At 45.9% G+C, this 71,801-nt stretch overlaps 2 protein-coding genes across 8 annotated transcripts in view; both read right to left on the bottom strand.

Moving 5' to 3' along the window:
• The window catches only part of MAP4 (microtubule associated protein 4), a 155,207-nt gene extending 150,865 nt beyond the window's left edge, over positions 1–4,342 (bottom strand). The window contains 1 exon segment of the mRNA XM_081525772.1: positions 4,200–4,342. The gene's annotated coding sequence lies outside the window, so the exon portion shown is untranslated.
• A 42,314-nt stretch (positions 4,343–46,656) lies between these two features.
• On the bottom strand, positions 46,657–71,022 carry CDC25A (cell division cycle 25A). Of its 7 annotated transcripts, none has more exons than XM_081525763.1 (15): positions 70,777–71,022; positions 69,717–69,790; positions 67,438–67,480; positions 66,773–66,809; positions 66,207–66,308; positions 63,614–63,733; positions 61,223–61,354; positions 60,297–60,371; positions 58,602–58,778; positions 52,929–53,030; positions 51,067–51,129; positions 50,874–50,972; positions 49,832–49,962; positions 48,793–48,904; positions 46,657–48,598 (listed from the first exon to the last, which is right to left on the bottom strand). In XM_081525763.1, the coding sequence occupies exons 1-15, from the start codon at positions 70,944–70,946 to the stop codon at positions 48,458–48,460; spliced, it is 1,578 nt and encodes a 525-aa protein (XP_081381889.1). In that variant the 5' UTR covers positions 70,947–71,022; the 3' UTR covers positions 46,657–48,457. The 7 variants fall into 7 exon arrangements, with proteins under 7 accessions (XP_081381889.1, XP_081381890.1, XP_081381893.1 ...); XM_081525764.1 differs by having other exon boundaries at positions 66,207–66,305; XM_081525767.1 differs by lacking the exon at positions 70,777–71,022 and adding an exon at positions 69,923–70,651.
• Positions 71,023–71,801: the final 779 nt, after the last annotated feature.

Below are 71,801 nucleotides of genomic sequence, written 5' to 3'. Positions count from 1 at the left end.
TAAAAAACCAGGCAGCCAAGTTACTAAAATCAAGTTACTAAAGTTAATATCAGCAATAAGCCATGTTGATATCAGATATCATCTGATACAAAATGTGTGACAGGAAGGGTATACCATCTCTCTGATATTCTTCCCTAAAATGCTTAATCTCAGGCTAATCAAGAGAAAACAAAACAAAATAACAAAGAAGAGAAAACAGAAAACTCAAATTCAGTAACACTCTACAAATGATCACTACTCTTCAAAAGTGTCAAGTGTCAAAGGCAAGGAAAAACCAAGAAACTGTCACTGACTGGAAGAAACTCAGGGCCCATGACATCTAAGTGCAATTTGGTATCCTGGACTGAATCCTGTAACACAAAAAGGCTATCAGTGTGGAAAAACTGGGGAAGTCACAGGAAAACCTGTTGTAAGTCAGTTGCTAATGTCAAACTAATGTTGATTTCTTAATTTTGATAAATTTATCATGGTTATATAAAACCCTAACATTAAGGAAAGCTGGATGAAGAGCATAGAAAAATTGTGTACTATCCTTACAACTCTTCTGTAATCTAAAATTATTTCAAAGTAAAAGACTTTTTAAAATTGCAATTCCTTGTAAAGTTAGGAAGGGGGTGAGGAAAGGGTATAGATAAATTTCAAAAGATACTTAAATAAATGCAAACTAATAACACGGGTTTTACGGTGAGAAGATGAACTGTCTAACCTGTAAAGAATCACAAAAGTCAACTCTGTTGACTTTCCAGCTTAAAATTTTAATGACATACAAAACAGTTCCCTTAAGTTCTGTACTCAGAAATTAGTGTAGAATACTCTAAGAAGGTAGTGGGTACAACATATGTTTGCTTGATCCCCTTTCTTGACCCTAATTGTCCTCGACACACTCACTCCAAGCAATAAGGCTGTCACAGTAAGCTGGTTCTAGGTGGCTTCCCAGGTGGCACAGTGGTAAAGCAACTGCCTGCCAGTGCAGAAGCCTGGTGATAGACCATGAAGTCGGAAACAGTTGCACAAGACTGACTGACTGAGCACACATACACACAGGCTGGTTCTAAGAATGCCATTTAGAAGGACAAAGAAATCAGAGCTATCTACTCAGTTTCCTTTTCAAATTGAATAAATCATATGAACTATATCAAGACAACTTCAAAATGTTCCTTTCAGATGTCCTTGCTTTTTAAGGAAAAATAAAACCTACATATCAACAAGTGATGATTAATACTTTAAAATAAAGAGGAAAAGGAGAATAGCGATGCCAAAAATTTGAAGTGTCAACAGCAAAAGTTTACACAGCCAAAGGATGGATCACCAAATTCAGAGACAAGATCAGGGAAAAGAACAAGACCCTAAGATCAATAGGAACCACATCTCTAAAACTAAGCCACCTATCTTGATGTAGGTGGGAGGTTCAAACCACACAAGGGAAAGCTCATCCCCACCCACCCCCACCCTCCAACCAAAATTAAAACTGCAAGCATCTTTCCCTGTTCTCAAGACACTCTGAAAAAATTTGACAAACTTGTCAGTCTCTCCCTTGAAAGCCAATTAGAACACAAACATTTTTATACCCTCTAAAAAAAATAAAGCCAAGCCACGTAAACATAAGAAAATCCAGGTGTTTCCTTCACTGACACCAAACAATGGAAAATGACTTTTTAAATATGTAATATAAACTTATTCATAAATTTGGGGATTTTAACTCAAGTAAATATATGCTGGGATGACATATATGCAGAGACGCCTTAAAATACTGAAGAGGCTTCCTTGGTTGGCTCAGTGGTAAAGAATCCACCTGTCAATGCAGGATCACAGGTTAGATCCTTGATCCCTGATCCAGGAAGATTCCACATGCCACAGAGCAACTAAGCCTGTGCACCACATCTATTAAGCCTGTGCTCTAGAGCCTAGGTACCAGAACTACTGAAACCCCCAGTACCTAGAGACCGTGTTAGGCAACAAGAGAAGCCAACTCAATGAGAAGTTCATGCACTGCAACTATGGAGTAGCCCCCTCTCACCACAACTAGAAAAGGTCCCTGCCCAACAATAAATAAATAAAATTATCTATTAAAAAAAAAAAACTGAGACAGTGAGGAAATGTGTTAGAATCTCCCCAGCACTGTCCAACGTAAATATGTGAGTAAATATGTGAGTTTGCACACTGGAGAAAGAAGGCTGACCCACTAGGCTTCTGTAACTTGATTAAAACATTCCCTAAGAACATCCTGTGCTCTTTAGTTTCAATTCTATAATCAACTGCACTCTTATTACTGATTTGCCTGCCCAGAAACAAAGGAGGTGTCCTGGGCCTGTAGGTAATTAATGCCAGTTGTTCATATGGCAATTAAAACTTTGGATGTAAATAAATTGATATCTGGCTTATCATTCTCCAGTGAGATTACTCTGCACGAATAAATTCTCAAGTGCTTGAATCATCCCTGTGTGAACCTACAGTTTCTGAACTACTGTGTGGGAGTCAGAAAGACCCTGGTGTGGATGCCACTTAATCTGTGTGACCTCTGATTTCCATCAGTCTCCATTTCCTCACCTAGAAATAAACACCTACAACTAGAGCCTGGAAGACGGCAAGTACTCAAGAAGTGACAGCTTTATTCTATTTAAGCCATATTTGAAAGCAAGTGTATAACTCAGGTAAAAACATTTCCTTTAAAAAGCAGCAGTATGGACCGTCAAACCACATCAAATTAAAAGACACCCCCAGAAGAGAGACGTCCTGTACAAGAGAGTTGAAAAAAGCAAAGTTAAAACGTTGCAAGTAAAGTACCCCCTGCACTATACAGAGGGAGTCTCTTGCTTAGCAACTCTTGTGTTGTCGACCAAACACCCAGCCCGTAATAGTTAGAGCATGACAACTGTTCACTCTAAATCCATGTGCTCAGCTTGGATTCAGGACTAATTTATAAAAATAGCTGCTGCTGCGGCTCTTTGAATCTCTTTGAGCGGATGACTGGGCAGTGTTACCCTATAGGCCTAGAGCAGCTGTATTCCCTCACCACACCCATTTCTCTGTCTGCCCAGCCCAGCGAACGGCACCACCTCCCCCTCCCCCAGCCCCCATCTCTGCAGCATACTATTCTCCCTCTTCCTGGGCTGAGTGAGCAAATTACAAGCACAAATATCCCCTGATGCAATGCCACAACCATCCCTGGGAAAGAGCAGAGGCAGATGCCAAAAGTGCAGCAGCAGGGAAATGGGCGGGACACACACAGAGCAAGAAACACAGCAATCCTAGGGAGCCAGGGGAAAGGAATCGAGAGGCCCTGGAGAGCAATACTGTAACTGGACCGAGGAGGGAGGGAAGAGGGGGTTCCCGGGAGAAAGCTGGGTAACACTATCCTGAGAAGCACATTTCACTCTGGGTCTGGGTCCTAAAACACAAAGCTAAACGTAATCCTGTCTCCTCCCCAAAGCACCAAATGCATTCACTTTACCCATTCCTGGATGAAAGCAAAAACCCTAACACTTCCCCCCACCCCCCACGGAGTAATTTCTCCAAAGAACAACTCAAGCAACACACTAGTGGAGAACCTGGCCCATGTGCTAAATCACCATCTCCGTTCTGGGTAACATTTCTAACTGCCCCTCCAGGTCCTATCCTCGCATCCGCGGGCTTTACAGCGACCCATGCGCACTCCCGCAGCCAGACACATGCTTACTCCCCAAACAGTGCTAGGGCAGCGCGCGCCGGGAGAGCCCAGCCTGGGGCCACGTTCCCTCGAGCACTCCCTACCTCTTCACGTAACCCCCTGGCCCAGCACCCTCTCTGAGGCTCACCTCCGCCCCATTTCAACTGACCCTCAAAAGCTTCACAGCACGACCTTTGAGTTCTCCTGTGTCCCCGAGCCCCACCCAGGGCCCCAGGCTGCAGCCGACCCTCGCTCACCCGGCTCAGCCTTAATCCCGCGCCAGAGAAGTGCGGCTCAGGCCCGTCGCCCCAGACCCTCTCGGTCCGCCCCGCCCGACGGGCCCCCTTATCGTGCCTCCAAGACTTGGAAGATCGTGCCCGTAGGCCCCCCTCGCCCGACCGCCCCCGCGTCCCGCAGGCCGGCGGCCACCGCCCTTCCCCGCTTCGGGCGGGCTTAGTGGGGTCCCGGGCGACCGCGGGGCGAGGCTCGGGCAGTCCTGGGGACAGTGAGGAAGCCGCCCCTCCGATCGGGCCCCGCCTGCCGCTGCACCTACCCGCCGCAGCCGCCGCCGCGCCGGAGCCGGAGCCGGAGCCGGAGGGAGCCGGGAGAGGGCCAAGAGTAGCCGGGAGCCAGCGAGCGAGCCCGAGGGGCGGGACGCAGGGAGGCGGCCGCTTCCTCGTCGCCCTCTTGAGGGCCGGCGCGAGGGAGGGGCGCCGCCACCGCCTATCCCGCGGGCGCGGCGGCTTCGGCCAATAAGCGGGTCGAAGGGGCGGGCGGAGGGCAGCGGCGGACCAATAGGGACCGGCCCCGCCGCCTCGATCTGGGCGGGGTAGCGGCCAAGCGGAGGAGGGCCGTTTTGGGAGAGATACGCGAGGGGTCTTCAGACGCCTGTCCCCCTCCCGCCCGCAGCTGCTGCTGCTGCTTGGGCGGCGGGAGGACCGACCGACCTCCCCCGCTGCTCTGTGTGCTGGTCGTCGCTTCCTTTTAGAACCTGAGTGCTGGGAGACGGGAAGATGCGAGAGGCCGGGCACACGCGGCCGGACCCGGGTCTCCCCGCCGGCCGGGCCTGTGGGCTCTATGATGTAACCTGGGAGGGGCGCGGGGCGGGGCCCGGGGCGCCGGCCAGCTGGTCGCGGTAAAGAACCGTAGCGGGATGAGGACGCGGCTGGGGGCGCCTCTCCTGGGCTGCTCTACCACCAGCCCCAAGTGACGTGGCTGGTCCAAGCTGAGAAGTGCTATTAAGTATAGAATACCCACCGAAATTTCGAGACTTAGCTCATTCTTAATCTTAAATTGATTACAATATGGGTCGTTACAAAATTGATTGCAGTTTTGGGTATCTTTGGTTAAATAAAATAATGTTCAAAGTGATTACTTATTTTTTACTACTTTTTAAAATGCGGCTACTAGAAAAAAATTACAATTACTGTTTGGTTCACATTGTATTTCTGTTGGGTAATGCTGGTTCAGAACTTAAAAGTGATAGCTGACACCCTATTGAATGCTCACTATGCTCCAGGCACTCGACACCTAATAACTCATTTAATCACCACGACAATTCTGTATGGTTGGTATTCATGTTCTCATTCTCATTTTACAGATGAGAAAACAAACACAGAACTAACCTAATGTCAGCAAGCCAGTAATTGACAGAATGGGGTTTAACTCTGTCCACCAGGCAGTAGGGTCCATATACTCAACCTCTAGAGCAGGCTGGTTACCAGAAAGAACACTGACTTGGTTGAAAGCCAGAGGTCCAGGCCTGATACTTTCTAGCTGTGTAACAGTAAAGCAGTTAAGCTTCACATGCCTTATTTATAAAAAATGAGAGAATACATCACCAGCCTCTCTCATAATTACTGGTAAGATGACCTGGAGGTAGCATACTTAGGTAGTTAAAACTGGACTCGGACCTGGACTCCCTGAGCACTGCTACTTACAAGCTTGTGGGCTTGTGGAAGATATAGAATCTCTCTGTACCTCAGTTTCTTCAACTATAAAATGCATAATAATGGTGCCTACCTTATTAGTGTTATGTGGATCAAATGTGTTAAAATATGCAAAGTGCTTATGTTGGTGCCTAACAACAAGCACTTACAGAGTTTACAATTAATATCATAATGACTGTAAAGGAGTGTTAAGAGCCTAGACATATATGAAGGGATTAAGAATAAAAGGATGGGGACTTCCCTGGCAGTCCAGTGGTTAAGATTCCACACTTTCAATGCAAGGGGTGCAGGTTTGATCCCTGGTTGGGGAACTAAGATCCCATATGCCTTCTAGGCTGCCAAAAACACAGGGAGGAGTAAAAGGATGGGGGGGCGGTATTTACCCAAAGAAAGTAAAAACACTAAGTTGAAAATACACAGGCACCCCTATGTTCATTGCAAGTGCATATCAGTAGACAAATGGATAAAGAAGGTGTGGTAGATTTATACAACAGAATATTACTCAGCCATAGGAAAAAATGAAATTTTGTCGTTTGCAGCAACATGAACAGACCCAGAGGGTACAATGTTAAATGAATTAAGACAGGGAAAGATGAATACCATATGATTTAACTTATCTATAGGATTTAAAAAAACAAAACAAAGCAAAAACAAAATCGAGTTCATAGATATAAAGAACTGATGACTGCTGGAGAAGGAGGAGGATGGGGAGCTGGGCAAAATAGGTGAAAGGGATTAAGAGGTATGAACTTCTAATTACAACTAAGTCTCAGGAATGTAATATACAGCATAAGGGATACAGTTAATAATTACTAAACACAGTAATAATTGTGATGGTTATTAGACTTATTGTGGTGATCATTTTGTAATGTATTTAAATGTTGACTCACTATGTTATATACTTGAAAATAACAATATTGCATATCAACTATACTTAATAAAATTAAATACATTAAAAGATAAGTGGGAAAGGGATAGCACTATGAATTTGGAGCACTGGAAGGGACTTGAGGACAATCACAGCTAACTGAAATAACTGGCCTAGATCACACACCAATTAATAAGTCAGGTGTCTTGGCCCAAACCCAGGGCTTTCCCCCTCTCTCACCTTACCCAGACTCCAAAGTAGGAGAACTGCCATTGTCAAGCCTGAATTCACTCACCCAACAGATGTTGACTGAGTACTAGCATATCATGAAGGGCCACAAAGTGAAGAGCACCTGTACAAAGATGAATAAGATAGATTTCCTGTCTGGTAAAATAAGCATTACTTTACACCAAAGCCCACAGCTGGTCTAAGCAAGAACTTAACTGTTGTAGGAAACCACACAGGTGGGAACTAGAAAAGTTACTTTGTTCCTTCTTCCTTCTGCCTAGAATAATCAGCCCCTAGATGTGTCCCAGGCTTCACCACTAGAATTGGCTTTGGGCTTTGAGCTCCTTAGATGTAAGATGGCTAGGAAGATTCAAAAGCGTTAGACTCCTCCACTCCATAAGATAATAAGAGTCATCAGGTGGGAGGGGGGTCCAGGAAGGGGAACACATGTAAACCCATGGCTGATTCATGTCAGTGTATGGCAAAAACTACTACAATATTGTAAAGTAATTAGCCCCCAACTAAAATAAATAAATTTATTAAAAAAAAAAAAAAAAGAGTCATCATGTTCTGTGTATCCCAAGCTAGACACCCATCTCAGCTATCCCCTTCCTTCTCCTTTCTCAGGCCTACCAGATGCTCCTTCTGTCTCAGAAACATCTCCATCAACACAGATGATGTTCCCTGTTCTCTTCTCTATATACTGCCACAGCTATTTCCAAGCCCTCTGCCAAACTTGATGACCTTCTACATGCCCCCTCCAATTCATATACCCACTCTTGCACCTCTTATATACCTATTAACACCACTTACAACATATGAACTAAAGAGCCTCTTGATGAAAGTGAAAGAGGAGAGTGAAAAAAGTTGGCTTAAAACTCAACATTGAGAAAACTAAGATCATGGCATCTGGTCCCATTGCTTCATAGCAAATAAATGGGGAAACAGTGACAGACTTTATCTTTTTGGCCTCCAAAATCACTGCAGATGATGACTGAAGCCATGAAATTAAAAGACACTTGCTCCTTGGAAGAAAAGTTATGATCAACCTAGACAGCATATTAAAAAGCAGAAACATTACTTTGCCAACAAAGGTCTGTCTAGTCAAAGCTATGGTTTTTCCAGTAGTGATGTATGGATGTGAGAGTTGGACTATAAAGAAAGCTGATCGCCAAAGAATTGATGCTTTTGAACTGTGGTGTTGGAGAAGACTCTTGAGAGTCCCTTGGACTGCAAGGAGATCCAATCAGTCCATCCTAAAGGAGATCAGTCCTGAATATTCATTGGAAGGACGGATGCTGAAGCTGAAACTCCAATACTTTGGCCACCTGATGTGGAGAACTGACTCATTTCAAAAGACCCTGATGCTGGGAAAGATTGAAGGTGGGAAGAGACGAGAACGACAGAGGATGAGATGGTTGGATGGCATCACCGACTCAATGGACATGAGTTTGAGTCAACTCCAGGAGTTGGTGATGGACAGGGAGGCCTGGCGTATTGCAGTCCATGGAGTCGCAAAGAGTCAGACACGACTGAGCGACTGAACTGAACTGAACCACATATGTGGTAAATTATTTGTATAAACATGGATCTGCCCTGATTCCTTCTTGAGGTACAGGTACTTTCTGTTTGCCTACCTGCAATAGGAAAGAACATTCCCTTCACTTTCAGGGTACCTAGGATGGAAACACAGATCACCAGGAATCCCTGACACTCCAGTGATTAGGACGCTGTGGTTCCACTGATGGGGGCTCGGGATGGATCCCTGGTCAGGGAACTAAGAACACTCAAGTCACGCAGTGCAGCACACCCCCAAAAAATAAACACATAGATCCCCAACGTCTCAGAGTTGGAGGGAATATGAGCAAATGTCCAGTACCTAACGTCCAGTGTCTAAGGATATATTCTTGAGGCTCTAGAAGTTCACAATAAGACATTTTAAAGTTATCCAACATATTTATTATCCATGAAAAGCATACTTTATATTTATCCATCCAAATTTTGATCAAACCGTTGACTAAGACACAAACATGGGCAGAGTCCAATGGCATACCATAGAGCCTTCCCTCCAATTTTAACCTAAACTACTTCAGTAGCTTTCCTTTGCATGACAATCCTGGAAATGGCTTCCAAGACCTTGTGCAATGATGCTATCTCGGTTTCCCCACATCATCTGCTTTGTTTCTCAATATACCCAGCTTTCCTGAACTTTCCCCTGTCAGGACTTTTCTCAAGCTGTTTTCTCTGCCTATCCTGAATTGTAGGTAATATATTTTCTGCCTAGAAAATTTGGGAAGATCTACAAACTATTAGGATTAATAAGAGAATTCAGCAAGGTTACTGGATACAAAGTTAACATACAAAAAGGAACAGCCGTCCTAAATACCAATAGTCATCAATTACAAAATGAGATAGAAAAAAAAATCTCACTCGTCACAATGAAACAACAAAATTGATATGGAACCTAGGAATAAACCTGATAACAGAGTTGTAAGACCCCCTATGGAAAAATGCTGTAAAACTTTACACCTTTTAGAAGAAAATATGAAGGGATATCTTGATGCTCTCAAGGTAGGAATCTCTGGCTAAAATTTCTTGCTATGAACACTTGTCAAATAAATATACAATTTTTACGTACCAGATTTTATCATAATTTATGATGTTTATGTTAGAATTCCATGAGGAGAGGGAAATATAATTACTTGGATTCAAATTCAAATAGCATAGAGTCATAGAATTTAGGAGCTAGAAGGGTCGTTTGGGGTCATTTAGCCCAAACCCTTTTTAGAAAAAGTAAAAAAAAATTTTTTTGCCACTATACACAGCATGTGGGTTGTAGGATCTTAGTTCCTTGACCAGGGATTGAACCTGAACACCAAACATTTTAAAGATGAAAGAAGGACTTCTTTGATGGTCCAGTAGTTAAGACTCTGAGCTTCCAGAGCGTGGGTTCGATCCCTGATCAAGGAACTAATATCCTACTACCCACATTCAGGAAATCAGTCCTGAATATTCATTGGAAGGACTGATGCTAAAACTGAAGCTCCAATACTTTGGCCACCTGATGTGAAGAACTGACTCATTGGAAAAGACCCTGATCCTGAGAAAGATTGAAGGAGGGAGGAGAAGGGGACAACAGAGGATAAAATGGTTGGATGGGATCACCAACTCGATGGACATGATTTTGAGCAAGCTCCAGGAGTTGGTGATGGACAGGGAAGCCTGGCGTGCTGCAGTCCATGGGATCACAAAGAGTCCGACACAACTGAGCGACTGAACTGAACTGATATATATATGTGTTACATATATGCATACATATATGTATATATAATATACATGTACATACACATACACTTATTAATTTATACAGTAAGTCTCCTACATAGGAATGAGTTCTGTTCTGAAAATGAGTTCATAAGTCCAACAAAGTTAGTCTAAGTACTCAATTCACACAATCAGCCATATAGTACTGTACTGTAATCAGTTATACTACTTTTCACACAAATAATACATAAAAAAACAAACACCAAAAATAAACATTTTTAACCTCACAGTACAGCACCTTGAAAGGTATAGTAGTAACTGCTACATCACCACTGTTTTTATGCTTGCTTCCAGATATCCTGGGGTTGAAATAAAGTTACTGTACTACTGTACTCTATCCAGTACTGAACAGTAAAGTACACAAAAGCACAACCACTTGTAGAGGATGCCCACATGTGACAATGTATGCCAGACACGTGAACTAACTTATGTGTGTGAGTGCACATTCACATCTTTGAAAGTTCACAACTTGAAGGTTTGTATGTAAGGGAGTTACTGTATTACATGTCAAATATAATACAACATGTTAATACACAACATAGAGTATTCTATATAAATATTACTTATATATATATATACATGATATGGAGCCTTCAGGTAAGCCTTTATGAAAAGACAAATTCAGCCTCATTTGTTCCACCTGTCCAGAATATGGACACAATGCCTAGAGGAAAAGCAGCCATCTCAAGAAAATAAGGACAAAAGCCATGGGCTAAGGGTGAAAATAAGAAGATAAGAGGAAAAGAAAACAAAAAGAGAAACCAAAAAAAGAAGATAAGAGGAGACTAGGTCCTTAACATCTTCCAGAAGCTACGCTAATCTTTGACTGCCCACCTCCAGACTTCTTAGAAAATGAGAAAAGTAACCCCTATCTCTTAAAGCTATCATTAGCAACAAATATCCATTGGTGTAAGCCACCATTGGTCTCCGCCATTTGCCATGAAATGCAACCCCAAATAGTACACGGAGTAAAAGAACGGGACTCCAAATTGAGAAACCCCATTATAGTCCCAGCTCTGCCAGGAACAAGCCGTATGGCCTTGGGCAAGTCATTTCCCATCCCTCGGCCTCAGGTTCCTCATCTCTATCAGGGGAACTGGAACAAGATGGTCTCATCTCTCCCTTCTGTGATCTCCCTCACTTACGTGCTGTGTAATGCACTGAGTGGGACTTCCTCTCCCGTAGAAGAAGACTACTCCTTTCAAGGTTCAGTAAGTATTTCCTTGTTCCTGTGACCTCCAGAGAAATTACAAGGGCCTGTCCTTTTTTTTTTCGGCTGCACTGGATCTTTGTTGCTTTGTGTGAGCTTTCTCTAGTCGCTGGGAGCTGGGGCTACTTTTAGTTGTGAAGTGCAGGATTCTCATTGCAGTGGCTTCTCTTGTTGTGGAGCACAGACTTTAGCCACGGGGGCTTCAGTAATTGTGACACACGGGTTTAGTTGCTCTGCAGCATGTGGAATCTTCCCAGACCAGGGATCGAACCCATGGCCCCTGCATTGGCAGGTGGATTCTCACCCACTGCACCACCAGGGAAGTCCAGGCCTGTCACTTTTGAGTACATAGAATGGAACACATTCTTTTGGGGTATCCCTTGAACCCAAAGTCCCCTAGCTAGCTCTCTCTTCCTTTGGTGAGTTTCATTTACCTACACCTAGAAGGAGCACAAAGGGGGTTCTACTCTGAAACTAATGGAGCACTGTGCCTACCTCTGCCCTACACTTGCTGTGAAATTTCTCCTCGGGGCCTCAAATTCGTCATATGTGAAATGCGAGGGTTGCAGACGTTCACATGGCCCTTCAGCCCTGACATTCTAAGACTACATTATACCTTCTGAATTCCATCTCACATTGGGATAGTGCTTCCCCATCTGCTAAGTGCTTTGCTCTCTGGTATGACAGTTAAGCTTTCTATAACTCTGAGATAGGCAGAGCTAGTATTATCATCTCTATTTTGAAGTTGAGGAAACAGGTTCAGGGATGTGGAGTAATATGCCCACAATCACACGATCAGTAAGTGGTAGATCTGGAACCAGAAATCCCATCCTTTGATTCCTTGCTCAGTGCTCTTTCCACTACACCTTCATAATTTTGTTTCCTCTTTCCTTTTTCTCTCCAGGATCCACTTCCTGGCTACAAGTCAAAATGCTCTCCACTGTGACCCCATCACTGTGACTGATCATACTCACAGCCTCGGTTCCAGGCACTTTGCCAGCTCAGCCAATACCTGGCTTTTCCCCAGTTCTTCCATCTTCCAATCTGAACCCTTGGTCTCAATAAAACCTCCTAGTTTCTCCCCAACTTTGACCAAGTATCACATCCCATCTAGAGCTCTACTGGGTATATCACCAGGTTGAACTAGACTCTGGCCCTTTGTCTCAAAACACTTCAGATAACTCTCATCCTGTTTCTGTTATTGCTTCTTCTTCATCCTGACTTCATTCAACCTCTTGTTTAGCATCCGAAGCCCCTAAAGAGATAAGCCACGGTCAGAGAAGATGTGAACTGAAAGGCCCTTAAAGATATTCCAGTCCAAACAGCCAGCAGAAATTGTAAATGGGGAAGCTAATTAGTCACAATATAAAAGAGCAGGGTGGGGGCTGTGAGGAGCAGGAGGGCACAGACCCTACCTCCAGCAATTGGCTAATTGCTAATTGCCACCAGTTACTGGAAATGTGGACCCAGTGTGGTCACACTGGAGCCAAACATTTATGTAGAGTACCCTAGTTGTTGAATGTCAACAATTGATTAAGCTTTTAAGAATACTCTGTTCAGTTCAGTTGCTCAGTTGTGTCTGACTCTTTGCAACCCCATGGACTGGAGCACACCAGGCTTCCCTCTCCATCACCAATTCCCAGAGCTTGCTCAAACTCATGTCCATTGAGTCAGTGGTGCCATCCAACCATCTCATCCTCTGTCATCCCCTTCACCTCCTGCCTTCAGTCTTTCCAAGAACACTGTGTAGCCCATGTCGTTGTCGCTCCACATCTGGTTGTGGCTGCTTACATTCCTTTATGAGCCCATATCTTCATTAGTTTTTTGGCAGGTATATGTTGAACACTTCAGTTTCATGGTCAAGAAAGGATCAGAGCCCATGGTTACTGAAAACTGATTTGTCTGTTTTCTTCTGCCTTTTTCCATGACTAGATCTACTGCCTCATCTTGATTTACAAGCAAAACCTAGAAAACCTACAAAAAATAAGTGTTTTGTGGCTTATCTAAGAATAATACAGAAAATATTGCTGTAATTTTTGGTGAAGAAAATCAATTTTTTTAAAATCAATTTTGTATAGTTTATTCCAACCTAAATGTGAATTTTGTTTAAAAAAAAAAAAAAAAGAACACTGTGTAGACCAAACACCTCTATGGACCAGTGCCTCCTGGCTTGCCAGTTTGCAACCTCTGCTCTAGTCTAAACCCTTCACCCCACAGACAAGAGGCCAACATCATGCACCAGATCAGCAGGAGAGAAGGAGGCAGGACCCAGACTTCAGACCCTGTATTTGGAGCTCACTAGGCATCACTCTGAAGCCAAAAAGCAGGTCTGGCCAATTCAACAAGCCTCTGGTGAGAATGAGCTCTAGAAAGATGTTCTAGATGAGAGGAGACAAAGATGAAGGGATTCTTTTAAAAGATGCCTGTCTTAGCTCCATGGCACTTCTCACTTAGCTTGGGATCAACCACTTGGCTTGACAAACTGACTTATATTTAGCAAGGAGCTGCCCATGTTCATAGAATTTCTGTGGGCACAGTCCACACTGACTGATTTAGGATTCTGGGCACTTTGCAGGGGAGCATTTTCTAAAACTTTTCTTTGGCAATAATTGAAAACATACTAAGTTGCAAGGATAAAAACAGTGCATAGGACTCTCATGTACACTTTACCAAAATTCACCTCTTTTCCATATTTTTCTCATTTGCTAGATTATGTGCTACACACACACACACACACACATACACTCACACCCACACACACACACCCCACACACAAATAGTATTTTTGGAGCTATCTGAGTGTAGATCACATGCATCATAGCTTTTTATCCCTAAATAGTTCAGCATGTGTTCCTAATGAAGGTATTTCTTATAACCATAATACAGACTTCAACTTCAGTAAATTTAAATTGACTCAGTTCTATCTAACCTACCATGAATAGTCCAATGTTGTCAACTGACCCAGTAATGCCCCTTAAAGTATGTTTTTTCTTCCTCCAGAACGGGATCCAGTCCAGGATCAAATGTCACATTTCATTGTCATGTCTCTTTAGTTTCCTTTAACGTGGAATATTTTCACAGCCTTTGTGTGTGGGTACATGGGGATTTTCTTTATGATATAAACATTTTTGAAGAATACAAATTCTTCAAAATTCCTTTCTTTCATTAGAATGTATCTCATTTGGGGAGTCTGATGTTTTCTCGTGGTTAGATCAGCCTGTATCAATACATCCCCATAAGAATACTGCATGAGCTATGGCATGTCCTCTGGGTATCACTCTAGGAGGCACATGGCCATCTGCCCTTCGCTAGTGATGTCAATTTTGATCATGGAGACAAAGCGCATTCTGACTTCCCCAGAGCACTCTTACTAATTTTTCCCTTGCAACTAACATGCAGTCTGTGGAGAGATGCTTCACGACATGCTCAGATGCTGCTTCTCATCAAAGTTACTCCCCAGATGTGTCATCCATTGTTGATTCTTGCCTAACCAACCTTCCCTGTGATGACTGCACAGCGGTGCAGTTTCCATCCCTCATCTCCCTCCACAGTTACCTGTTGACACTCAGCATTTTGTGGTCAACTAGATCCCTCCCTCCTGTTTTGATCTCTATCAAGGTAAGTGAGATCTGGAGTTCCACTAGAAAACAGTCAATCATGTGTAACAGGGGGAAAGGAGATAGCCCATCTTGCCCAGCCCCTAAGGGCAGATAAAGGTGAACTGGGACAACCACTCCGAGGGCTTCAGCTGAAGGAGCTAAGAGAAGTAAAGTGGCACAGAGATTCCTCTATGCAGGGGCTTCACACAAACAGTGTCTCTTTCGAATTCTGTCTCTTCCTGTCATCTGCTCTGTGACCAACAGCTCACCTAACTTCTTTCCCCCTCTGATTCCTGACTCTTACCTTAGAGGCTCATTGGGAAGATTACAGGAAACAGTACTCATCTCACTGGGCCCATGGTGTGCTAAATGAGAGGTACATGTTATATAGTATATAGGAAAATTAGGTTGTGCTTGAATTATGTTTCATTTCCACAAATATCTGCTGAGAATATACCACATACAAAGGCACTATGCTGGCAGCTAGAGACAAAATACATCAGCCCTCTAAAAGCTCACAATCCAGAGGAAGAAAAAGACAAACTTAATTCCAGTCCTAATATTTACCTTTTCCCCTCCCCAAATTGGGGCTTCATGGTAAAGAATCTGCCTGCCATGCAGGAGACCCTGGTTCAATTCCTGGGTTGGGAAGATCCCCTGGAGAAGGGATAGACTTCCCACTCCAGTATTCTTGGGCTTCCCTGGTGGCTCAGACGGTAAAGAATCCTCCTGCAATGCAGGAGACCTGGGTTCAATCCCTGGGTTGGGAAGATTCCCTGGAGAAGGGTATGGGAACCCACTCCAGTATTCTTGTCTGGAGAATCCCCATGGACAGAGGAGCCTGGTGGGCTACAGTCCATGGGTCACAAAGAGTCAGACACGACTGAGTGACTAAGCAGAGCACACAGCACTCCCCAAATTAAAACAAACATCCGCACACCAGGATTTCTTCAAGAATGTTTACAGCAAATATATTCTTAATAGACTGAAACTGGAAACAGCCCAGGCATCCATCAACAGATGAGCAGACAAACAAAAATTATAGTACATCCATACAATAGAATACTACTCAGCAATAAAGAGGAACAAACAACTGATTTTATGTAACCTGTCTGAATCTCAAAAACATGCTGAGTGGAAGACGCGTTACACAAGAGTACATATTATGTGAAGTCATTTATATGAAGTTCCAGGACAGGAAAGGCAGGAAAAACCATCAAGAGAGTGCTTGCCTTGGAGGAAGGCAGGGCAGGGGGGTGCTGGGAAGGGGCAGGAGGGAATATGCTGAGTGTGACCATGTGCTATATGATGAGAGGGGCTGGATTGCACAGCTGTATGCATGTGTCCAAATCCAGCAACTGTTCACTTAAGATTTGTGTGTTTCATTGCATATAAATTTCACATCAAAATAGGGAAAAAAAATTGTATCAAACAATTGAACTCTGATTAATGGTATACTTCTAGAGGTATTTAGCAAGTGTACTTATCTCTGGGCTTCCCAAGTAGCTCTAGCAGGAAAGAACCTGCCTGTCAATGCGGGAGATGTAAGAGGCGAGGGTTTGATCCCTAGGTCGAGAAGATCCCCTGGAGGAGGGTGTGGCAACTCATTGCCGTATTCTTGCCTGGAGAATATCATGGACAGAGGAGCCTGGCGGCTACAGTCCACGGAGTCGCAGAGTCGGACACGACAGAAGCAACTTAGCACGCATGCACATACTGATGACTAGAATTCCTTTTGAAATGTATCAGAAATAATATGGATTAATAGATGGATAACAGCATGGAAAGATAGACAGATATGTAATCAAACAAGGATGATAAAGTGTTAACGGTAGAAATAAGACGTCAGAGAAATGGGAGTTAACTGGAAAATTCGCTCAACTTTGCTGTACATGTGAGACGTTTCATAAGAAAATGTTGGAGCGGAAAGCCAGTGTTGCGGAGTGCAAGTCAGACTTTGATGAATAATGTGGTAGAGAAATAACCAGCTTTTTCTGCTGTGGAAGCAGAGAGGAGAAAGTGATGACTTCTGCTGGGGAAGGAGGGTGGCAGGGGTCAAGGAGAGTCTCAGAGAGGAGGAGTGCTAGAAAAGGGGCCTGGAGGATAAGATTTTAAAGGCAGAGGAGGGAAAGGGGGAAAAGGGCAACCCAGCGGATAAAAATAGGGCAGTGTGAAAAGCTAGGTCCTTCTGGGAAGCTCAAGGGAGCAGACAGACTTGGTGGGGCAGAGTAGAAAGAGAGGAGGCTGATGAGCTGAACTGTGCTCAGGCTGGGATGGGAATTAAAAGATAGACAAGAGCATGTGGTTTTGACTCAGTAAACAATGGGGAACCACTAAGAATGTGTGTGTGTGTGTGTAAGGCTTTGACATCTGACAGCCAGAGTAGAGGAAGGCGGGAGAGAGAGCCAGCAATGGGGAGAACAGCAAGGCCATGTGTGTGGTGGTCAAAGTTTTCTATTGGTGTGATTAGCGAGCTGACAAGCGGGGCAACTTTTGTGACAGAAAAACTAGTCAAGGCATGACCTTCCTGGAGATGAGAAGTCTGAAAGTGATCTGGGAGATAATTTAGTTTGTCCTAATTCCCAGCTTTTCAGGAACTTTGACCTCCCGAAAGACTTCCTGTTCCCTTTGAAGGCCTAGGCTGCCCACTGACCTCCCCTCTGGCCCTCAGCCAGAGCCCAGAAGCTGCAGCTCACCCTCGGCGCCCTCCAGAATGAACCCACTGGGAGCCAAGAAGCCTGCTTTCCATCTCTGCTGTTGCCGCCGTCCTTCTGTGCAGCCCAGATCCCTCATTTGTAAATCAGTTGGGTTGGCCCCATTATCCTTCATGGTTCCTTCCAATTTCAAGACTTCTCTACTGTGATTTTTTTTTTTTTTTGACTGACTGTGGCTTGCAGAATATCAGGTCCCCAATCAGGGATTGAACCCATGCCCCTCTACGTGGAGTCCTAACCACTGGACCACAGGGAACGCCCAACTCAGGTCTTCTTGCAACCAGTTTCCCAGGCTCTGTCTCAAATGTTCGTTTTCCCCTTGACATGCAGTATCTCCCTGATTGCAGCCCTCACTTTTTCCCATCCTACCTCTTTCTTCCCCAGTCAGGGTTGTCACTGTGCTGTCTAGCTCCAGCTCCTGGCTGATCTGGGCTGAGGCTTCAAAGAGCCCTGCAGGCAGGTCAGGAGCCTCTGAGCTTCAGGGGGGCTGAAAGTGTGAAAAGGGGTTAGGATTCCCACAGCCCCGGTTGTGTGAATAAGGAGAAAGTGGTATGTAAAAGCACAACCTGGGGCCACAGGTACTAATCCTCCGGCTCTCCTCCACAACTTCCCTCCATTCCCCAAGTTCACGGAGGACAGGCAGTGACTCAGGGAAAAGGATACAGCACAGTTCAGCACCCACAACACCCATTTTCAATCCTCATGCTAGCCTTGCAAGGAGGGCAGGACAGAAATGCCCCATTTCCCTGACCCTTACTGAGTCCAAGGAAAAGCTCAAAGTTTCACCCACGTTATTTTTAACTCTCACAATGAGGCTTGAATGTTTCCCTTGTAACAGTTAAGGAACTGAAGGCTCAGAGAGGCTACATAACTTACCCAAGGTCACACAGCCAAATGCCAGAAATTCACAAAGTATCAAAAGGAACAGTTACTCAGTGTTCTATATGCCCAGCACTGACTTCTAAAAATATATACTATAATCCCCACAGCTAGAGTCCATGCAGACCCTGAGGAGGCTGCCCCAGGGTCCTGGTGCACACGTGGGAAGATGGGGGTGGGAAGGGCCTGCTCACCAGTCTTGGGTGGCGAAAGGAAAAGGCCTAGAGGTGGCATTTGCTGCTTCCTGAGATGCAGTAGGAGTTCCTCAAACTCATCTGTTCAGTGACCAAATCCTGAAACTTCACCTGAGAATCAATTGGTGGGAGAGAGACAGGGCCTTCCAGGGTCTCTCAAAGATGCAGAGTTAGGAAGCTGAGAAGTGGCCTGGCATATGGCATGTTCAGAGAAGTGGCAGCAGAGAGGAGAGTAGACTCCCTTTGGTGGGTGGGGGTCCCTCCAGGCCTCGGCTCCCAGGAGCAGCTTCCATGTTCTCTGTGCAGGCAAACCGTGTGCGGTCAACCTTCCATGGATGTCACCAGTACCGCACTTGTGGGCTCAATAAAAGTGTTGGAAGAATGCAGCTCAGACGCCACCCGAGAGACCTTCCCTGACTCTCCTGCAGGGAAGAGGTTCATGTCCTCGAGCTACATGTTCACCAGATAAGCACCTCCTGCCCTGGTCCAAGCCACTTCTGATTCCTCCATCCACAGCATGCAGTGCTGTGTCTTCACTGAGTTGTACACTTCACTGCCTTGACCACTGCCAGGGCTCGTGGTCCCCTGGATAGATGACATGGGGGCAGGACTGCTGGATCCCCAAGGGAGGCTGGGTCACTTGGAAGCCTGCTCACCTCTGAGAGTCTGTGAGTTCTGAGCAGACAAGCCTTCCCATACTCATTACCTGTGGTTAAGTAAAATATATCTGGGCTCCCCAGGTGGCACTAGTGGTTAAGAACCCACCTGCCAATGCAGGAGACATAAGAAAGTTCAATCCCTGGGTCAGGAAGATCACCTAGAAGAGGGCGTGGCAATCTACTCCAGTATTCTCACCTGGAAAATCCCATGGACGGAGGAGCCTGGTGGGCTACAGTCCATGGGGTCACAAAGAGTTGGGACACCACTGAAGCGACTTAGCATGCCTGCACAAAATACATCTAGGACTTTCCTGGTGGCTCAGTGGAGAAGTATTTGCCTGGCAATGCAGGGGACATGGGTTCAATTCCTGGCCCAGGAAGATCCCACATGCCGTGGAGCAACTGAGCCCATGCACTGCAACTACTAAAACCCTTGCTCCTAAAGCCTATGCTCCCTATCTCGGGAAGCCACTGCAATAAGAAGCTGGTTCACTGAAATGAAGAGTAATCCCTGCTTGCGACAACTAGAGAAAGCCTGTACAAAGCAATGAAGACCGAGTAGAACAATAAAGAAAGAAAGAAAAGATTCAGAGTTCTTTTTTTAAAAATTTTAATATATAAAAAAATATATTTCCAAGAATTCTTGGTTACTTCCCTTTCAAAGGTGGAGCCTCATTCCCATCCCACTGAATGTGGGCCAGATTTAATGACTTCTACTGTTTAGAATGTGGCAGAAGTGATGCTTGGATTTCGGAGGCCAACATATAAAGAGATTATAGCTTCCTCCTGGCTTCTTCTCGGACCGCTCACTCTGGGGGATGTTGGTTATCATGTTTTTAGGACACTTAAGCAGTCCCATAGAGGAACTCGCAAGGGGAGGAAGGGACATCTCTCACCACCAAAGCCAGCATCAGCTTGCCAGGTAAGTGAGTGAGCCCTGTGGAAGGGGATGCCCCAGCTAAAGCTAAAGGCTTCCCCTAAAGGGAAGCCTTCAGATGACTGTGGCTCCGGCCCATGTGTGACCACACAACACTTGAGACTTCAAGCCAGGCCTGGCCAGCCAAGCCATCCTCAAATTCCTGATCCACAGAAACTGCTAGAGATAATGAATGTTTCTTATCAAATTAAGTCACTGAATTTTGGATAATTTGTTGCATAGCAGAGGATAACTAAGACATTATCCTTCTCCCTACTGCTTCTCAACAAGCTCCCTCTGCTCCAGCCATATTGAACCACTCAGTGTTCAAAGTAGCACATTTCTGCTGAGTACCCTGTGTGCCAGCCCAGACACTGCAGACAGGGCAGTGAGCTGGCTAGACCAGCGTGGCCACTGTCCTCAGGAGCTTAAGAGGTCATGCACCCCAAACATTTATAGATCCTGCTTTGGCCCACATTTTGCCCTCATCTAGAAAGCTTGCTCCAACCCACCCCTTATAGCTTTATCCTGAACATTTTTGAATTGACCTTTCTTCTCCAGCTCTGAACCCAAATGCCTCTTCCATGAAGACTTTTCTGATTGCCCCACTGGTAATGAGCTTTCTCAACTCTGAACTCCTGTAAAGCTTTATCTCAACCTCAGCTTGCCCACTTAACATCTTCCTTGTACTAATAATCGAATAATTCTAATAATATTAATCATACAACACCTCTACAATTCAGCAATTCTTCTCCAGATAGGTTCTTAAGAGAAATGGATGCTCGTGTCCAAAAGTACACTTACACAAAAATGTTCAGAGCGTCTTTATTTGTAAAAAGCAAAAGCTAGAACTAACCTAAAAATCCAGAAAGGAATGGGTAAACGAATGGTGGCACAGTCATAGGTGGAATCCTACACAGCAATTAAAAAAAAAACAATAAAAGAAGAACTAGCACATGCAACAACATAAAGTCTCAAAAATATTGTGTGGAATGAAAAGCTGGACACAAACGAGTTCATAAATGTAATAATAAGTGATCCCATTTATACACCATTCAAAACAGGCAGAACTAATGATTCCCTCTGGGGGAGGGTATTGGCAAGTGTGGAGGAGTGTGAGGGAATTTTCTGGGCTGCTAAAGTCTTTTGATCTGGGTAGTGGTTAAATGGGTGTATATGTAGGTAAAATTAATTGGGCTGTAATCACATTGTATTTTACTGTATGTAAATTATACCTTAATTAAACAAAACAAAGTCTTAGTAATAACCCTGTGCTCAGCCTGGTCCTGTCATAAGGAGACCTATAGCACGCACATGCTGAGTAATAATCAAATCACATCAACCGACACACCTCGACCTGCTTTAGTGCTTTGATTCTGACATCAAACCTGATGTATTTTTCCCCCACACATCATCAACCAATTCTCTGACACTAGCTGGGTGTGTCCTATAGTCCGACTCATTTCTGACACGAACCGACCGGAGAGAGCAAGATAACGTCAGATCACACAGGTTAAGGGCTCAGTCCTACGAGACTGACCCCAGACTTTCCAGACACTGACCCCAAGTCCAGCTTGTCATCTGTGCTTCTGACCCACCAGCTACAGAGCAGAGGTTCTAAGGATTCCCTCTTTGGGCTTGGTTAACTTGCTCGAGCAGCTCATAGAACTCTGAGAAACTTAGAAGAAATTTTTTTAAAATATTTATTTGGCTGCATCCAGGTCTTAATGTCAGCATGCAAGATCCTTAGTTGTGGCATGTGAACTTTTAGTTGTGGCATATGGGATCTAGTTCCCTGACTAGGGATCGAACCCAGGTCCCCTGTGTTGGGAGAATGGAGTCTCAGCCACTGGACACCAGGGAAGTCCCCTGAGAAACTTTTCACTTCCTAAATGACTGGTTTATTATAAAGGAATATAATTTAGGAACAGCCAGATGCAGGAGATACCCAGGTCAGAGTATTGGGGAAGGGGCTTAAGCTTCCATACCTTCTCTTAGAGCACCATTCTTTCAGGACCTCCATGAATTCACCAACCCAGAAGCTCTCTGAACCCCTCCTTCTGAATTTTTATAGAGACTGTTTTACACAGATGGAATCTATTAAATCTCTGGCAATTGGTTCAACCTCCAGCCCCTCTCCTCTCCCCAGAGTTCAAGGGGGCAGAATGAAAGTTCCAAGGTCTAATCACCTGGTTAGTTTCCCTGGCAACCGGCCTCCATCCTTAGGTGCTTTCCAAAAGTCACTTGGTTAACATAAACTCGGGTGTGGTTGACCAGAGTTTGTTATGACTATCAAGATATCTTTATTGCTCTTTCCGCTTAGGAAATTCCAAGGGATCTAGGAACTCTGTGCCAGGAATGGAGACGAAGACCAAATATACATTTATTATAAACCACAATAGTACAGTGAAGAGTTTCATTGGGAGGTGGGATTTCAAACAAGTATAGAGCAGGATTTTACTTGCCAAACTTACCGAAGTTATAGCTTATCTTCCTGAACTTTCTCAGTGGTAGAGTTCAGACTCAAGCATTAAGCGTTCTTAGTACTTTTTTTTTAAGTTGTATAATACATATAGAATAAAACGAACCATTTTAATCATGTTTAAAGTCTACTGTTCAGTGGCATTAAGCACCTTCACATGCTTCTGCAACCCACAGCACCATCCATTTCCAGAACTTTTTCACCATCCCATACTGAAATTCTGTACCCACTGAACAATAACCCCCCAGTCCCATTACCCCACCCCCTGGTAACCATTGTTCTACCTTCTATGTATGATTTTGACTACTCTGGGTATCAAACATAAGTAGAATCACACTGTATTTGCTTTTTGTGATTGGTTTATTTCATTTGGCATATGTCTTCAACGTTTATCTGTGTTGTAGCATGCGTTAGAACAGCATTCATTTTTAAGGCTAAATAATAATATTCCATTGCATTTAATAATTTTTTTTCCCCCATAGGGAGATCTTAATTCTCTCATTAGGGATAAATCCCAGGCCCTCAGCAGTGGAAGCATGGTGTCCTAACCACTGGACCACTAGGGAAATACCAAATGCTTTTTGATAAAAATGATTTTTTTATGAGCATCCTTACCTTAAGTATAGTGAATATTTTTTGATGCTTCAGCATTGACATGCCGAATCCTTCTACCTCTGCCAGTGCCTCAGTTTCTCCCTACAATGAAAGGGCTCACATGGGTCTTCTTTATGGCTATGACTGTGGTTTTTGCCTTCCTTGAAGTCTTAGGCCCTGACTCCATCTCTCCTTATGCAGGAGTGGGAGGATTGTGAGTTCTCTAGACAGAGAAGGGATATAACCCTGAGCAGCACCTTTTCTTGGCCTGGAAAGCCCATCATAAGGGGTGGATAAGCACAGTATGATAAACATAAACAGCAATATTATACTATCATTATAAATGTGATAAATGTTGTTGTATCAGCAATCACATTGCAATATATAGATGTATCCAAGTAACAGCTTGTATACTTTAAACTTATATAATGTTATACATAAAATTCATTCAACTAAAAAAATTTATTTCCTTTCTTTTTTTTTTTTTGGTTTTTTCTTTCAACTAAAAAAAATTTAGTAAGAAAAATAAAAGGGGGAACAGAGTTTAAGGAGATGAACTCAGGGAGTCTGCAGCCATAGCTAGGAACACACATCTGACACTTGTGTCATGACAGGCCACATCCCTCCCTGTTCAAGCAGGTTGGCTGAAAACCACTTCCAGGCATTTCTCCTGGCACGTTATCACCCCAAAACCCAGCCAGAGATCAGCACTGATGTCAGCGGGTAACCCCAGGCCATCAGCGCTCAGGTCCAAGACCCCACCTGCAGAGAGGAATGTGGCAGTCTGGTCTGGCTCTTCCGGGCACCCAGGTGAGACAAACACTGCCAGAGGCTTGGTTAACAGTTTATGTATGGGAGGAAGCCCCTGCTCCAGACAACGTGTATGAGATCCCATGAAGGGATACGGCAGGCATCCACATTCTGTACCTGCCTGTCCCAGACCTGAGACCCACGGGTGGGCTCAGCAGCCTTCCTTAAAAGTGTGGGAGAGAATATGATGCTGTACACACCAGCATCGCTTTGTACCTGGGCTCTAGTCCAAGCCCCTTCGTGATGAGCTGTGAGGTCTTCAGATGAAGTATCAAAGCACCAGAATCCAACATGCCCTTGGGAAGTAGAATCAAGGCTCATCACCAGCATCATCATGTTTCAGCCTTGTTGGAGGGGAGAGCAGGTTGACCAAGAGAGGTTGTGGGTTTTGTCACTCATAATACGCAAAAAAACGGAGAAGACCAATGGGAAGGAACCTAGTGGGCAGGAGCAGAGAGCTGTTTCCCTGGCTGCTGTGGGCCTGGGGGTCAAGTCACACACTCGCCAGACCCGTCCCATCCTCAGCAGTCAGAAGCAGCTCTTGTCCAGGTCACTTGCTCAAATTGGGGACTCGCCTGCCCAGTTCAGTCTGGAAAGTCACTGGAGAAGACCCTGCTCAGCCTATGGGCAAGAAAAAGACCCACACTTAGTTCCAAGATAGAACCAAAGGGGGCTGTGTTTCGTATGATTCCTCTGGCTCCTTCCTGGGTGCCGGGGATGTTACTCACATCATCAGGAATGAAGCACTGTACATGGAGGGTAAAGCACCTGACCGTGAGCACTGGCTTGGTCCGTTAGCAGGCAGTGACCTTGAGCAAGTCAGTTAACCTCTATAAACCCCAAGCTGCTCATCTATAAATCAAGCAAAGGGTTAGTGAGAGGGTCAAGGGAGATAACACATGAAAGCACTTTGTCAATGACCAAACCCTACACGAATGACAGGTATTGTGAAAAAAAAAAGTGAAAGTGTTAGTCGTTTAGTTGTGTCCGAATCTTTGTGACCCCATGGACTGTATGTAGCCTGCCAGGCTCCTCTGTCCATGGAATTCTCCAGGCAACAACACTAGAATAGGTAGCCATTCCCTTCTTCAAGGGATCTTCCTGATCTAGGGATCAAACCTGGGTCTCCTGCATTGCAGGCAGATTCTTTACTGTCTGAGCCAACAGATAGGTGTTATTATTATTAAACAGTTCCAGTGGTCTTCCTTGGTGGTCCAGTGAATTAAGACTCTGGGCTCCGTATGCAGAGGGCATGGGTTCGATCCCTCATTAGGGAAGATCTCACGTGCTGCATGGCCAAAACAAAGTACCAAATAGCCCCATGGCCAGAGGTTCTGGATTCTGGTATTGTCCTCATCTTTACCCAGAGTAAGTCCCTTCCCTCTCTGTCTATGTACACAGTTGGGCTAGAAGAGTTTCTCTGTTTGATCCAGTCTGATGCTCAATGGGATCACAGTGGGAAAGGCAGGGGTTGTGAACCCTGTGTGGGAGGGCCACACATGCCAAACAGACAGCAGCCACCAGTGCTGAAAGGCCTCAAGAAGAGCCCTCCCATGGGGGCAGCCTGAGGTAGGGCACTGAGCCAAGCTTCTGGCGGTGCTGGGTTTAAGCAGGGAGGCCTCAGCTCGGCCTCAGTTTCCTGAGCAGCTCTAGGACAAAGCTTGCACGGCGGCCTGGAAGGGCCACTCGGAACAGGCCTGGAGTCTGCAGGCCAGGCAGACATGATGTCATTTGTGCATCTGGAAACCACAGACCCGCCCTCCTGGGTCCCCAGCGCCTCTCAGGCTTTCTGGCCAGGATCCCCGAGTTCCGCTCTCTCTCTCTATCCCCAACCCTTCACATTCCAGGCTTCCAAGGAACTCAGCCTGGACCTCCTGGGCTTCCGTCCAAGCAGCTCCTTCTAAATTCCCCCACCCCCTCGTCCCTTGGGAGTAAACAATATAACTTTAAACAAAGACCGCTGCCTCAGCCTTGAGGAAAATACTGGGCCAGATTCAGTGCTCTGCTGACTGTTTATTTCTTCCTGCCCACGCTTTCTGCCAAGATAGAACTTGAGGGGCTGTGTTTATCGCCATCTCCTCTCCCCTCCCCAGGGCTTCCAGGCACTGGACATGGTGCTCACATTTCCCAAGGTTCACACGAGTGCAGCAGGAGTGTGTCAAGTATGAAACTTGGTTGCTAGACCCCAGCTCCGCCCTCTCATTAACTGGCAAGTCTCTCAGCCTCTCTGAACCTTAGTTTCTTGGTCTGCAAAATGGGGCCAATAATACTGACATCACATGGATGCTGTGAGGGTGTGTCACTCAGGGCCAGGCCAGCGGCTGCACACAGTGGGTGCTCAACATCCACAACCTTCCTGTTCTCCTCTCCCCCTTTCATCAGACCATGGTTCTCACTCCCCTGGAGGGTGGTCCAAGTTCCCATTGCTGGGCCCCATCACCAGAGCATCAGTTCTGATTCTCCCATTCAGATTTCTGATTCAGCGGTTCTGAGATTTGCATTTCTAACAAGCCCCCAGGGGCTGCTGCTCTGGTGTTCCAGAGGGTAGTCTTAGAGAACCACTCTACACAGCCCTCTTCTCCCCTGTGAGGAGGAGGTCGAGGGTCTCTACTCCGAGCCTGGCATACAAGGGAGCTCCAGGATGGACTTGGCGAAAGTGAAACACTTCAAGTATTTATTATGCATAATTGGCATATCAAAAAATCCACCCATTTCAAGTGTGCATGTTGATAAGCTTTAGTGAATTTGCAGAATTGTGCAACTATCTCCACAATCCAGTTTTAAAACATTTCCAACACTCTAAAAAATTCCCCCAGGGCCATCTGTGGTCAATCTGTGTCCACTCCAAGCCCAGGCCACCACTAATCTGCTTTCTGTCTCTAAGTTTTGCTTTTTCTAGAAATCTCATATACACGGACTCAACAATTTGTGGTCCTTTTGTCCGGCTTCTTCTGGTCAGCATAATGTTTTTGAGGGTCAGCCATGCTGTAGCATGTGTCAGGAGTTCATTCCTCTTTATTGCCCAGTACTAGTCCACTGTGTGGGTGCAACACAGTTGGTTTATTATCTTGCTTCCCAGGTGGCGCAGTGGTAAAGCATCTGCCTGCAATGCAAGAGACGCAGGAGACATGGGTTCAATCTCTGGGTCGGGAAAATCCCCTGGAGTAGGAAATGGCAACCCACTGCAGTACTTCTGCCGAGAAAATTCCATGAACAGAGAAGTCTGGAGGGCTACTGTTCATAGGGTCACAAAGACTCGGACATGACTGAGTGACTGAGTGTAATGATGGACACCTGAAGTGTTTCCAATTTTTGAATTATTATGAATAATGCTGTTATGAACTTTCCCATACAAGTCCTTTGTGTGGACATGTGCTTCCAAAGGCTGTTTTTAGAGGTCAACCATAATTTACCAAGTCTCTCCTCCCGAATCTTCAGGGTGTCTGCCACCAATACTGTTAGCGACTAAGGGCAAAAGGGAGGGCCAGGCTCTCCCGCCAGCAGCTAATACCAAACTTGGACTCCTCCTCAGGCCTTGTCTCCCTGCGGCCTCACCTTACCCACTGGTCATCGCTCTCCCCCGCTATTACCCCAAATGTCATGCCTTGATTTAGAACTGGTGATTAAAGGATTTTGCCTTTCAGTTAAATTAAACTGCTCAAAGCAGCCAGCAGGGAAGAGAATGAAAACAGGATTGACCCAGATTTCTTGATAGTCCTGGAGTGTCTCATCCCTCCTGAGCATCACCGGGCCTAGGTGTTCTCATGGATGCAGCAGAATCTGGTCCAAAAGGAGCATCCTGTGTATGTGACAATGGTCAGAGCAAACCGAGGACCCAAACACTGGCCTTCTAACCCCAACACCCCCTGATTCTTGCTGCTATTCGGCTCCCCTGGTTTGGCTGACTTCGTATCTGACACAGCAAGATTCTTCCTCTCTCACAGGGGCATCCCAGCTGCTGTACAGGAAAGTAATTTTCCTCTCCACTCCCGAATCCTTCCATCTGCCACACGAGGGGGACACCAAAGCTGTTATCCTGGACACATACACTGTCCCTTGCAAGGGCCCCGAAAGAATCAATGGAGCAAAGGCTGATTGGCTAAGGCCCTTCGCCCTGAGCCAGTTCCCCTTCTCCCGTTCCAGGAAACCTCTCCTGTGTCCAGGTAGTTTCTGGACTCAAATCTTAAGCATTTGGGAGAGGAGGTTCTGGCCTCAGAGTTCAAAGACCTGGGCTTGCATTCCAGTGTGGATTTGTGGCAGCAGCGACCTTGGGCTCCTTCCTGTGATGAAGGTGATATTTTTCATCCCGCTGACCTCCGGGTGCAGATGAGATAAGAGGAAGGGATTGGTTGGGTGCAGCTGCTCTGGGGGATATGTAGGCCCCAGGTCAAAGAGATTCAGAGAGATGTCAAGACTTCACTTCTGGCACCAGTGTGGGTAGAAACAAGGACCCTTTCAGGGAAACAGCCTCTCAGGAAACTGCCATCCTTGACTTGCTCTTTGGATTTGTTAAGTCAAACGGTGGCTCTGCCAGCAGTTATAGAGATGCATCAGAATGGTGGAGTATAGTTGTGTTTTTATGTAGTAATAAGAGGCTGGGTGACAGGTTGGAAAATGCCTGTGCATATAGTGCAGATGCTGAAACTGAAGCTCCAATACTTTGGCCACCTGATGCGAAGAGATGACTCATTGGAAAAGATCCTGATGCTGGGAAAGATTGAAGGCAGGAGGAGAAGGGGACGACAGAGTATGCAATGATTGGATGGCATCACCAATTGAATGGACATGAGTTTGAGTAAACTCTGGGAGATAGTGGAGGACAGAGGAGCCTGGTGTTCTACAGTCCGTGGGGTGAACAACAGTAACAACAATAGTGCAGAATGGATTATAACAAGTAGCTGAGAATGAAGGCCTGGAGTATGAATCCTAGCCCTGCTACCCACTAGGTGTGTGATCTTAGGCAAATTACTTAACATCTCTGGGCCTCAGTTTTCTTATCTATACGGTGGAAATAATCATCTTACAAGGTTACAGTGAAAATTAAGTGAGAGAATGTTTGTGAAATTCTCAGCTCATTGTGTGCTGTGTGCTTACTCTCAGTCAGCCCCATGGACTGTAACCCGCCAGGCTCCTCTGTCCACTGAATTCTCCAGGCAAGAGTACTGGAGTGGGTTGCCATTTCCTTCTCCAGGGGATCTTCCCAACCCAGGGATCGAACCCAGGCCTATCCCATTGTGGGCGGATTCTTTACCAGCTGAGCCACAAGGGAAGCCCAAGAATACTGGAGTGGGTAGCCTATCCTCCAGCGGATCTTCCTGACCTAGGAATTGAACCAGGGTCTCCTGCGTTGCAGGCAGATTCTTTGCCAACTGAGCCATCAGGGAAGCCCATTAGCTGACAGTAAGTGTATCATTAGTTGAAAGTAAATGTGTTAAAAGTGGCACTTTTCTTGTTTATACTTTATTTTTAATAAAGCATTTACTGGGACTTCCCTGGTGGTCCAGTAGCTAAGACTCCATACTCCCAATGCAGGGAACCCAGGTTTAATCCCTGGTCAGGGAAACTAGATCCCACATGTCACAACTAAAACCCAGCACAGCCAAATAAATAACAAGAAAAACAAATAAGGGGGGGGGGATTATTATAAATGAAGTATTTTGAAAAAAAAAAGCATTTCCTGAGTGCCTGCTATCCATTCGATCATCCATTAGTTTGTTCATTCATTTATTTGTTCATCTAGTCAACAGAAACCTTCAAGTGTCAACAGTGTGCCAGAATCTATGAAATGAAATAGTACAGTGCTAGGACTTCTCTGGTGGTGCAGTACATAGGAATCCACCTGCCAACGCAGGGGACAGGGGCTAGATCCCTCGGCGAAGATTCCACATGCCAAGGAGCAACTAAGCCCATGGGCCACAACTACCGAAGCCCACACTCCCTAGAGCAGCACCCTCAGCTACCGAGCCTGCATGCCGCAACTGCTGAAGCCTGGGCACCTAGAGCCCGTGCTCTGCAATAAGAGAAACCACCTCAGTGAGGAGCCTGCACATGGCAAGGAAAGGTAGCACCCGCTTGCCGAAACCAGAGAAAGCCCACGCGCAGCAAAGAAGACTCAGTGCAACCAAAAAATAAATCAGTAAACTTTAAAAAATAGTACAGCGCTTGACCATTTTGAAAGCTCTTTTGCATGTATTGCCTTGTTTTACCTTCCTATATGCTACTTTCAGTCTGATGATAGGAAAACAGAGGCTCTGAGGATGTGGTGATTTGTCCAAGATCCCAACTAAACAGTGGCATAACAGCCTCCAGTGAATATTTTCAGACATACAATCCATTTTACTTTACAGGACACTTCACTGCTGGAAGGATAGGGTCATTAATAAATGAGTAAGACTGGGCCTCTCCCCGCCAGTCTCCACAGTCTGTGCTCCCAGGATCCAGGACACCTCTCATTGTAGTCTTTCCCCACTGCCCTACTGGAGTTGCTGGTTCTGATTCATCTCCATATGCCAGGAGGAGCCTGCCCAGAACACATTACGGCCTCTGCACGATGCCTCTGTCCAGCTGGGTTCTCAGCTGCCAATGATGGGGCAGGGCCCAGGGCCCCGGCGGTGCCCTAGCTGTAAGGAGGCTGAGAAAGCTTAGGTCTGGCTTCTACCTGGAGGAGTGGGACTCAGAGTGGGGAGTGTTCAGAGGTTCTGGGAAGCCAAAGAGCATGCCACGGGTGCTGTGTCCTAGCCTGAATTTGATTCTGCCTGGCTGGGGAGATCTATAAACATTTATCCTAATTAAAGAGTAACTCTACTTTCTGCAGAGCCTCAGTGCCTCTATGGGGGCTCAGGGCCAGGATCCAAGACTTCTGTGTTCAGATGGAGTCCTGGCCAAGGAGGCGTTTGAGCTGGTCCTGGACAGAAGGCCTTACTCTGCACAGTCATGGAGACACATGGGCCCCTGGCCCTGCCCCACCCACTTGCAGGGGCAGGACTCACTGGCACCTGGCCACTCCCAGGCAAGGTGGGAGCCTCAATACCTAGAGGCCACGTGCAGCTCCTGCCTGGACACCAGCATTTGGAGGAGTCATCGAGTCTGACACTGAGCATTCCACTAACAGCGCCCAGCTAAGCTGCGGGTTCTGGGGGTGATCCCGTTCCCCACCCTAAAAATTACACAACTCCCCTACCCAGCTCAGTTTCTCTAAGGCCAACACTGTTGAGAATACGGAGAGCCAGAGAAACACGAAGATAGTAAGAGAAATGGTAGCTAAGATAAACATGGTATAGTCACATGGCCAGGGTTTCTCTGATGGCTTAGCGGGTAAAGAATCTGCCTGCAATGCAAGAGTTGCAGATTTGATCCCTGGGTTGGGAAGATCCCCTGGAGAAGGAATGGCAACTCACTCCAGTATTCTTGCCTGAAAAATCCCATGGACAGAAGAGCTTGGTCGGCTACAGTCCGTGGGGTCGCAAAGAGCTGGACGCGGCTGAGCACACAGTTGCTCAGGCGAAACCCATGAGAGAACAGAGGAGAGGTGATTAATGCTGCCCCAGGGCCTGAGAATGCTGGGGAGGAGGACTGGGCCCGGTGAGAAGGACTGGCAGAAGTTTGCTATGCAAAGCAAGGGAAGGAAAGGTGTTCCACAGGAGGGAACAGTGGGCTGTAAACAGGCAAATCATTGAGGCGCGCTGGGGTCGGACAGGAGGCAGGAAGCAGGCAGGAAAGGCCGGTAGGGCAAACCGGAACATGAGACCTTGCTGTGACCTTCAGACAGAGACCAAGCTGCCTGGGAAGTTGAAGCGTCTTTCATTTGAAAGGAAAATGAACATCTAGGCTGAGAAATAAAGCTGTGTATATAATGCCCATTCTGTGCCCAGTGGTTTACAAGATTTTCCTCCACACCATGCAACGTGCATGCTTTACAGGTGTGGACACGACACAGAGCCATGGTTTTTCTATGGTACTAGCCCTGTCTGAGGGGCGACAGGGCAGAAGGGACCCCCACAGAACCATAGCAGTTCATGGGAGGGTGGGGGGTGGGGGGTGGGGCTTGGGAGTGAGGAGGGGTCTGGTGGGGGCCGCCTGGAGAGGGCTCTCGGGGAAGGAGGTCGCCCCACCTCTCAGGGCTGTGTTTCCCTTGTGCTTCTCCTGCCTCATCGGGCTTGCCCGAGGTGGTGGGTGTCAAGAGAAGGTGGAGGGAGCAGAGGAACCAGCTCTCCCTGAGCCGGGGTATGGACCAGGCCCTCTGGAGCTACCTGCCAGCTTCAGCTGTTACCTGTGGTGACTTCCAGCCCCTCCAGGCCTGTTTGTTGTTGCTGTTTAGTCGCCAAGTCGTGTCTGACTCTGTCGCAACCCCATGGACTGTAGCCCACCAGGCTCTTCTGTCCGTTGGATTTCCAAGGTAAAAATACTGGAGTGGGTTGCCATTTCCTCCTCCAGGAGATCTTTCCAACCCAGGGGTTGAACCCACCTCTCCTGCTTTGGCAGGCAGATTCTTTACCCCTGAGCCACCTGGGAAGCCTCCAGGCCTATTTACCCGTCTGCAAAATGGGTTCAATAATGGGGTTTCCTGAGGACTCTGTGGAAGGTGCTGCTCTCTGGATTTTGTCTGTTGTTTCCGAGTTCTGTGGAGGTTGAGAGATGAACCCACTGGACCCTCTGTGTTGGATTCACAATAGTCAGACCTGGCATTTTTGAGCTCTTATTGGAACTGTCCTAAGTTCCTTACATGCATTGTCATTTCGTTCTGACACCACCCTGCTATTAGCTGTGTTTTGCAGATAATGAATGTGAGCTTTCCATCCACCCATTCCCTCACCCAGCATAGCTCATCAGATGCCTGGTGGCCTGGGCTCCGGGTCAGCCCACACTCGTCAGCACACCTGGCTTCCCAAGCCAGACCGATGTCTGGGCAGGCCTTGCAGCTCCCAGACCTGTCGTCGCACCCTCTTTCGGCCCCGCCTGGCCGCTTTCCCTACTCGCCTGGCTAGCTTGGCGGCTGTCAAGGCTTGTCAAGCTTCTGCCCTCAACTTCAGTTGTTTGGGTGCTGGCAAATGCCAGGCTGGTGAGCAGCCCCAGCTTCCATCGGCCCAGCTGCCCTTGCCCCCAAGGTGCAGGGTAGGCGTGGGGCAGGGAGTAGGGGAGAGACAGGGTGTCTCCCAGGCTGGGAATTGCTGAGATGGAACTGCAGCTGAATCACAGCATTAATTCACCCAGAACTGTGTGTGTCAGTCGCTCAGTCGTGTCCGACTCTTTGTGATCCCATGGAGTGTAGCCCGCCAGGTTTCTCTGTCCTTGGGATTCTCCAGGCAAGAATACTAGAGTGGCTGCCATTCCCTTCTCCAAGGGATCTTCCCAACCCAGGGACTGAACCCGGGTCTACCACACTGAAGGCAAATTCTTTACCATCTGAGCCACCAGGGAAGCCCAGAACTGGGGCTCAGAAAACCAAACACCTATGCGTGTCCGGGGAGAGACCCAGCATCCCTGGAGCATGAGCAGCCAGGAGATGTCCTCTGCCCAGGTGCGGGCACAATTTACTTCCCTCTCTCAACTTAGATCAAGTGTTCCCAACTTCTCCCCTTATTCTGAACCAGTTGTTCAGAACCCAGCATGAGCCCAAGGAAGAGCAGGCAAAGGAGAGTTTCCCCGGATAAATTAGGAAGTGAAGTCTTCAGGAGAATCGAGTGGTGTTTCAGTCACCTAGACGCAGCTTCTGGGCTCAGGTCTCTGAAGCCCAAATCCAGAACTGACAGTCTTAGGAAGGCGGCTTGGACGTGGGAGGACAAAGTAAGGAAACTGAAGCACAAACATCAACTCCCACCTCTGCTGTTGGTGGCCAAGTAAGCAAAAGTGACTCACCTATTGATGAGCATGAGTGTCCTCATTCCTGAGATGGGAGCAAACCCACCGCCTGAGAATCAAGCGAGGATGACCACAGAGGAGACACCAGTGCCTGCTAAACCAGTCCTCAGCAGCCCAGCTCCACGGGAAAAGGGCTATGAGCAAATAGGTTTGGAAAACACTCTCTCCTCTCCGGAAATGTGTCCCACAGATGAAGGATTTGGAGAAGCACTGTAATAAGGAAAGTATGTGGAAGTTGTTTTAACACCAGGTTTCCGCAACTTGGCCCAGGAAAGAAGCATTCTGTGGAGGTGGCGCTCTGAGTGCCCTGTATGCGAGCATAAGGTGGCCGTGGTGTTTGGAGAAGGGCAAGTCGTCCACTTTAGTGGGGGAGAGGAGTCGACCAAGAAAAGGGTGGCAGCAGCCTGGAAACCGGGTGGGCCTTCAACACGCTCCTACATTGGTGGGTGGAAGTGGACATGAACATGGCTGCACTGAAGGCAGGTGGACCAGGCTGATTTAAATGTCAAAGTCTCCATCGCTTGATCTCTAGGAACAAATCCACTTCTAGGAACTTATCTTGCCTAACTGCTTGCACTGAACTGTGTGTATAAGAATCTTCACTGAAGCATCATGTGTAAATACTAACAGGGAAAAAAAAAAGTGAACAGTCAAGACATCCAGCCCTAGGGGAGCATTTGAGTGATGACTGTCTATGCATATGGGAGCCATGCATATGGCAGCCTGGGCCGTTACCATGGATACAGCATGACTGTGCACTCCGATGAGCAAGACTTCCCAGATGTGCACTTCAGTAGAAAAAGAACTTTTTCTCCTCTCACTCTTTTTCTCCTCTATCTCTATATATGTATACACACACATATAATATATATGTCTGGCTTTTTATATTGATGAGTAACACTTCAGTGAACATTCTTGTATATGTACCTCATGTAAGTATTTACAGAGGAATAAATTCCTAGAAGTGAAATTGCCATATCAAAAAAAAAATTTCATTCATGTTGATGCTTGGCAGAAACCAACAAAATATTGTAAAGCAATTATCCTTCAATTAATAATAAATAAAATTTTATTATGAAAATTTTGTTATTTTTATAATTGTATATATATAGAGATTAATGTAGACATATAAATACAGATGCATGTATATATGCATATATTTGTTAGTAAATATGTATATATGCATACATTTACTATATAGGTAGACACTTATATACAACCTACGTATACAAAGATATATATGTGTTATGTTAGTCACTCAGTTGTGTCCGACTCTTTGTGACCCTGTGGACTGTAGCCTGGCAGGCTCCTCCATCCATGGAATTCTCCAGGCGAGAATACTGTGTATACAAATAGAAATGACACACATCCATATTCATATGTACCAGATATCATATACTCTAAGTACATGGAAAAGTGTCCAGAAAGGGATATGACAAACTCAACAGAGGCTCTCTCTTCAGAGGAACATGTGTGATTAGGAAGAAGGGTGGGAAGGACAATGACACTTAACAGCATTACCATCCTGTTTTTATTTTTTACAGTGAACCAATTTCAAAAGTAATGACATTGTCTTTTTTTTGCCAAGTCATGCAGCATGGAGGATCTTAGTTTCCTGATGAAGGATCGAATCTGGGCCCCCTGCACTGGAAGCATGGAGTCTTAAACACTGCACCACCACGCAAGTCCCAAGATGTCTTAAAAAAACCACTAAAACTAGACTGAGGAGGGTGGCTTTGCTTTGGCAGCCAACTCAAAGCCTTTGTTTTTTTGTAACCTGAAGCCATGGGTGTTTGTTATGAATATAAGTGACTATTGGATCCCAAGATTCATTGCTTTTGGTTTCAATATAAAAATCATTTTTTTGGGTTTGTATTTGAAAAACACCAAAGATCGCAATAATGTGTAACACACCATTTACAAGAATATATTGAACGAAAGATGTCAGAGCTACCTTTGTTAACCTGACCAGTCTTCTCTCTGAAAATAACACTCCTAACAGTCTCCAGGGAACAGGGTGGCGCAGATTCTGAGTGGAAGTCTTGTGTGGGGCACTCTCAGAGTCTGTCTGTCTGTTATGCGTTCATGGTCCCTGGTCTCTGGAGCACACAGCCTAGAGGGGGCATGTGAGCCAGCAATGCCCACCTACCCTGTTCCCATATTCACATCTGTGTATTGACCACTGTGCTTGGCCCCCAGGCCCTGTTGCATTACTGACCTTCTGGGATTCTTTCCCTTGCTTTTGAAGTGTATTCTTTAGAAGTTCATTTAGTTTGGTTTTCTTGGTGGGGAACTTGCTGTTTTTGTTTATCTGTGATTCTCTTCCTTTTACTCTCATTCTTGCAAGATGGTTTTGCCAGTTACACATTCTAACTTGACCATCTACACTTTGTGGACAGCCTCCTCTAGTCTTAAGTCTCCCATTGTTGCTGGTGAACAGCTGTTAAATTGTCCCTCTATTAAGTGCTCTGGCTTTCGATCCAGAATGAGCCCAAGATCCTCCTTCTTTGGTATTCTGCCCACATTATGTGCCCAGCTGTGGCTTTCTTCTCATTTACTCTGTTTAGAATTCATGGGTTTTCTTGATTTTGTGGATTCAAGTTTTTCTTCAGGCACTCTTCTTTTAAAAATTAACTTTCTTCCATTTTCTCTATTCTTTCCTTTGGGGACTCAAATTTGATGCAGTGAGACCTTTTCATTATATTCTGTTTCCTTTCTTTCTACCTCTTTCCTACTCTCCTCACCAGTATAAGTACGATAAACATCTGTCTTACTGTTACATTCTGAATAATTTTCTGGCATATTTCTCCAGTGCATTATCTCTTCAGTTGGGTCTAATCTGTAATTTAACTCATCAATTGAGTTTTAAATTTCAATAATTATATTATTCATTTTTATAAGAATAAATGAATTCTCTGGAAAAGAAGGGCATTCCTTGAGGGTGTCAGCAAAGGTGAGAACAGGGGCACAAGCAAGGGAGAGGAGTCCTGGGTCAGAGTGATGGGGGTGCTGTCCAAGCCCATTCTTTATTAGATAAGACCTCTGCTGCCAATTTCATGGATGCCTTGTGTGCGAGAGCATCCGGGGTGCCAGGTGGGAGGGGACTGGGAAGACCCAGCCTAGGGTGTGTGGATTTGAACCTCCTTATTTTTAACCCAAGATCTCAAAAGACTTCATGATTCTGGTCCATTGGACTGTCAAGTTAATGCAGGTAATCTTGGAAACAGTGGTAACAAGACCGAATTGGAACAAGCTTCTGGCTCTTATGGGCTTCCCTTGAGGCTCAGCTGGTAAAGAATCTGCCTGCAATGTGGAAGACCTCGGTTCGATCCCTGGGTTGGGAAGATCCCCTGGAGAAGGGAAAGGCTACCCACTGCAGTATTCTGGCCTGGAGAATTCCATGGACTGTAAAGTCCATGGGGTCACAAAGAGTCAGACACGACTGAGTGACTTTCACTTTGGCTAATTATAGACCACTCCAAAGTGTGACCCTCCTGGCTTTGCTTTTGTTGAATTTGAAGATCCTGGAGATGCAGCTGATGCTGTCTGAGAGCTAGATAGGAGAACACTGTGGCTGCCGAGGAAGAGCAGAACTCTCAAATGGTGAAAAGAGAAGCAGAAATCGTGGCCCACCTCCTTCTTGGGGTCGTTGCCCTCCAGATGATTACAGGAGGAGTCCTCCATCTCCATGCACATCTCCAAGATGGAGATGCTTCTTCTGCAGCCAGTGCAGGTCCCTTTCTAGAGACAGAAGAGAGAGATCACTGTCCCAGGAGAGAAATCACAAACTGTCTGGTTCTTTCTAGATCTTTCTAGACCTAGCAGGTCTAGGTCAAATGAAAGGAAATAGACCTCTGAAGTCCAGAAAGGCACACAGCTAGTTAGGGGCAGAGCCAGGATTGAAACATAGGCCTTCTTATTTCTTGGTTGGGGTCTAGCATTTGGTCAGGACCACCCAAGAGGGAAGGGATTAGATACTGAAAAGACTGAGATGGATTCCAGTCCATGTCATCCAAAATAAACTATGACTGAAGTATAGAGAGACCCAACAAAGATCAGTTGTTCTTCCATGACTACTTTCACGTATTTATTTTAAAAAATATACACTGATAACCCACCTGAATCCTCCTCTTTTTGTTTCCCCCTTTGGTGCCTCTGCTTTGCGGTACCGGAGAAGGCAATGGCACCCCACTCCAGTACTCTTGCCTGGAAAATCCCATAGCCGGAGGAGCCTGGTAGGCTGCAGTCCATGGGGTCGCTAAGAGTCGGACACGACTGAGAGACTTCACTTTCACTTTTCACTTTCATGCATTGGAGAAGGAAATGGCAACCCACTCCAATATTCTTGCCTGGAGAATCCCAGGGACGGCAGAGCCTGGTGGGCTGCCGTCTATGGGGTCGCACAGAGTCGGACACAACTGAAGTGACTTAGCAGCAGCAGCAGCAGCAGCAGCAGCTTTGTGGTACATGAAGCACACTTTCAAACTAGGATACTAGGAATTGCAGCCTGAAAAGGGAGTCACAGCTTTGCCTGCACTGGAGCAAGCAGCACGGCCTTGAATGCAGCTGGAAGCCAGGGAGCAGTGGGGGGCTCCAGGAGACCCGCAGCTCCTCCCAGTCGCTGATTCCGGGAAGAGCGGCTGGAAGGCAGATGCTTGAGGAGGCTAACGTTGGGGCGCCGTCGCCACCTGGTGGCATAGCCTGGTTATTGCTGCGATCGCGCCTACAAGCCCAGAGAAAGGAGAGAACAAAGGAAATGTGGGCGGAGGCGCCAGGCTGGGCGATTTGACTTTGCCCCACGAAGAGCTGAACCTCCTTGTCCATCCCTGGAAGGTGCTACCCTCCGAAGAGCTGATCTCCTGGTCCTGAAAGTGTGCAGACAGGGAGCCCTGGGCCTTACACGACTTGCGGGCGTCATCACATGGAAATTAGAAAGACCACATCTTGAGATCTTAGAATCATCAAGGTAATCCCCACCCCCAATCCCTGCCGCCAGGTCACTGTCACAGGGGCTGAGAACTGCCCGAGATCACCCAGCTCCAGTCGCTGTTCCCGCCTCCGCCCCCGCCCCCGCCCAGTGTGGGCAGCCTTTGTTCACCAAGGTCTCAGCGACATTCCATTCCGGCCCCAGGCTGAGGAGTTTACTTTATCTCTGTGGCCCTCCCTGGGGCACTGGGCCTTCGGACCCACGCCCTCTCCCTCCCTCTCTCCCCTCGAGCTGACCTCCCTCCCGCCTGCTACTCCCCTTCCCTCGGGTCCCTCCGCCACGAGACCTCTGTCCTACACCTGTCCTTTCAACTGCCATTTGCACGTCTGGGACAAGTTGCTGTCACCAGTCTGGGTATTTCTCCGGGGCAATCCCCTCGCGTTCACCCCCTGACCACCCAAAATCTGTACAGTCCACTGTTCCAACCCGCCCTGTCCACGTAGGAGGCGCTCAGCACTGCTGTCCCCTTCTCCTACAGTGTTTTCTTTCGAAAGAACATCATACTTCGAGAAAAGTCCCAAGAATAGTACAAAGAAGTCCCTTACCCGCTTTAGTGTTGATTTAGTCTCTACGTCGTGTCCGACTCTTGGAACCTCATGGACTTTAGCCCGTCAGTCTCCTCTGAGCATGGGATTTTCCAGGCAAGAATACTGGAGTAGGTGGCCATTTCCTTCGCCAGGGAATATTCCGGACCCAGGAATCGAACCCGGGTCTCCTGCATTGCAGGCGGATTCCTGCATTGCTGGCAGATTCTTTACCGACTGAGCTACCACTGAGCTGCGAGAGAAGCCCTACCCCCTTTACTAAGAGTCATTTATTTTTCACATTTGCCCCATTTGCTTTCTTATCTATCCTTTGTTTCCATCACACACACACACTCTTAGTTTTTTTTATTAAACCATTTGGAAGTAGGTCACCTCATAGCCCTTAACTTCAGAGTGTCATTTCCTGAAAATAAGGATGTCCTATATAATTATAAAATTCAGGAAATGTAATACTGAGACAATATTTTAGCCTAATCATTACTGTGCATTTCAGCTTGGATAATTGTCCCCAAAATGTCCTGTCTAGCACTTTTTGTTTCTGTTTGGTCCCAGACCCAGTTCAGGTTCTCATATTTCATTAACTTGTCATGTTTCGAATCTCCTTAATCTGAAAAGTTAGCCTCTCTTGTGTGTGACACTGATATTTATTCCTCCTGTACTTTTTGCTCTAAGTGCCAAAGGTCTTCCCAGGTGAAAGTGAAAGTCACTCAGCCGTGTCTCTTTTCAACCCCATGGAATAGTCCGTGGATTTCTCCAGGTTAGAATACTGGAGTGGGTAGCTGTTCCCTTCTCCAGGGGATCTTCCTGACCCAGGAATCAAACCAGGGTCTCCCCATTGCAGGTGGATTCTTTACCAGCTGAGCTACCAGGGAAGCCCAAGGTGATGCTAGTGGTAAAGAACCCACCTGCCAGTGCAGGTAGACCTAAGAGACACGGGTTTGATCCCCTGGAGGAGGGCATGGCAACCCACTCCAGTATTCTTGCATGGGAAATCCCATGAACAGAGGAGCCTGGTGGACTACAGTGCATAGGGTTGCACAGAGTCGGACACGTGCCAAGGGTCTACCCAGTTCCTCAGTTTAGGATTGTGGGTCCCTCCCTGCCAGCCTCACCAGGTCCTTACACCCACTGCCCTTCTCTCTGTACTGCTTTTCACAAGCTGGTTGTTTATAAAGTGTGGTCCTGCAGCATCAGGAGAGCTTGTTAGAAATGCAGACTAAAGGCCCCAGCCCTACAGAATCAGAATCTTTTTAACCTGTTCCTCGTACGTTTCTTTGAGAAGTCCTGCTGTCAGACATCCCTGAAATAGAACCCCCAGCTCCACATTGAAGGAATGTCCCTCTTCACTGCCCCTGACCCCTAAACCTCATTCTTACCTCCACTTAGTCCTTCCTGGAATGCCCTCTCCTGAGACTTCAAGATGAGGCTTAAAGGTCACCTCTTGTCTGCTTCCTGTCACTCCTCTTGGGTGCCATTTCCTCTGAACCTTTCATTGTAGCTTCTGTTATACCCGTGTTACTCCCAAGGGCTCCTGATCTTTAAGTGACTATTCCACCCATTAGTCAGTGAGCTCTTTGAGGGAGAGCCTGCATCTTATTCACCTCCTTATCTCCAGGACCTGGCACAATTAGAATGTCTGTTGAATGAGCACATAATAGAAACAGCTCTTCGTGGGCTTCCCTAGTGGTCCAGTGGTTAAGAATCCACCTTGACAATGCAGGGGACACGGGTTTGATCCCTGCTCCAGGAAGATCCCACATGTCTCTAGGTAACTAAGCCTGTGTACTGGAGCTGTTGAGCCTGAGTGCCCTAGAGCCCACTCCGCAACAAGAGGCCATTGTGACGAGAAGTCGTTATTTGCCGCCCTCAAACAGCAAGTACCCAGCGCAGTAAAAAAAATAAAAACCCCAGCTCTTCTTCCACATAAAGTTCTCCTTCCTAGTAGACCTGAAGTGGGTATTGGGGTATCCAAACGTTGGGACAGAGGTGGCCACAGGGCACCTCAACAGCCCTTTGTGATCCCTGAGATCAGGCCCCAGAGAGAAGTGGCTTACTTGCAGATTCCTTTCTGGAGAGGTTGACCCGGTGAGTCACTACTGACTCATGACCTTCCTGGACAAGTGCCCTTATGTGGTTCAGTGTGAGCGGCAGAGTAGTCAAAACCAGAGTTGCAGATGAATGCACACAAAATGGAGAGACTTAGGTGAAGTTTTAAACATGAAAAACAATTATGTACCTTCCTGCTTAGGAAACAGTCATGCCAGTGAAGGATAATGGTTAGCTCAAGAAGGATGGGGGAAGATTGGAGGGTTTATAACCAGGCTGGGGTAGGCAGGGGACTTCAGCCATGCTGTTTATTCTTAAACTGTGTGTAGAATATCTGTTGAATTATTTTTTATACATTCTTATGTCCTCTAAAAATTCTTACCTGAACCAAGGCATCATGCCTGGCACACAGTTGCCCTCTATTTTTTTTATGTGTTGTTTTGCCCAAGGTTTTCAGTTAACCAGCCTTCAAACTTGTGGGTGCCCACTGTTTACTACATGTAAACTTTCTCCATGGAGTGCTTCCAGCTCTAACAAGCCAAGTTCAGAGGGCAGGGTGAAAACAGAATCCCATCCTGTCATGGGAGCTTAAGATGAATGTAGATAAGGCTGGGGTTATATCTTAGCACATGGGCTGCAGTTCAGATTTCATTTTATAGGTGCTAAAGAACCATTAAATTCTTAAGGAAAAATAGTTTGAAGTAATTATTCATTTTAGCAAGGTGACTGTGACAACAGGCCAGATAGGAGACCAGCTGGCTTTTGCAATAATCCAGAATACTGCCTGCTAATTTATTTTTATTTTTGGTTGTGCCACATAGCATGCGGGATCTTAGTTCCCTGATCAGGGATTGAACCTGTGCCCCCTGCAGTAGAAACATGGAGTCCTAACCACTGGACTGCCAGAGAATTCTCTCAAAGTAAATTTAAAAAGCAATGTGTGGTTATGACGTGAAGAGAAAGAAGACCGGCTGAGTAGATATTGAAGCTGTGTGATTGGCAGAAAAGAATACTTTTATGTCTGAAATTTCTCATTTAAAAAGGTAGGCATCTTATAGAAATCATAAATATACACTGACATGACAAGTAAAAAAACCTTAATTACCAGAATGGTTACTTGGTCTTGGAATGAAGTTTTTCATAAATGAGTCAAGTGCTGTGTCACCTCATATAAATTGGGTAAAACATGGATCCAAGGAAACTAGCAAATGATACAGAAATAGATGTTGAAGAGTTCTAAAAACATTTCTTTGTGACTGAGAAAAACCATATCTAATTAACATTTTACATGCTTTCATTTTTTCCCCCAGTTTTTATTTTTTTGGGGGAACTTTCTATTTTGTATTGGGGAATAGCAGATTAACAATGTAACAGGCAAATTTGGCCTTGGAGTACAGAACGAAGCAGGGCAAAGGTTAATAGAGTTTTGCCAAGAGAACGCACTGGTCATAGCAAACACCCTCTTCCAACAACACAAGAGAAGACTCTACACATGGACGTCACCAGATGGTCAACACCAAAATCAGATTGATTATATTCTTTGCAGCCAAAGATGGAGAAGCTCTATACAGTCAGCAAAAACAAGACCGGGAGCAGACTGTGGCTCAGATCATGAACTCCTTATTGCCAAATTCAGACTTAAATTGAAGAAAGCAGGGAAAACCACTAGACCATTCAGGTATGACCTAAATCAAATCCTTTATGATTATACAGTAGAAGTGACAAATAGATTTAAGGGACTAGATCTGATAGACAGAGTGCCTGATGAACTATGGACAGAGGTTCCTGACATTGTACAGGAGACAGGGATCAAGACCATCCCCATGGAAAAGAAATGCAAAAAAGCAAAACGGCTGTCTGAGGAGGCCTTACAAATAGCTGGGAAAAGAAGAGAAGCAAAAAACAAAGGAGAAAAGGAAAGATATTCCCATCTGAATGCAGAGTTCCAAAGAATAGCAAGGAGAGATAAGAAAGCCTTCCTCAGCGATCAGTGCAAAGAAATAGAGGAAAACAACAGATTGGGAAAGACTAGAGATCTCTTCAAGAAAATTAGAGATACCAAGGGAACATTTCATGCAAAGATGGGCTCAATAAAGGACAGAAATGTTATGGACCTAACAGAAGCAGAACATATTAAGAAGAAGTGGCAAGAATACACAGAAGAACTGTACAAAAAAGATCTTCATGACCCAGATAATCACGATGGTGTGATCACTCACCTAGAGCCAGACATCCTGGAATGTGAAGTCAAGTGGGCCTGAGAAAGCATCACTACGAACAAAGCTAGTGGAGGTGATGGAATTCCAGTTGAGCTATTTCAAATCCTCAAAGGTGATGCTGTGAAAGTGCTGCACTCGATATGCCAGCAAATCTGGAAAACTCAGCAGTGGCCACAGGACTGGAAAAGGTCCATTTTCATTCCAATCCCAAAGAAAGGCAATGCCAAAGAATGCTCAAACTACCTCACGATTGCACTCATCTCACATGCTAGTAAAGTAATGCTCAAAATTCTCCAAGCCAGGCTTCAGCAACACGTGAACCGTGAACTGCCAGATGTTCAAGCTGGTTTTAGAAAAGGCAGAGGAACCAGAGATCAAATTGCCAACATCCGCTGGATCATCGAAAAAGCAAGAGAATTCCAGAAAAACATCTATTTCTGCTTTATTGACTATGCCAAAGCCTTTGACTGTGTGGATCACAATCAACTGTGGAAAATTCTGAAAGAGATGGGAATACCAGACCATCTGACCTGTCTCTTGAGAGACCTGTATGCAGGTCAGGAAGCAACAGTTAGAACTGGACACGGAACAACAGACTGGTTCCAAATAGGAAAAGGAGTACGTCAAGGCTGTATATTGTCACCCTGCTTATTTAACTTATATGCAGAGTACATCATGAGAAATGCTGGACTGGAAGAAGCACAAGCTGGAATCAAGATTGCCAGGAGAAATATCAATAACCTCAGATATGCGGATGACATCACCCTTATGGCAGAAAGTGAAGAACTAAAGAGCCTCTTGATGAAGGTGAAAGAGGAGAGTGAAAAAGTTGGCTTAAAGCTCAACGTTCAGAAAACTTAAGATCATGGCATCCGGTCCCATCACTTCATGGGAAATAGATGGAGAAACAGTGGAAACAGTGTCAGACTTTATTTTTTGGGGATCCAAAATCACTGCTGATGGTGATTGCAGCCATGAAATTAAAAGACGCTTACTCCTTGGAAGGAAGGTTGTGACCAACCTAGATAGCATATTGAAAAGCAGAGACATTACTTTGCCAACAAAGGTCCATCTAGTCAAGGCTATGGTTTTCCCAGTGGTCATGTATGGATGTGAGAGTTGGACGGTGAAGAAAGCTGAGCGCTGAAGAATTGATGCTTTTGAACTGTGGTGTTGGAGAAGACTCTTGAGAGTCCCTTGGACTGCAAGAAGATCCAGCCTGTCCATCCTAAAGATCAGTCCTGGGTGTTCACTGGAAGGACTGATGTTGAAGCTGAAACTCCAATACTTTGGCCACCTCATGCGAAGAGTTGACTCATTGGAAAAGACCCTAATGCTGGGAAGGATTGGGGGCAGGAGGAGAAGGGGACGACAGAGGATGAGATGGTTGGATGGCATTACTGACTCGATGGACATGGGTTTGGGTGGACTCCGGGAGTTGGTGATCGACAGGGAGGCCTGGCGTGCTGCAATTCATGGGGTCGCAGAGAGTTGGACACAACTGAGCGACTGAACTACTGAACTGAATGCTGTGATATTTTTAGGTATTTCGTATGTTTTTAAATGTGTACAAATAACATAGTTGTAAATATTGTGGATAGTTAACTATTTTCACCATGCACCTTAGTTTGTGGTCTAACTAATCATAACGTTCAAATTTTCTCATTAGGAATATGGGGTCTTGTCTTTGGGAAAGTACTGCAGTATGGGATGGGTTAAACAGACTCCAGCCATGTGATTTTACTTGGGGTTGAAAATCACCTCTCTATATAACTCTTTAAATGTATGTGTATATATACATACATACATACATATGAGGGTATGGCAACCCAGCCTGGTATTCTTGCCTGGAGAATCTCAATGGACAGAGGAGCCAGGTGGGTTAGTCCATAGGGTCACAAAGAGTCAGACATGACTGAAGTGACTCAGCATGCACACATACGTAGATATATACTCTCTATAATAAACAAGTGTGATAAAAATTGAGTGGACAGTAGGGTGGAAGTATTTAGACATGCAGTATCTCTCTGGAAGGGTTAATAAACCATCTGGGAGAGGCAGTGGGGAGACTAGTGCTCACTCTGGGAATGTGCTCTCCCTTCCAAATCTTTGAGCACATTAACAGTAATACCCACTGGAGGTTGGTATCACATATTTAACAAATCATCTTATAATCTTTTTTTTTTTTTTTTTAAAGGCTCGGATCAGGCCTCTACTAAGTAGGCAAATCAGAAGGGAATTGTGTCTAAAAGAAGAGTGAGGGAATGGTCCATTGTTTAGGACTCCACACTTTCTCTGCTGAGGACTCATCCCTGATTGAGCAACTAAGATCCCAAAAGTGGTGTGGCCAAAAAAACCACACAAAACACAAAACTTGACTTGAGGTGGGACCATGGGTGAAACTTAATAGCAACACAAATTCACTGCTATCCAGGCTCCACTCAATTTTGTAATAGACTTTTGCTCCAGCTGTTATCCACTCTGGCAGTAGCCCCCAACATCATACATCCAAATTTCTCTGGTTGCGTGTGGGCCCATGACTCACCACCTGCCTGATTTCCTTCTGCAGTATCCTCTCTGGCTCCTTCAGAACACAACTGAAACTCCTATTTCCTTTACACTGATCCCTCCTCTGGCCTGTTGCTCAATCCTATGAATTAATACATCTTGTCAGGGAATGTCAAAAGGTCCAGGCAGGCTTTTCCTATCCCCATTTCATCTTGTAAATCAATCTGAATCACAAGTTTGCTTTTGGACTCAGGGGAGTAACTGAAGGTCATCTGGCCAATCCTGATGTCAGGCCACATGACAGCTCTGACATCTTGAGAAAATGTCGCTGCCTCTAGCCAGTGCTTTTAGCCAGGTGTGGTCCCAGGACTTTAGAGACTCACAGTTCCCTTTAAATCCATCACGAAGCAGGCAGAGAGCATGGGTTCAAGATTGTTTTTATTTTCAGAGCCTGCAACAGTTGGTTAGCAACGCTAGCTGAGCTGGTATGACCTGAAGGCCATACCACCTACCTTTTCAAGCATTCAATCAACAGAATCCCTACAAACAAGATTGGAGACCAATTCAGATGGGTCTCAGTGTGTGTGGGGGTAGAGGCCTTCTCCTGTTCTCCTCCTCCCCATATACTTTTTCTAACAAGATTGTTTTATACTCAAAAGCATCTCAAACCCATAACATAGCAACCAGTCATCTCCAGTATCACTGATTTCCTCCCCACCCCCAGAACAGGAAGCTGAGGCAAGAGGGGAGACTGACTCTTGAATTTAAGAAAAACTTGGCAACACCCCAGTGGAGCAGAGATGGTGAGGAAGCCAGTGCCTAAGGGTGGGGATGAGCAGGCACCAAACGGCCCTGCCTGGAATCAACCCACTCAGCCCCAGCTCCTTGGGAGGTGTTCCTTTGAGATCCCCACTTCTGTGGGGTGAGATGAGGGGCAAAACTGGTGATGACCCATCTCTTCCTGACCCTCAAATTAAAACATGATAAACTCAAAGTTCTACCTTCAAAACCCACCACGCTGCTGCCTCCTGAGAAACACTCTAGTCATCTCTGCCAGCACCCACTCCTTTCTAATGCCCAGGGCTTCCAACCCCTCTCCCCACACTTGGGGGGCCCAACCAACACTGATTCCATACTCCTCGACTCATAAAAGGGCTATTTTTTAAAAAAAAAACAAAAACAACAGAAGCTGTCTAAGAATATCGGAGTAATGAAGGAAGACACTCAAAAGTATACTCCCTTCTCTTATCCCAGAGCCCCCCATCCCTGCCCCCCGACACTGGGATACCTATTCTATACGTTCCAACAGACTTGGGGGTGGCCCCACGGAAGCCGCCTCCAGTGCTTTCCTGATCGTGACTCTCGCCCAGTGACATCACAGGGAGCTGGGGTGAGGAAGAGCAGGGTCACTCCCCACCAGTAGGTCTCAGGGGCCTTCGAGGTAGGTCTGGGAGATTTAGCTTATGTCCTGAAGCCAAGCCTGAGTCCGGCGCCTGCTCCCCCCGGTGTCTCAGTCCTTGGCTGTAAACAGCAGCGGCCCCAGTACTGCAGCGCCTCCTGGGGGAGGCAGACAGAGTTCCTCGTTCTCTGTCCCACAACTCATGTCCCTCTTCTTCCCCCTCCTTTATTCTTTTTTTCTTTAAAAATGAAAGGCAGAGGTAGTCCCCGGGATGACAAAATCCTACCTAGGATGGCAGTATTCTAACTGAAAGAAGCAATTAAATAAAAGTCTCCAGGAGTTGATTTAAAAAAAAAAGAAAGAAAAGAAAGTGATTGGTGAAGTTGAATAAATTAACGATGTGGGCTAGCCCACGAAGACCTGTGCTTCCTGGGCCATCTGTGGTGTCTGGCCAGCAGCGTTTGGCGGTCTTCTCTCCGTCTCTCCCCTCAGGAGACAAGGCTGGTGCCCAGCGAGGCCGCAGGGGGCCCATCCAACCATGGGGGAGGAGGAGGCAGAACGCCTTGACTTGCTGCTCGGAACCCCGCTGTGGCACGTGACAGCCTTGGCCGAGCGCCCTGCTCAAGAAGGATGTCTTCCAGGGACGGAGAGGCGGCGGGAGGCTCCGCGCTCCAACCTCGGGAGGCTGGGAGGTAGGTTTAAGACGTGGAGGCCTCCGCCCTTCTCTCCAAGTGTCACACCGCTGGCCCCTTTGCTCAAGTTCCTCTGCAGCAAAGGGGGGTGGGGAGGGTGGGGAGGCCGCCGCCGCCTGGCCGCGAGGCCCTCAGAGCTTCTTCAGGCGGCTGTACATCTCCCTCTTGCTCTTCTCCCCGGCCCAGGTCCGGCTCTTGGTGCGGAATTTCTTCAGGTCTTCTTTAAAGTCCTCGTGGTGCATGGGCCGGTAGCTGGGGGGCTCGCAGTGAGACTGGTGGGAAGACAGGACAAGGTCTGGGCACACTCCTGTTCCCTCCCTGCCGGGGGCCACAAGGCTCTGCTGGGGCGGTTCTAGGCCCCTTCTGTGCTCAGGGCAAACCCCCAGACCCTGGGCAGGAAACAGCCATGACCACCAACTAGGGGGTGGTGAGGGGTGGCCTGTGCCCTCCAGAGAGTCCATCTCACCTGGCATTTCAGGAAGAACTCCTTGTATCCGCCCTTTAGGACATACAGCTCTGGGTAGTGGAGTCTGGGGTACTCGTTACCGAGCCGATCCCGCTCTCTCACGTATCGGCACCTGTAAAGGGGAAGGAGAGCCAGAGTTGGGTTAGCTCTGCACAGTGAGGCTGGTGCTTCTTACACATCTCCCCAGCTTGACCTTCACCCCTGGAAACACTGCCCAGCTATGATTTCCTTCGCTACCTGTGATCCTCAGGAACCCTGTTCACAGCCAGTTCCACTGCCTTGTCTTGGAAGGCGGACGGTTTTCCCACTTTCCAAGTTAAACAGTGTCTTGATTCCCATCCAGCATCTTCTCTGCCGCCACCACCACCGATTATTTTAAATCTGAAGTGATGCTTTATTGTAGCTATACTCCCACTTATTTTGTTATAAAATTTATCTCTGTAGTAAACTATAATAGGGTCTTAGTCATAAAAGCTTGTGTATTAGTGGGGGCAGGCGGCGCAGTTCTTTTCACCTCTAGTGTGGCAATAACCTGAAAGTAACATAACCCCCTTCTTTGCGAACATGGATTTCACAAGTGTTTGAAAGCGTCATGTTAAGTTTTGCTGAGAGGACATCACACTTTTCTGGCATTTGCATAAGGAGTCACCACACTGTCCCTGAAGGATGTCACCTGAGAACAGCAGCCCCGCAGCAGAACTAGGGACAGTGGGGGAACCGAAAGAGCCCGAGTTTAATTCAATATAAAGGCAGGCTGAACGATGGGCCGAGCCCAGCAGTGGCCAGGACTCACTCAAGAGTGGGGGTGATGAAGCAGACGCCCGATCCCTGGGCATGTTGCAGAGGGAACACCAGTGTAATAGGCTGGACTGGAGAGGCCACAGAGCCCTTCAAAGCCCGTAACAACGGCCGTGGGGAAACCATTAGTTCGAGCCTAAAACTACACTCCGGGAAGCTGTTCATGAAATCCACTGACTGCTCAATAGGTAAGGATTTAAGAGAACATCTGTTATACGTGAACGATACTTAGCCCACTCACATGCGAGGGCCTCGCTCAGAAGAAAACTCGCAGTGGAACACCACGATAACGCGCTTGCCATCCGTAGGGACGATGGGCTTCTTGAGTAAGAACTCTTCAACCTCCTCTTCCATGTGCAGGTTCACTGCACCCTGTGAAGACACCACAGGCTTAGCTCTCATGCCGGTGGCAATGCTTCTTGGAGACTGGTCTTCACATGGGTACCTCAAGATTCTATTATGACTGTGCGCTATATGAGTGGTATTTGTCAACGTAGGGACTTTCATGGCCTTAAGAGAGTGGCAGACTCGAACACTGTCTTTAAATTACCTCTTAGTGTATTTCAACGGGCTTCCCAGGTGGCACTAGTAGTAAAGAACCCGCCTGCCAATGCCATAAGAAACACGGGTTCGATCCCTGGGTTGGGAAGGTCCCCTGAAGGAGGGCATGGCAACCCATTCCGGTATTCTTGCCTGGAGAATTCCATGGACAGAGGAGCCTGGGGGGCTAGGCTCCCTTCATACAGAGGTCACAGAGTCGGACACAATGAAGCAACTTAACACACACACATAATGTATTTCAACCCAACTGCTTTCTTCTTGGGAAAGTTACACATGAAGTGTTCCAACACCCACTTCACCAGACAGCTTAACTCAACTATAAACGTAAGAGGCATCACTAGGCCTGGCCCATGTTGCCAGAGACTGGCGTCTCCTCACAGCTTCATGTCCAGGCATGGCTTAGAAGTCAGTGGTACCACCTCGAAATGTCCCTGATGGTGACAGCATGGGGGACAAAACAGGGAGCAGTTTGCTGTACAATGTGGTAGAGATTAGTGCACACCAGGGAATGTTCTTTCAGTGCACCAGGAGTCAAATGCCTTTTACACTCACTGCCTCTTTTTACAGTTCTCATAAGATAAGCAGCATGTGAGCATTATAATAAGCAGCCAGGTGTCACCCCCTCCTTTAAAAAAAAAAAAAAATCAGAGATACTGTCTATAGGGCTCCTGCTATGCCTCCCACAATAGCAGAGCTCACCCACAAGCCCCAGGAATCTATACCTTGATGTGGCCTCCCTCATATTCATATGGGTATCGGCAGTCGATGATGACAAACTCTTTAATGAGGTTGGCAAACTTGCCATTCAAAACAGATGCGATCTGTGGAGAGAGAGCGAAGGAGAGTCAACTCTGACTGCCAGGAATGACTAGATCCCAGTATTGCATGGGTGGCAGGTCCCCAAAGGATACTTACAATTTCTGGAGAGATGTATTTTAAATCCTGATGCTTTCCAGCAACGGTATGAAAGAGGTAACCCTTAGTAAGAGAAAGAAATACTTAGCAAATCTGAAAGCTTATAAAGGCAACATTTATATTGCTTACCTTCCTGGTAAAAGTCAGCTTAAAAAAAAAAAACAAAACCCAAACATGAATCTAATAGAACATACTGGTTATTTGTGTAAGCACTTCATTAATATCCTGAGATTGAATATTCGTATGGCCCTATGAGGCACATTATCCCCATTTGTAGATGTCAAAACTAGGTCCCTTGTCCAAGGTTAGCCAGCAAGCAAGCCAGACCTGAATCTAGAAACCTCAGGTGAATTCCTTTATCGCCTGCTTTTGTCAGGAACCCTCATGTCAGCAGCCAGACTGTGCTCAACACTTAAAAAGGACACAGTGAGGAATCACTTCACTGTTTACTGGGCACCTGACTTTTGCAGCATGGCACTGGAGGAGACACTGGAGGTAGAACAAGTGAGACCCACCCAGCCTTGAAGGGGACGATGGGCACGCCAGCAATTACGAGAGTGACTGGCAGAGTTGAGTGCTCACCCAACCCTGTGGTCATGTGTGGGGTCATTTCGACAACCAACCAATAGCTTCAATTCAATTCAGACACAAGCTTTTACCAGTGAGGACACACCACACCCAGGTCTGGGCCTGCTCTTCCCTTCAGACTAGAACTGTCTTCTATTTTTTTTGGCCATGCTGGCATGTGGTACCTTAGTTCTCAGACCGGGGATTGAACCCGCGTCCCTAGTGTTGGAAGTGCAGTCTTAACCACTGGACCCCTAGAGAAGTCCTGTCTTCTGTTTTTAACCCACTTATCTCTCCTACCTGGTTGAAATGTCTAGCCCAGACCCAGAGCTTCCCCAACCGCCTAGCTGACATAACTGTTATTTCTTAGTCTAATGCTTACACTGCACTGATGTTTACTTCAGCTATCAGGTGGTACATGTCCATGTGGCATGATGTCTTACCACATGTTAAGTGTCTTGAGGGAAGGAACTGTGTCTTGTTTTGGAATCTTTACCTTACACATAGTAAGTGTTTCAGTAAAGGTGAGCTACATTAATATGTAAAAGACTGGTCTGGGGACCTTCACGTTACATGTGGCTAAACAAGTTACTACCGACACAGGAAGGTGTCACATTTCACCACAGCACAAAGGTGGCTAACTTGTACCAGGCCATCAGCAGACCTTCTTCTGGACCTCCCTGGGGGCATTTTCTCACAAGGACCATGCTCCTCTGGACAAGGGAGAAATTTAGTCTCCATCCAGGACATTCTAAGATGATTTCTTTTTTAAAAATTAATTAATTTGGCTGCACTGAGTCTTAGTTTCAGCACATAGAATCTTCAATCTTTGGCATGCAGAATTTTTTTGGTGTGGTGTGTGAGATCTAGTTCCCTGACCAGGGATTGGACCCAGGCCCCCTGCATTGGGAGCACAGAGTCTCAGCTGCTGGACCACCAGGGAAGTCCCCTAAGATGACCTTTTGACATACAGAATTATATACAGTAAGGCTAGAGGTTCATTTCTGCTTCTTTACACTCTTCTGCAGCACTGCTTTTATAATCACACAGTTCCCACAGAGACTGGTTTTTGGGTTGGTGTCCAGGCGGCTGGCTCCCTGCTTGAAACCTCTGATCAGCACCAGTAAGGTTTACAGTCCCCAAGAAATGGAGATACACCCGATTATGAATGTTTCCTTATTTTTTTAAGATTTCAAACTGTGTCCCCTCAGTGGGGGTAGGAGGGGAGGAAGGCTGGAGGGGGTGTTAAGTACCTCCCCCATCCTGCATCACAGTGTAGTTCTGCTTGCAGTTACCTTGGAGAAGTCTCCTATAAGGTCCCTTGGGTCATTATCCAAAATGTTCTCAATGGTCCCTTTTGGGGAAGATGCTACGGATAAAGACTGATGATGTAGAATCTGTAACAAACCAAAGGTCGAGAATGAGACCAGGCTTCAGAATAAAGGCTTTCTCCTTTTTAAAAATGGAAGATTAAAATTAGTTTTAAGTCTACAAAAAGTATTTCTCAGCTCTACCCACTGAGACGGTCCAGGAGTGCAGTACGTATCCCTTTGTCAACGTGTTCCCTAAATACCACAGTTGACCTCTGAACACAGAAGTTAGGGCCACCATTCCGCATCTCCGAATTCAATCAACTATAGACCATGCAGTACCATAACATGTATTTATTGAAACCAGAGCTTTCTGACTGAATCCAGGCTGGAACAAGAAATGTATAAGATAAACCTGGAACACCTTGTTATTAAGTAACAAGGAAGCGCTCATATTTCAAAGAGCATGTCAAAAGGGCTAATCCTGGGGAAGTCAGGATATTTTAAACAGTACACAAAAAGCACTAAACATAAAAAGACTGGTAAATTAAAACATGTTTTAAAGACATCAAGAAATTCTGTTAATCAAAACAACAAGATGAAATAAGAACAGGCAAGCCAGAATGGGCAGGTAAATAATTCATCTCAATAAAAGATTCATCTCTGAATATATAAAGCATTCTCACAAGTAAGAGATAACCCAATAGAAATATGGGGTAGAAAGGTGGTTGGGTAATAGGAAAATCTAGAAAAATGACTATCAGAGAAATGCAAAGTAAGATACTACACAGGCTTCCCTTTGATGGCGCAAGTGGTAAAGAATGCCTCCAATACAGGAGACACAGGAGACGCAGGTTTGATCCCTGGGTTAAGAAGATCCTTTGGAGGAGGAAATGGCAACCCACTCCAGTATCCTTGCCTGGAAAATCCAATGGTGCTGGCAGGTTACAGTCAATAGGGTCAAAAAGAGTCAGACACAACTTGAGCATGCACATGCCCATGCTATACAATCCCCAGAATGGGTAAAATTAAAGGGATGAGCAACACCAGATACTGGTATGGATGCGGAAGAACTGAACTCTCACACTGTTGTGAGTACAGCTGGCCCTTGGTATCCCTGAAATTGGTTTCAGGATGCCCAAGGATGCTTATATTAAATGGCACATAGTACAGTTGGTGCTCGGTGGTGCTTAGTAGCCATGGGTTCCAAAGTTAGTTGAATCCATGGATGTGGAGACTCCAGGTATAGAGGGTTGACTGGACAAACATTTTGGAAAGTTATATGGCAATGTTAATTTGGAAAACTCAGCAGTGGCCACAGGACTGGAAAAGGTCAGTTTCGTTCCAATCCCAAAGAAAGGCAATGCCAAAGAATGCTCAAACTACCGCACAATTGCACTCATCTCACATGCTAGTAAAGTAATGCTCAAAATTCTCCAAGCCAGGCTTCAGCAATACGTGAACCGTGAACTTCCAGATGTTCAAGCTGGTTTTAGAAAAGGCAAAGGAACCAGAGATCAAATTGCCAGTATCCGCTGGATCATCGAAAAAGCAGGAGAGTTCCAGAAAAACATCTATTTCTGCTTTATTGACTATGCCAAAGCCTTTGACTGTGTGGATCACAATAAACTGTGGAAAATTCTTCAAGAGATGGGAATACCAGACCATCTGACCTGCCTCTTGAGAAACCTGTATGCAGGTCAGGAAGCAACAGTTAGAACTGGACATGAAACAGACTGGTTCCAAATAGGAAAAGGAGTACGTCAAGGCTGTATATTGTCACCCTGCTTATTTAACTTATATGCAGAGTACATCATGAGAAACGCTGGGCTGGAAGAAACACAAGCTGGAATCAAGATTGCCAGGAGAAATATCAATAACCTCAGATATGCGGATGACACCACCCTTATGGCAGAAAGTGAAGAAGAACTAAAGAGCCTCTTGATGAAGGTGAAAGAGGAGAGTGAAAAAGTTGGCTTAAAGCTCAACGTTCAGAAAACTAAGATCATGGCATCTGGTCCCATCACTTCATGGCAAATAGATGGGGAAACAGTGGAAACAGTGTCAGACTTTATTTTTTTGGGCTCCAGAATCACTGCTGATGGTGACTGCAGCCATGAAATTAAAAGACGCTTACTCCTTGGAAGGAAGGTTATGGCCAACCTAGATAGCATATTTAAAAGCAGAGACATTACTTTGCCAACAAAAGTCCGTCTAGTCAAGGCTATGGTTTTTCCAGTGGTCATGTATGGATGTGAGAGTTGGACGGTGAAGAAAGCTGAGCGCCGAAGAATTGATGCTTTTGAACTGTGGTGTTGGAGAAGACTCTTGAGAGTCCCTTGGACTGCAAGGAGATCCAATCAATCCATCCTAAAAGAGATCAATCCTGGGTGTTCACTGGAAGGTCTGATGTTGAAGCTGAAACTCCAATACTTTGGCCACCTCATGCGAAGGGTTGACTCATTGGAAAAGACCCTAATGCTGGGTAGGATTGGGGGCAGGAAGAGAAGGGGACGACAGAGGATGAGATGGTTGGATGGCATCACCGACTCGATGGACATGGGTTTGGGTGGACTCCGGGAGTTGGTGATGGACAGGGAGGCCTGGCGTGCTGCGATTCATGGGGTCGCAAAGAGTCAGACATGACTGAGCGACTGAACTGACTGAACTGAACTAAAGCTAAACACATGCCTAGCCTAGGACACAGAGAGTCCACAGGAAAAATGAAAGTGCATGTTTACAGCACAGATACCATCAACTAGAATGCTTGAAGAAGAGAAGATAAGTCTTCTCAATAAATGGTTCCGGGCTAGTGGAATATTCACATGTGAAAGAATGAAACTAGGCCCCTTTCTTACATTATTCACAATAAATAACTCAAGATGGAGTGAAGACTTAAATTTGAGACAGGAAACTGTTAAACTCCTAGAAGAAAACACAGGAAAAAAGTTCCTTGATGTGGATCTTGGCAATGATTTTTTGGATCTGACACCTAAGGTACAAGCAGCAAATCAAACTAAAAAGCTTCTACCCATTAAAAGAAATGATCAACAAAATGAAAAGACAACCTACAGAACTGGAAAAAATATCTGCAAACCACATTATCTGATAAGGGGTTAATATCCAAAATGTAAGGAATCCATAAAACTTAATAACCCCCACCCAAAAAACAAAAAACCTCCCCAGTAAACCAGTTTTAAAAACAGAAAAGGACCTGAATAGACATTTTCCCAAAGGTACACAAACGGCCAACGGGTACATGAAAAGATGATCAATATCCAGACTACAATGAGACTCATGTCTATAAGGAAGACTGTCATCAAAAAGACAAGATGGGGCTTCTCTGGTGGCTCAGCGGTAAGAATCCCCCTGTCAATGCAGGCGACATGGGTGCGATCCCCAATCCGGGAAGATCTCACATGCCTTGCAGCAACTAAGTCTGTGTGCCACAACTACTGAGCCTGTGCTCTAGAGCCCGGGAGCTGCAACTACCGAGCCCACCTGCTGCACCAATTGAGGCCCGAGTGCCCTAGAGCCTGTTCTCTGCAACAAGCCACCGTGATAAGTCCACACACCACAACTGTAGAATAGCCCCTGCTCACCCCAACTAGAAAAGCCTGAGCAGCAACGAAGACTCGGCACAGCCAAACAAGAAAAAAAAAAAATCAAATTATAAAATGAATCACTTAAAAAAAAAAAAAAAAGACAAGAGCAATTCCCTGGTGGTCCACTGTTAGGACTCCACACTTTTACTGCCTAGGGCCTGAGTTCAGTCTCTGGCAAGGAAACTAAGACTCCCCCAAGCCCATGGAGTGGCCAAAAAAACAAAAGACAAGAAACAAGCGTTGAAAAAGACAAGAAACAAGCGTTGATAAGGATGTGAAAACAAGGGAACACTTGTATAGTATTGGTGGGGCTGTAAAGTGGGATGGCTGCTATGGAAAACAGTATGGATGTTCCTTAAAAAGTTGAAAACAGAACATATGATCTAGCAATACCACTTCTGGGAACATATTTGAAGGAAATGAAAACACTACGTCAAGAGATACCTGTACTCACATTACAGCAGCATTATTTATAACAGCCATGACATGGAAAAAAGCGTTCACTGACGGATGAATGGATGAGGAAGCTGGCATACACACACACACACACAATGGATTATTATTCAGCCACACAGAAAGCAGGAAATGCTGCTATTTGCAGCACCATGGTGGACCGTGAGGGCATTATGCTAAGTGAAACTGAAGTAAGTCAGACAGAGAAGGACAAATAAGTATATGACATCACCTGTATGGGGAATGAAAAAACTGAAAACACACAATGCTAACCACTACCCAACCACCAAAACAAAAAACTCCTAGAAAAGAAGATCAGATTTGTGAGGTTACCAGAGGTAAGCAATGGAGGAGGGGGGCCAGATGAAGGTGATCAAAATGTACAACTTCCAGTTATGAGATAAGTACCAGGGCTGTAATGTACAACATGATGACTGTAGTTAGGTCGGATGTATGGTGTATATGAAAGTAGTTGAGAATAAGTCCTGAGCTCTCATCACAGAGAAATAAAAAGAACTAAAATACTAAGTGACAACGAAAAACACTATAATCGAAGTTGTGAGACAAACCTAAAGTAGTCCTAAATAGGTCAGGACACAAGAAAAATGGAAAAAAAAAAAACCAACCAAGGGAAAAAAGGTATGGCCTTACTCCAGGACCCAACAGCAAGTGGGGAGCTTAGACTTCCACCCTTGCCCAGCTGTAATTAAGTGTCCCAATCTCGACCTCACTGGGATGGCGTCGGTGGAGGCCTAGAAGGGAGCTTGAAATTCCCACTCCTGCCCAGCAGCCACGAGGTCTGACCTACCTAAGTGGCACATCAAGGGAGGCTGAACTTCCGTCCCCCGTTCCCTGCAGTATCGGAATACTACTCAAACAGCGTTTTATACAGCTTCATAATACCCAAAGTACACAGATATAACTGAAAAAATTCTCCTGTCATATCAAGAACCAGGACAAGTCTCAACCTGAATAGGAAAAGACAATCAACAGAACGCCATACCAGGCACAGATGCTGGAACTATCTGACAAAGATTTTAAAGTAGCCATCACCGGAGAAGGAAACGGCAACCCACTCCAGTATTCTTGCTTGGAGAATTCCATGGACTGAGGAGCCTGGCGGGCTACAGTCCATAGGGTCGCCCAGAATCAGACAAAACTGAGCGACTCACAATCGCACTGTCACTGGTTCTGTTTACTGACCTCAGCCTCTGTCCACCGGATGGGGGTATGGACATCAATCAGCCAGTAGGTCAACAGGTCTCGTTGCCTGCCTCCCCCCACTTCACAAAGTGGCTCTAGAGTCTGGTTCTCTGTCCCAATCTCTATCTCCTTGGTCTCAGTCCCAATCCCAAAGCTTTTACCCATCTCAGTAGCCCCCAAATAAAGAACAGGCCACCCTCCCCAAAGCCACTCAGTCGAACAAAAGAAAAAAAAAAAAAGTAGCCATCATAAAAATGCTTCAACAGGCAATTCTGAACAGGACTGAAACAAATGAAAAATAACAACAGCCAGTCTCAGCAAAGAAAAAGAACCAAACGCACAGTTTAGAACTGAAAGATACAATATCCTTGAGCGAAAAAGAAGCTGCAGAACTAACCTCCTGGGGCTTCTCTGGAGTAGCTGCCTCTTCCGGACTGGCCCCAGCCACACTTTTCCTCCGCTTCCTGTTTCCACCTGGGGACTCCTCTAGTGATCGGTCTGGTCTTTTCAACATTGACCGGATGGTAGAGCTACACGACGAGGAAGGGGAGTCAAACAGCTTGCCGCGATTGCCCTTTGGGGATAAAAGAGACCCACTGTTTCATTAAAATACACTGATTTGAATGGAAAAGAGGACAGACCAAGGACTTCCTGGGATGGTTCAAGATCAAGCCATTCTAAATTGGGCTTCCCAGGTGGTGCCAGTGGTAAAGAACCTGCCTGCCAGTGCAGGAGACATAAGAAACTTGGGTTTGATCTCTGGGTCAGGAAGATCCTTTGGAGGAGAGCATGGCAACACACTCCATCCAGTATTCTTGTCTGGAGAATCCCATGGACAACGGAGCCTGGTGGGCTACTGTCCATAGGGTCGCAGAGTCGGACACGACCGAAGGAACTTAGCACACATCCTAAATTAGGAAACAGATACTGTCCATTTATCTAGTTCCTGGCACACAGTAGACACTGAGACCCTGGTGTTTACTTAACATGTGCAAAAGCTGACACTGGATACAAATGAAGAAGACTACCCATGCCCTGAAAAGCCTACATTCTGCCGGGGTCCTAAGAGTCACAGGGTTCCTGATAGTCCCCAGCAAGTGTTACCCTCCAGCCAGGGCCACACTTCTGGCTTCCTCTTCCCTCTAGTTTACTGCACTTGCACGAGCAGCTTGAAGAGGTTTTAACAGCCCCCCTAAATCCAGAAAGGTATGAGGCAGCTGGATTATACTATATATTAGAGCCAGTTAAGGGGATAAAGTTGAGTTTGAGTTTGCAGTGGGCAGGGGTGCCTTCAAGACTGTTAAGAAGTCATTCTCTCTGCTTGGCTGTTTCTCTTTCTGGACTGTACCACAGCATTTTAAATTCAAGACTTACAAAGCCAAAGGAAATATAGGAAGATGTGCTATAGTACTCCTTCTTCTAAGGACTAATTTCTCGGGGTTTGAGAGCAGCCAACCTGACTAGTGGTAGAGACAGTCTGACTTCAGCAATCTAAACTCATCTCAGCCTGTTCACAACTCAGTGTTCTCTGGCTGGGCTTTTCCTTCTGAGCTCAGTATCCTTTCACACACACCCTGCACCCCGTCTCCCTCCGTAAAGCACTCCCTTTCAAGCTGATACTAATGTTATCTTTCAAAAGGACCTAGTAAATCTGGTCATACCATTTTATTGGGGAGGTCTAATCTCTCACAGCTTTGCACATTAATCTACTATAATGTGTAAGTGGCTTCAAGACTGGAATAGTTCATTTGTTCCATATTTACAGTTTAGGGGCATTGATTAAAGATGTACTCAGCGTCTATACATATACCTAAGGGTGTGTAACTGTTTGTGTACTATGATTAAGAGATGTGTCCCGCTACAGGCACAGCCTTTGAAAGTGTCCCTGATGGAAACAGATGCCTATAGTCTATACAAGTAAGTGGGTATTAAAACAAAACAAAACCTCAAAAAAACCCTTGAAAAAACAGCACACATTAACACCAGGAAACACTAGAGACCAGCCAAGGGACAGGCCCATAGGCTCAAACACAGACTCTCAAAAGAAACAATTTGGATTCCTGTGGCTCTCTCCAGACACACTGGAACTTACTAGGTTGGTAGTTCTTCTCATGACAAGGGGAGCTGTCCAGAGGCTGGCCATGCAGGACGGGGTCTCTTCATCATTCTAAACAAAGAAAAACTGTGTCATAAAGGTCCAAAGGTCCAGTAGTAACAACATTAGTTTAAATGTGTTAGATTTCTTCTTGCAGAATACCAGAAAGGCCTGAATAGGAAGTCTTCTAAAAGTCAGTGCCTCCCCTCTTCCCAACATTATGAGGTCAAAAGAGAGTAACAGTGATGATATCTGAGCATAGCTAAGGGAATGCCCCTGAGGGGCCATGAGGAGGCACCGGTCTCTCCAGCTTTACATCACGTGGCAGCTATTCTTCCAGTCCCTGATTCATGTCCTTGCAAAAAAAAAAAAGGACTGTCAGCTCCTGCAGGGGAAGAAGGATCACATCGGTGTTTTCTTTGGAACACCTCCATAGAATATAATCAGGCTAGAAGCACAGAGTCTCAATAAACTCCCAACAGATGAACAAAAGCATCAGCCAGGGCTTCCCTGGTGGTCCCGTGGTTAAGAATCCTCCTTGCAATGCAAGGGACACGGGTTCAACCCCTGGCCCGGGAAGATTCCACATGCTGTGCAGCAATTGAGCCTGTGCACCACAACTACAGAGCCCGTGCTCTGGAGCCCACGAGCTGAATCTACTGAAGTCCACATGCCTAGAGCCTGTGCTCTGCAACCGCAATGAGAAGCCCGTGCAATGCAATGAAGAGTAGTCCTAGCTCGCTGCAACCAGAGAAAGCCCAGGTGCAGCAACAAAGAACAAGTACAGCCAAAAAATGAATTAAATAAGTAAATAAAATCTTAAAAAAGTACCAGCCAGTTGGGGGATCACTGTTCTTTTTCGCATGACAGCTCTCCAGGGGAAGTTAGTAAAAATGGATGGGAAACACACACACACACCATACCTTCAAATTGTCTCCATCAAGAAGATCCATGAAGCCATCATCCTCATCAGACAAAGTGGGAGTCACAGGTGACTGGGGCATAAAAGGAATGGAATTCCCTGGTTCGCTGCCATCTCTTTCATTTGAGGAAAGCTACAAGACAGAATTCATGGCTTGTTAATAATCAGCTTTGATTTCCTTGAATGGGTTACTAGTTTTTATGAGGAAAATATACTATATTTGTTTTAAAAAGTTTTAACAGCTACTAGTCAAAGGAAAACTAAGACCTAAGGTTATAAATGAACTGATGTCCACACACAGTTCCGAGTCGAGTCAGGCCAAGTAGCCTTCACAAAGAACTCTCCCCAGGAGCAATTCACCTCACAGTGGGATCTGGGGCTAGCCTCTGATGAAGGGCAAGGCTTGTTTTTCCTGAGGATTATTACTGGTGAACAGGGATCAGCATGAGGGTAGCAACAGGTGATAATCTGCTAAAATGAGGAAGGGTGAGAAGATACCAAGTCCCTATGGAGACCGCAAAACAGACTACAGAAATGCTTCTGTAACTCCAGTTCTGACAGAGGGATATAAAGTCTACAAAGTTCTAGAAAATCCATCCTTGTTCTTTAGACTCGCAATTTAAATGACAGCTGCTCAGTTTTAACTGAGGAATTACTTGCGCCAGACACTGCGTGTGCTGCTGCGTGCTTAGCTAAGTTGTATCCAACTCTTGCGACTCCATAGACTGTAGCCCGCCAGGCTCCTCTGTCCATGGGATTCTCTAGGCAAGAATACTGGAGTGGGTTGCCATTTCCTTCTCCAGGGGATCTTCCCGACCCAGGAATCGAACCCAGGTCTCCTGCATTGCAGGCAGACGCTTTACCGACTGAGCTATGAGGGAAGCCCTGTTTTCAGACTGGGATATAACCTTTTATGTATAATCTCATTTAAGCCTCACAACACACTAAGGGTTGTTAATCCTCTATTTTCCATTTTTATTTAACAAATCAGGAAACCAATGCTTAAGAGAGGTTACCAAGATCACACTGCTCACTTGTTTGACTGCAAAGTCCAAGCTTTTCTGCCCATTATAGTCTCCCTAGGAGAGACCATTCCTGGAGTCAAAATAGAGTATATCTCATTAGGCAATCCTATCTTGTTTTTTCAGTAAAACTCTCATTATAAAATGATTTATAGGGCTTCCCTGGCGTTTCAGTGGTAAAGAATTCACCTGCCAATGCAGGAGACACAGGTTCGATCCCTGATCTGGGAGGATCCCAAGTGCCTGGGAGCAACTAAGCCCATGTGCCACAACTATTGAGCCTGTGCTTTAGATCCTGGGAACTGTGACTGCCGGGCCCACACGCCACAACTACTGAAGCCCGTGTGACCAACAGACACAATCTTCTGTCTGCAAGAAGAGAAGCCACCGCAATGACAAGCTCACACACTGCCAGGAAGAACAGCCCCTGCTCTCGAAACTAGAGAAAAGCCTGAGCAGCAGCAAATACCCAGCACAGTCAAAATTAATAAATAAAATTATAAAAATCTTTAAAAAAAATTAATATAGGAAATTTATAAAATCCACTCAAAAATCTGCTATCTAAAGACAAACACTGTTAATAATGAATTCTTTTCTAGGTAATTTTCAAAGATAGTAAAAAATCCAGAGATAGATTTTTTTCCTCTCCCATAACAGCAAATTTCTTTGGGGTAGAGTATGAATGCATTAATCCTCAAGTGACCCTCAAGTTTATAGCCTCTTTACTGGCTGAACCCGAACCTCAGGCCCTAAGCCAGACTGGAACGGTGTATTTTTCAGATACAAGTTCCTGGGACAACGTGGAAACCGAACATGGTCATTTTGCTCAAGTTGGGCCTCTCTAGTCCACAGCTGTCTGTCCATCAGATCACCAGTAGGAAATCTGGAAGTAATGATCCTCTCTGACAAACAAACAATCCTGAGACAAGTGGCCCCAAATACAGTCAAGTAGCCTTGTAGGCAATGGGTTCACTGGACTACCTAATAGTTCTTAGTAAACCAAGTTTGGTAGAAATCACGTGCTCGCTCCAAACAAAATCACTCTGGGAAGCACCTCTCAGCTCTCAGAAAGCATTGTAAAAGGCAAGTTTTCAGTAGGACAGATAATCCCACCATACACATATTTAGAAGAATGACCCAGGATTGACAAGGTCAAATACGCCTTGCTCAAGTCCAGTATTTCAAACACACCACCTCTCACCCTGCTTCTGCCTGTCTGCTCTCCAGACACAGCAGAAACACCGAACATGTGAGTTTCAAAAGACAAAGTCAAGGTAAAGACAGCTAGAGCTGCTGCAGGGTCTTTAACTCCAGATTGTGGAGGCTTTCATCTTCCCATCAGGAACTCCCAGGAGTATGAAAGCACATACCATCCGAGCCGGGGCGGAGTTCTGCCTCTGTGTGAAGAGATCTTTACCCTCCTCCAGACCATGAACGTGTACGCAGCCTCGAGATGCAGGTCTTATTGGCTTCTTAAACTCAAAGACTTCCTGTAAGACAGTATAGATGAGACATCATCCACTGTCTGTGAAAACCAGCTCTAGGGTCTCAGCTATAGCTCTGGAAGGCAGGCAAGAGAGTGGGTACTAATCACCAGTCTCCAAACCCATGTCTCATCTAATTCACTGGATCTGTGTAATTAAGAATTTCAAGACTTTGGTGTCGCAGTGGATAAGAATCTGGCCTGCCAATGCAGGGGACATAGGTCCTCCAGTCCAGGAAGATTCCACATACCACGGAGCAACAAAGTTGTGCCGTGTGCCACATCTACTGAGCCTGCGCTCTAGAGCCCACGAGCTGCAACTATCAAAGGCCACAAGCCTAGAGCCTGTGCTCCGCAACGAGAGAAGCCACCTCAATGAGAAGCCCCCACCTGCTGCAACTAGAAAGCCTGCATGTGGTAACGAAGACCTAGCAGAACAAAAAATAAAATAAATTAAAAAAAAAAACAAGTATTCTAAAGATTCTGTCAAAAGCTAACTCCTCCAATCCAAGTACTAACCAGGTCTGACCTTGCTTAGCATCTGAGATCAGATGAGATCAAACACATTCAGGGTGGTATGGCCACAGACAAAAGCTAACTTCTAATAGCAGAACTTTTTTCTCTTACCACACTTTATTTCCTAACAAATACATGAGTATTTGCCAGGTACACAAGACAGAGTTAAAAACTAAATCAACAACAACAACAAACTAAATCAACTGCTTTCTATCAATTATACTTCAATTAAAAAAATGTTTTCTGAAGTCTACAGCAATTTCATTTCAATATAATTGAACAGGAATTGAAACTTTTCAGTCTAGACTTGCATTTGAGGACGTTATATTTTCCGTCTTCTTCCTACCAATAGGAGACAATTAAATGGAAAACATTCAATGTTATTGTTTTCCATAATAAAAGCAATGAAGAAAAAAACTAATGGCAACATAACTGTAGCTAACACTGCTGTAAGATAAGTTAAGAGTTCTCATCACAAGGAGACAATTTCCGCTTTTTCCTTTCTTTTCCTTCTATTGTATCTATCAATATATGAAAAGATGGATGTTAGCTGAACCTACTCTAATCATTTCACAGTATATGTACAAACCATCATGCTGTATGCCTTAAATTTAGAGTGATATATGTCAATTATTTCTCAATAAAACTGGGAAAAAAAGATCCTTTTGGTTTATTCAACAACATGGATGAATCTCACATCATGATGAGTGGAAGCCAGAAGTGACAAAACACATACTGTATGATTTCATTTTACTTAAAAGTTTAGAAACACTCATAATTCCCCTTCCCTAAAATATCCACTTAAGAACTTGTCAAGCACAGCTAATATCAGAATGTTTACTTGCCCACACAGCACTAAGTACTATCAGTGCATGAGCTCATTTATCCATTCAATCATCCCCATTTTACAGATAAGGCAACTAGACCTGTAGGTTAAGTGATGTGCCTAAGGTCTGGCTTCCCAGACACGGCAACTCCAGAGCAAGAGCTCTTTAACCTACACTGTTTCCCCTTCAGAATGAAGCTATAAGCAGGCAACCCTGGGAGAAGCCAAGCTGGGGGTAAGGGGATGGGGAATGTGGGAAAGAGACCAGGCAACAGTGTAATAATAGCTTTGGACTGTTTGGTTAAAAGCACTACACAGAGGCAGACGTAGTGTTCCAAGCACTCAAGACAGGAACTCAATTGTTCTTTCTTTACCTCCCTCAGGACATCCTGTTGCCAAAGGAATCATTAGGAAAGTTCATGGAGGCAGTAGGTTCTGTAAGTAATAAGTCCGGAAGATTCTAAGTGTGCGTTGTAGCATTGTAGTGGAGGATGAAGAAGGGGAGAAAACAGACACAGAAATACAGTGAGAAAGAAGACAGGGAAAGTTGAGCTGATTCACTGAACTCTGCACAGCGCCCCGGCAGGTTTGAGAGAACCCAGGCCAAGGTGTTCTTGGCCTTTTGGCTGCATAATTGCAACTCACCCTCTAAGCTACCATTTCAGTTACCCCGAGATTCCCTGGGATTTGTTGGCTTTGTTCTTGAAAACACTGTCAAGAAGGCTTTTCCTAAACTTTTCACTTATCCCACGGTCAGCACAAAGAGGCAAGGGAAGCCTGCCCAGACCCTTCCACATAGTGTTCTTGGATGTAATTCCCCCTAAGAGCCACTTTTTGAGCAACTCCTATCTGCCAGGAACCATTTTAAATGCTTTCCCTACATTATCTCATTTAATTCCAACAATAGTCCTACAAGGGAGTGCTACTCCTGTTTCACAAAGAAACACAGAAGCCTAAAAAACAGCTAAGGTCACAGCTAGCAAGCAGTAGGACTCCAGGCCAGGTTTCTCTAACTCCAAAAACCATAATGACTTTGATACAGGTTTAGTCTCCCAGGAGATAGCCCTGCTACTTCTCCATAAGCCACTTGTGGATGTGAGCTCTGCCCCTAGGGTGAGTAGGTTAACGCTACACTCACATTTTCCTTGTTCTCATCCTGGTCAATCAGCTGAAAGACATCATGGTCAAGAGAATCAGAATGGCTCCTCTTCAGAGCAGGGCTACACCCCAAGAGCTTCTGCTGTCAAAGTGAAAAAAGGAATTAGGGTACATCAATGAAAATGGAATGCAAACTCAGTCGTAAAAGGGAAAAAAAAATGGTGGTGGTAGGTTAGGGAGGCCTACCTCCTCACAGTGCAGTGGGTAACCAGTCAATGTGACTAGGACTCTATGGCTTTACACCTAACTTCACAAGGTCTACAGCCCTCTCTGCAAGGACTCAGGTACCAAATCAACCCCCAAATAACATCATTTGCATAAAAAGAACCCCCTTCCTGGTTGGATAAAACTCTGGTAAAGATGGAGGAAAAAGCCCTCAAGAGGCAACCATTATTGAAGCTGCTTTAGGTAGAATGTTTTGAATGTTTATGAGACAAAGTAAGGAAAAGCAGTCTGTCTAAATTAAGGTTTATGATCAAGGTTACACTGGTAGCTAAGGGGCAGATAATAGTTCTTAGCTCAAAAGAAACAAGGGAACTAACTTACAGGTAGGGAATTTATTCTCCTCATGGGATTTTCAAGGCTGCAATGAGATCAGAAAGTAAATCATGAGACTCGAGCAAGTAAAGTGGCATTCATATCAGTAGATCCATAGTGTCTAAACTACCGTTTGATGGGGTGAGGGGAGCATCAAACATATTCCTGTTTTAGGCCAAGATGGAAGAATAGATTTCTGAAGCTCTTCTGTTTTCACAAGCAGCCCCATAACTGGGCTTCTAGTGAAAAAAGCCCAAATCTTCTCTTAAAATATACACCTTCTAGGGAGTTCCCTGGTTTTCTAGGGGTTAGTATTCCAGGCTTTTACTGCCATGGGTTAGGTTCAATCCCTGGTTGGAGAACTGAGATCCTACAAGTGAGGCAAAACAAAATAAAAAACAAACCAAAGTTCTCTTAGGACAATGATGTCAGGAGACAGAGCAAGGGTTTGAGTGACATTAGAACAGAACCCCTAAATTACTGCTAAAATAAAGGAAGGGAAATTCTGAAAAACTGCTGACACAAACTACTCATCTCAAAAGACACCAGACTTTATAGGATCCAGGAGTCTTAATCAGGATCACTAAATCCAGAGCTTCAGTTCAGAGCATGAAGAATTTCATTCGAAAAATTATTTTTCTAAGCACAAACGTTTAAAGGCAGTGAATACATACTTTTCTTTACTATCCAAGGGCCCAGGAGAATCCAGACAGAAGCCTGTGTGTGGGAAAAAAAAAAAAACACCTCAGACTTTATTGTTTCGGGCTCCAAAATCACTGCAGATGGTGACTGCAACCATGAAATTAAAAGATGCTTGCTCCTTGGAAGAAAAGTTACGACCAACCTAGACAGCATATTAAAAAGCAGAGACATTACTTTGCCAACAAAGGTCGATCTAGTCAAAGCTATGGTTTTTCTAGTAGTCATGTATGGATGTGAGAGTTGGACCATAAAGAAAGCTGAGCGCCTAAGAATTGATGCTTTTGAACTGTGGTGTTGGAGAAGACTCTGGAGAGTCCCTTGGACTGCAAGGAAATCCAACCAGTCCATCCTAAAGGAAATCAGTCCTGACTATTCATTGGAAGGACCGATGCTGAAGCTGAAACTCCAATATTTTGGCCACCTGATGCGAAGAACTGAGTCATTGGAAAAGACCCTGATGCTGGCAAAGATTGAAGGTGGGAGGAGAAGGGGACAACAGAGGATGAGATGGTTGGATGGCATCACCGACTCAATGGAGTTTGAGTAAACTCCCGGAGTTGGTAATGGACAGGGAGGCCTGGCGTACTGCAGTCCATGGAGTCCCAAAGAGTCGGACATGACTGAGGGACTAAACTGTAACTGTAACAGCACTTATGCATTAAAATAAGTACATAAAACTACTAGTATTGTTTCTTTAAGGCAGTCAACAAAGGTGCATGGCTTGGACTTTTGCCAGAATTGAAGCTGAATCTCCATGATTGCCAAAACTTCATATTTGCACAAGTCTAAACATTTTCATAGTGTATCTACTCATGCTTTCCTCCTTGCAAACACCATCATAGATAATAGGATATGAGGAGACAGAATTAAACCAAACCTCATAACTTATTTACAAAACAAAAGCAGACTCACAGACTAGAAAATAAACTTACGGTTACCAAAGGGTAAAGGGGACAGTGCCAGGGATAATACTACTATATATAAAATATATAAGTGCCGGGGATAATATTACTATATATAAAATAGATAAACAACAAGGTTCTACTACATAGCACAGGTAACTATATTCGATATCTTGGAATAACCTACAATGAAAAAGAATTATATATGTATAACTAAATCACTTTGCTGTACACCAGAATCTAACACAACACTTTAAATCAACTACACTTCAAAAAAAGAAAAAAAAAAAAAAAAAAGTCCTAAATCATGATTATTAATTCAGTTAGAGGTTACCCAGGCTAACTTTCTGTAAGTTCCAACCATGGAAAGGACAAGTACATGTCAGGTCATGTACATAATTCAGGGGGTTGGAAAATATTATTATGTCCTTTGACAAGCAAGCAAGTATTTATTGCCTTCAACAAGATACCACCAAGTGAGGTGCTCAACTCAAAGGCAATAGAATAAAGGAGACGCTGCTTAGCATGGCCCAGAGCCATCAAGGCCTGCCTAGCACACACCTTTCCTCCACGATGTCTAAATAATCATACAAGAAGTTAGGTGTTACTGCTGCTGGCATGACAGTCTTCCTTGACACACTGCCACAAATGACAATCCTATCCCTGGTTCTTAAGAAGCTTACAGTTTAAGACTTTTGCTCTTGCAGTTCTTTACCCTGAAGCATCTGTGCAAATAAACTTTGCCCCAACATGAACTTTATTGTTGTTTAGTGGTTAAGTCGTGTCTGATTGTTTTGCAACCCCACGAAGGGCCCACCAGGGTCCTCTGTCCATGGGATTTTCCAGGCAAGAATATTGGAATGGGTTGCCATTTTCTTCTCCAGGGAAATCTTCCCAACCCAGGGATCGAACCCACATCTCCTGCACTAGCAGGCGAATTCTTTAACATTGAGCCACCAGGGAAGCTAACGTGAACTTCTGGTTAGAATAAGATGTACTGGCAGTTTCTCCAGAGCAGGCTCACTGAAATAATTTCATTATACTTCCAATAACTTGATGTAGAATTTTAACCAATAAGATTTCCCGAATACCACTTAAAGAGTGGTATGGTTATCTTCAAGACCAAGCATAAACCACCTCCTTGTGGCCACTTGACAGTTTCCTCTCTTCATAAACTGCCACAGGGGCTCCTTTGTACTGTTCTAACAGGTTGTCTCTCACTCAATGCCAGACTTCTGTTTACTACCTCAACTCACCAAACTAAGTTTCTAGGTGAAAGCACATGTTCCAGCAAATTCCAAGCACTGCTCCCCACAAGGCAGACAAATGATAAAAGACTAAAAGAATACCTGAATCAGTTGATTCGGAGGAGCCCATTCTCTGCAGACTGCTGTTTTTCACCTCCATGGGTTGTTCATACTCTCTGAAACCAAGAAAAGTAACTCACAGGAGATAGCCCATGACATGGCAAGTTGCCATACTGCCATAAACCATCATTACTTCTAGGCCACACCACAAAACACTTGGCAACCCAGAACACCCAGTTAGCACTTACATATAAAAGGAGACGAGAAAAGAGTAGGTTAGCATTGGTCACACTGTAGATAGGAGGAGGACAACGACTATTGGACTATTTCCTGAAATGAAAGCATGTGTTCTAGGTACTGAGCTAGGAGCAGGGATGAACAGGACAAGTTCCTCTTTTTCAGAGATTGGAAAAGACATGTGCTTCTTTAGAAAATGGGACGTCCAAGACTGATGAGAAAGCAGCTTTACCAAAAAAAAGCCCAAAACGGTAGGATGCCTTTTTTTTAATAAGGAAAAGTGCAGGAAAATTTTAGGAGAGGAAAGCTGAGTTAAAAGACCTGGTCTTAGGAAAGCATGGGGCTGGGTGAGGGGAGACACGGCAGGACTATGCACGGGGCGAGGGGTTGCGAGGATTTTTGCAAACGCAAGGAAAGAAAATGCCACGTCCCTTGGCTGAGAAGGAAACAGAGCTCACAGAAAGCTAACATACTAGGAGGTGGTTGGTTCTGCAAAGGATAGAAGTGAACGAGTTAGGAGGGCCTGTTTTTCCCCGTGGAGGCAGATTTCAAAGAGCTTCGTGGGGTAAGGACAGAGGAGCACAGGGCAATCTAAAAGGGGTGGCGAAGGTGGGGAGCCCGGGCGTACCCCACCCCCTACCCGGCCCGTCTCGGGGCTGAGGGCGGCCCCGGAGGGTCCGAACGGCCTCTCCCGCCCAACATTCGGCCTAGGGGGAGGGTGCACATGGCGGGCCCCCGTCGGTGGGCCGCCCCAGAGCGGCAGAGAGACAAGCGCTACCCTCGCGGCCGGTTTTCTGGCCTGATCTATCCTAGAGCCGTCTGGGAGGCCAAACGCCCGAGGCACCGCTCCTCGGTCCCTCCTCACCTGCCCAGTCCCTGCAGCTGGTCCATGGTGACCGTCAGGTTGGTGACAGGCGACAGGCCCCCGGCGGCTGGCGTGCCGAACAGCGCCTTCACGACGGGCTGCGGTGCGGGCGGGGTGCTGCAGGCGAAGAGCAGGCGGCGGCGGTGCGGGGGCTCCGGGCCCAATTCCATGGCGGCGCCGGGCCTCCTAGGGATCCCGCTCCCTCTTCCTCCGCCTCCGCTGCGCCCGCCCCGCCCCGCTGGCACTGGCCTCGGCCGCGCGCCCCGCAGCCGGCACCCGCGGGTCAAACACAAACACGACCCCGCGGTTCAGGGATGCGGCTGCCGCGGGCAAGAGGCGCGGACGGGCGGGTGTCCAGACTCGGCAGGCACCAGCCACAGGCGCGGGTGCGTCCCCTCACTCCGCGAGGCTGGCGGGCGGGGGGCGCCGGCAACCTGAGGATTAACTCCAAACAAACGGGGCGCGTCGGGGAGGGAGAGCGGCTAGAGCTGCGAGGCAACAACCCGGGCTCACACTCTCTTCACTTTTCTTTTACTCTCTTGCCCGGGAGTGCAAACAACCAGCCGACATTCACCTCCCTCCCGGGCCGTCGCTGCCAAAGTGGCCTTTCGCGGTAATAGCTGCTCACTGCGGCCTGCCGCTCCCTCGCCCCTCCTTTCCTAGTTGGCGCCAAACGGAACCCACCAATCAGTAATCAACTTCTCCTCCTCGCACAGGAATGGCAGCTAGGCTGGACCAATGAGAGGGTAAGAAGGAAGCAGCTCGTGGGACGCTGCTAGGTCAGCCCCCTCTCAGAAAGGGGCGGGGCCTAGAGGGGCCCTCCGAACCCGAGGAGCTCAGAGGTCAATGAAAACTCCCAGCTGAACCTGCGAGATGCCGGGAGAGAGCGGAAGGCCCCTCTTGACGCGTTGCATGGTGGGAAGCGTAGTTCCCACAGCGCGCCGGAGTGTAGTGGGCTCTTACCGTGTTAGGCCAAAGCCCTATCAGCCTCTGTTCTGTGTTCTACACGCTGAGGAAATGTGGAG

Source organism: Giraffa tippelskirchi, chromosome 9, assembly GCF_054371585.1.
Source record: "Giraffa tippelskirchi isolate mGirTip1 chromosome 9, T2T-mGirTip1v1.2.pri, whole genome shotgun sequence".
Taxonomy (NCBI): domain Eukaryota; kingdom Metazoa; phylum Chordata; class Mammalia; order Artiodactyla; family Giraffidae; genus Giraffa; species Giraffa tippelskirchi.
The sequence above is the reverse complement of the archived record's forward strand: the minus strand, read 5'-3'. Positions and strand labels throughout refer to the sequence as shown.

Excerpts from the sequence above, each read along its gene's own strand:
- CDC25A (XM_081525763.1), bottom strand. The coding sequence starts at position 70,946 with ATGGAATTGGGCCCGGAGCCCCCGCACCGCCGCCGCCTGCTCTTCGCC. Across the intron at positions 69,791-70,776 it reads CAGCTGCAGGGACTGGGCAG|AGAGTATGAACAACCCATGG; the intron begins GTGAGGAGGGAC and ends TCTTGGTTTCAG. Across the intron at positions 63,734-66,206 it reads AGGATGAGAACAAGGAAAAT|GAAGTCTTTGAGTTTAAGAA; the intron begins GTGAGTGTAGCG and ends ACTGTCTTACAG.